The sequence below is a fragment of the Phaseolus vulgaris genome, chromosome 11 (genome assembly GCF_000499845.2).
Source record: "Phaseolus vulgaris cultivar G19833 chromosome 11, P. vulgaris v2.0, whole genome shotgun sequence".
NCBI classification, from domain to species: Eukaryota; Viridiplantae; Streptophyta; class Magnoliopsida; order Fabales; family Fabaceae; genus Phaseolus; species Phaseolus vulgaris.
Window position 1 is genome coordinate 2106722 of NC_023749.2, and position 72089 is coordinate 2178810.

The following is a 72089-nucleotide window of genomic DNA, read 5'->3' on the forward strand; positions in this document are numbered from 1 at the left end:
GAATAAATAAGTAAAAATATTTATTTAATCACTTCATTATTTATTCAACTTATTATATCTTTAAATAAAATGTTAAACAAAGTTATTTAATTTTACCAAATACCAAGTGTTACTTTCTCTGTTCAATAAAAGTAAATGTCATTAGTTTAATAAAAGTAAATACTTTTATTCTATGAAAATGATAATAACTATATACAATGTTAATTCAAAATTAAAAACAATATAAAACGATTTATTTTCCAAATAGTTAATTTTTCAAGAGTTCAGTATTAAAAAAATCATGATAATAAAATGGTTTTAACCTGCCAAATATTTTTTATAAAAAAAGATTAGTTTTTTCCATCACACACTTCTAGTCTAAAGTTTTAAAAGCAACTTCTCACAATTTGAAACCACTACAAACAATTATTACTTAACAAAAAAAAATACTAAGAAAATTAACTATTTATATTATTTTAAAACAACATAATAATAATAATTAAATTTATCATGAAGCTGAAAAAATTATTAAACTAATACAATTGATAAACTACTATTTTTAGAATTAATAAACTTTTTCAAATTTTGCTAAAATAGAGATAAAATTAAATCAATTAATTAAATATAGAAACTTAATAAGAAATTTAGTTAATTTTTTACAAAGAGTCATCTTTAATGATAATATAACATTTAATTAATACGGAATGTATTTACTTTTTTCTGATTTTATATACAAAATATTTATTATTTATTTAAATGTCATCGTTATGATGATAATTAACAAAATTGTTAACATTGTTAATTGGGTTGACTTAATAGTAATACCAAGTAATATCAGCGCGATCTTAATAACTTTGAATTAATTTAGAAACTTAAAAAAAATATAAAAAAATATACTATTATATAATTATAAATTTAAATAATTGAAATTTATTTTAGCAAACTTTTTGGTGTTTTTATTTTTTTAGAAGTTACGTAGATTTTTTTTGTTTAAACAAATCATTTTATTTAAATAAGTTGATACAATAAATATTAATTGTATTTTATATTCTAAATTTTCATTTCTTAATTTAAATTTCTTTTATATTCATTTTTTTGTTTTTTTACAATTTTTAGTATATATAATTTTCATTTGCTATGATATAATAGAAACATTAATTAATTTATTGGTTAAATTTTTTAAACCTTAAAAATATAAAAAGCTTAGAAAATAACTCAACAAATATTAAAAATAATAAAATAATTATTCGTTTTTATAAAACCAAATAATAAATTAGAATAAATTATTTAAAAGTACCTATCATATAAGAATTTTCATATATAAGCAAATTGCTTAAACTATTTTCTCGGAATATTTTTAATAAAAATCAACTCTGCATAAAAATATTATTTTTATATAAATTTGACGTTCACAAAATTACTTAGAATTGTAATTGGTTATTCATATAAAAAATAAACATGCAAAACTTACATTAAAATATTTTTTTATTTAGAAGGGAGGGTTTTATAGTTTTTCATTTCTGCCAAATCTATTTTAAATAGTGATTAATTTCGAAAAAAATAGGAAAAGTATATTAAGAAAGTGACAATAATGTTACAATTTTATTTGATTTATTTAAAAGTTATAATATAAAGATAAGAAATAAAAAGGTAGGGTGCGTGTGTTTAGCTTTAGTCGTGCTTGTGTCAGTGGACAGCTCAGCTGAGCAGCACAGCTGGACTTAGCGGAAGCCAGCTGGCACTGTACGAATTGGAATACGGAACTACCGTAGCAGTTTCTCTCTCTTCATTTCTTTTCGTTTTCAATCAACACTCTCAATCTTATTACCTATGTTATGTACCCTAATTAATTATTTATTCTTATTTTTTTAAATATAAAATAATAATAATAAAATCTCGTCCTGTTCAAGGTTGGGGACCATAACACTATTGTACTGTATGCATCACACGAACCTAAATACCCTCAAAACCTTACACATTTACAGTATTACCCTTTCTTTGGTTTTGAACGTTCGTTGACTATGATATTCTGTCAAAGGGGTTTGTCGGTAATTGGAAGTTGGAATAATAATTTAACTATAAAAAGAAAAAATTAATTAAAAAGAAAAAAGAAATAAATTAGAATAATACTATCGTTTTGTTTCTGTTATAATGTTTAATAAATCATGGAAGATTTTTATTCTATACTTAAATTTGTGAAATATATATAAAATAATTTTTTCTTTCTTTATTACTCTGTATTAAGGTTATTTGATACGATCTGAACATTAAATACTTAGGTGTATGGAAAATGCAGAAAGAAAATTGTATAGTCTATAGTTATTTTAAATATACTTTTTTTTTTCTTTAACCAAATATAGTGTTGGTAGCGATCATATTTTAAATAAAACAGAATTGTCTTATATTAAATATATTTCTGTGAAATTAAATAAATCAATCGTGATTATTTTTTCAAGGTACTATAAATAAATACTCAATGATTCATTAAATAACGAAGAGTCTCATCTTTTATTCACTTTATATAGACCATTTATATAGTACATTAAACATAATTAATTAAAGTATGAAATTTAAATAATTAAATTAGTTGAACGTGAACGACAAATGAGGTTATTTACTTACTAGTACTAATTTTATTCAATAAAAAAAATAGTAGTTTTATTTTTAATTTAATTTAATTTTTAAGACCATTGTTTGTCTATCATGAATGATGAAACTGGTAACTGCAGTGTCATAAACGGTTTTTTAGTTTGTTGAAGGAATTTTGGCAGACAAAAATAATAAAGTAAGGTAAAAATAAAAAAGTATTTGACTATAAAAGTATAAAATAAAAAGGAATACAAAATTAAATTTGATTATGGCCTCGTTAATGACTAAAACATATTTTTTTTAATTAAAATTCACGTTAAAATTATCAATAAATATATATTAATGTAAATATTTAGTTTTTTTATTACCAACTTTTCTCATTCATCTCTTATTATTACAAGTAAATTACATTAGCCTCAATAAATTACGTTAATTATATATATTTTTATCAATATTTAAGCTAATTATATTTGAGGTTTTGCGAAGTTATCACAAATATTTATTAATTTTCCTATTTTTTAATACTTGCATCTCTCAAATATAAAAACGTGTATCAATATGTATGAGAAAATTCTGTAAATATTTTTTAAAATATGAGATATTTAAGAGATTTTATGAAACTTGAAAAATAATTATTGAGGATAAATGATTGAATGTTACCTATTGCATCCGTTAGCAATTATTGAATGTAATATCGTAATTAGCGCGTGAATATTTAGTATTTAATTAGAGTGGTAATTAATATGATATTAAAGCTATAATTTGAATTGTTTTGTGTTTTTAAGTTAAATATGAGTTGATTATTTTTGTAATGATGATTATTTAAAAAGAGAAGAAAAGCGAGTGAGAAAGACACAGAAGAAGAGGAAGTCAAAGTTGGAAAGAAGAGTTTGAGGAGAAATCCGAAATTTTGAAAAATATGAAGGACAAATCTGTCATTTCACCCACACATGTGTTCATTCCAATTGCTTAAATAGTGCTGCGAAGCCGCCGCGTCTCTCTTCTCTTTCTTTCTTCTTCTCTCTCTTTTTCCACTCATCCATTCCCCACTTTTCCGGTAACCGTCGCCGGCGTCCGGTCGCCGGAGCGTAATGCTATCAATTGCGGAGCTTGAGTCGGTGTGCTTCGATTAGGTCGAGGATAGGTGAACGACGTGCGTGAGGAAACGGCGACGTTTGGTGGGATGTAGTTTGGTTTGATTTGATCAGGGGGAATGGGGAGAGTGGTGGTGGGAGTAGCGGTGGGTTTGGCGGCGGTGGCGTGCGCGGTGGCGGCGGTGGTGGTTGGAGGGAGAATGAAGAGCAGGGGGAAGTGGAAGAGAGTGGTGAGAGTGTTGAGGGAGGTTGAGGAAGGGTGTGAGAGTTCTGTTGAGAGGCTGCGGCAAGTGGTGGATGCTATGGCTGTTGAGATGCACGCAGGGTTGGCTTCGGAAGGTGGTTCGAAGCTCAAAATGCTTCTCACATATGTTCATAATCTCCCTGATGGGTAATCTAATCGTTAATTCCTTTCTTCTCCATTGTCATTCAATCACACGCACTCGCTTTCTCATGTTTAATTTGTTGAGCAATGGTTTTGTTAACTTGTCAATTTTTGATTGGAGCATGTACACTCCTACTATAGCAGAATGTTTTTCGGTTCCTTTTCTGTCTTTTGTTATTATTATCATTGCTAATTGCTCATACTGTAGCATTATCATTTCATTTTATTGCTAAAAACTATTAATTATTTTTTAGGTTAAACATGTTATTTTATTTTATTTATTTTTAGTCCTTTTATTTAATAAAATAATGTATTTTTTTTTATCTTTCGTTAACTAAAATAAAAACACGAGTAATAAGAAATTAAGATATATTTCATTATTTTGTTAATGTAAGTAAGTACTTAAAAGAGATCAATTTTGTATAAATACTAAAATAAAAAAATGTCTTGTGGTGATGTTTTAGTACCGAAATTTTGGAACAAATTGGCTTGTCTCCAACTTGAAAATATTATTTTAATTTGTCAAAATTTTAAAAGTATGATTGTAGTGTCTGGAACTATAAGATGGAGATGGAAATTTCCAAAAATTATGGCAGCGATATTTCATTACTTTTGTAAGCACAATTTGACTTCAAACTAAAATCATGTATTTTTTAATTGGGCAGAGAGAAAAAATTATCATTAATGAGTAAAATTACAGTTAATTGTAAGATCTGATATTTTCAGGGGCTAAGTATTTTTTTTTTTCTGTAAAACCAAGTATTTCTCTAATTGTAAAACAGTTATTTGTATATCGTTTTGAAATATACTAACATTTGTCAATGTCTCCCTTGACGTATGTGTTATTAGTAGCCTTTGACATTGTAGTTTATTATGACCGATCTTTATTTTTAACTTTTGGACTTATTCTTTGGCAATTCTTCCTAATAATTTTAGAATTGGTCAACTGAGCTTTTCAGTAAATATTATGATATGATTTTAAAATTTTGGAAATGGTTCCTAAATTCTTGGGCATTACTAGTAGTCTGGGTTAAGATTAACCCATGGAATCTAGAAATGGTGCTATGAGCATTAAAGTGTACTTTTTTCGCTATCATTTGTTTAGTTAGAGAAGGTGATGTTTACATGTTTACTTTTTTCGCTATCATTTCATTTAGTCAGAGAAGGTGATGTTTACCTGTTATCAACATGTTTGAGCATGACTTTTTAACTTGTTAAGACATTTAATGCTGATTAGTAGATTTGTCTGTATCCACATACATGTTTGATGATTGCATGGATTAAACACTGAGGTGTTATATTCATATTATTCTTTGATCAGGACTGAGAAAGGGATATATTATGCACTAGATCTTGGGGGTACAAATTTTAGGGTTTTGCGGGTTCATTTACACGATCAACAATCATCTGTTTTGGAACATGAAGTAGAACGACAACCCATCCCTCAACATCTAATGACCAGCACAGGCAAGGTGACATAATCTTCTGCCCTTGTGGTGTTTCTCTGGCTTTCTCTATTCTCTTTTGGGGAGGGGGTTCTTTCAATATAGTGGAATGTAATTGATTTTTGCTTCTTGCAGGATCTCTTTGATTTCATTGCTTCTTCATTAAAGGAATTCATTGAGAAAGAAGGAGACGGTTCTGAGCTTTCACTGGACAGAAGAAGGGAGCTTGGATTCACATTTTCTTTCCCATTGAAACAAACGTCTGTTTCTTCAGGCATACTAATGAAATGGACAAAAGGGTTTTCCATCGTAGATATGGTTAGTCGTTCGGCGTTCAAGCAATTTCAATATGAAAAGCTTCTATTTAAACATTATGAAAAGAAGGAGTTTATGTTTATTATTCATGGTTGAACTTTCACTAACTTTTTGTTATTTCATCACTAAATTACATGGTGAATTTTGTTTGTTTAATTCAAAGGGGAGGGACTTGATTGTGTAGTACCTTTTAGTTATATCATTGTATTTATTTTTAGATATGAAGTACTCCTTTTTTTTTTTAAAGTAGTATCAATTATTGTCTGTGTACTGACTTTGTCCTTCACAAGTTACAAAATAGGTAGGTTAAGTTATCCAAGTTGCATTTTGTCTTTCAGTATAGTGAAGTAAATACCAACGAAATCTGAATAAATATTTAGTGCTAAAACTGTTTGCTCTGTCAGGTAGGAGTAGATGTTCCTGCTTGTTTGCAGGAAGCATTGATACGAAAGGGACTAGACATGCGGGTTGCTGCCTTGGTAAGTCTTTCTTTGTCCTGATTATGATCATTTTACATGGGGTTCATACCACCAAAATTTGTTTCTATCTTTTTTTTTTTCACTCTTATGCAAGTTGGGTCAATTTTCCATATCACTTCTTCCTTTGATAATTTAGATTGTTCTAGGATGTACTTTATGTTCTTACATGATACCTGAATTTTAACTGTTACCATTATTTTAATCTCTATGCTGCCACTCGTTCGGAGGTTTTACTGACTTGTTCCTGTATGACTTTTTTCGGTGATATGAGGCAACTATATATTATTTCAAAATGGGGTTATTGTCTTTCTGTGTACTGCTTTCAATAAATTCACTTTTTTATGGGAATGAACCAAATATGTTTCAAAGTGTTGTGTTTCAATTTAGAGATGATTTTTGAGTCCTAAATTTCACAAGTGTGCACTGTCATGTATAATAAACCCTTTTGGATTCATTGCATTATCTGGAATATGATTTTGTGTTTATTTTGATCAGGTCAATGATACTGTGGGAACACTAGCTCTTGGACACTATCATGACTCAGATACAGTTGCTTCCATAATAATTGGCACCGGTACCAATGCTTGTTATTTGGAAAGGGTTGATGCTATTATAAAGTGTCAAGGTCTTCTTACAACATCAGGATACATGGTATTACTCTTTCTTTTTACTTTCACTTTCATTTATTGTTTTGTACTTATTATTATAACTCTTCCATCAGGATAAATGGTATTACTTTTGCTTTTTATTTTCACTTTCGGTTTTTGTTTTGTACCTATTTATTATAACTCTTCCCGTTTATTAGGTTGTAAATATGGAATGGGGAAACTTCTGGTCATCTCATTTACCAAGAACATCTTATGATATTGATTTAGATTCCGAAAGCCCTAATCCAAATGATCAGGTTGGTTCTGCTACTCATGAATCCTCTTGCATGATTCAAGATGACTCAGATTTTGGTAATCTTGATGATGTAGGGTTTTGAGAAGATGATATCAGGAATGTATCTTGGTGACATTGTGAGGAGAGTCATTTTAAGGATGTCGCTAGAGTCAGATATGTTTGGACCTGTTTCTTCCAAGCTTTCAATGCCCTTTATGCTGAGGTGTGTATTGTATCTATCTTTGCTCGATCAACTCTGTGCTCTTGATACATGGTTAATCACTTATTCTTTTCTCCCAATAATAAATTTTCTGAGATGTCCTCAGCTTGATCTAGAAACTAGAAAAGTGAATTTGCTATATATTATGGCGAGGTGGAGGGATCAATTTAGTCGACATTCTTAAGTTTTGTTCTCATTTCTGGAACGGACTGCATGTTTTTTCTAGTTTAAATATTCCATGGTTTAGTATTCTCCAGTTCTCGGAATTGATCTGGATTTCTCCATCTGTTTCTTGTGTTATTTCAGGACTCCTATGATGGCTGCCATGCACGAGGACGATTCTCCAGACTTGAGAGAAGTAGCAAGAATCCTCAAAGACATTCTTGAGGTAAAAAAATCTGACATGAAACCATATATTTTAAGTCTAACAATCATTCCTTATGGTTGGTTGGTTTGTGCGGCCTCAGATTCCTGATGTTCCTTTGAAGTTAAGAAAAGTTGTGGTGAAGGTGTGTGATGTGGTGACTCGCAGAGCTGCACGATTGGCAGCTGCTGGTATTGTTGGTATCTTGAAGAAGATTGGTAGGGATGGAAGTGGTGGCATCACAAGTGGACGTAGAAATGATGTGAAAATGAAAAGAACAGTTGTTGCAATTGAAGGAGGTTTATATTCTAGCTATACATTTTTTAGGGAGTATTTGCATGAAGCTTTGAACGAAATATTGGGGGAAGATATTGCCAAGCATGTAATTCTTAAGGTCACTGAAGATGGATCAGGCGTTGGAGCAGCGCTGCTTGCTGCTTCGCATTCACTCCTATGATGTGGATACAGTAGAGTTGCTACAAGGTATATACATATATTTTATATGTATATGTATACATATAATTCTGTAAATCAGAAAGAAATTTTTCCCTCTTTTTAATCTGTGTAAAGGAAGGTTCTGTCTATTCTTTGTCAAGATCATTAATATTAATATTATTCTTGTCAATTGTTTATTATTAGATAATTAATGACTTTGAGCGTGTTTGGAGATGTATGTTTTTTACTAAATAGACGTTAATTTTTCAAGAATTTGTTTAGGAAGAAGACAAGTGTTGTTTCTTTTAAATGAGCTTGAAATTGTGTATGCATTTGTTTTAGACGATTTTAGATGAGCAAAATTAAAAACTGACGTGCAAATTTCAATTGTATTTCGAGTTACATTGAAGTTGTGGTTGATTGAAACAAATTTTATTCAATTACTGAACCAAATTTTAATATTTTTTAACAAATAAATCTTATTTTTTTTAATAAAGAGTTAAAATTTTGATTCGTGAGAAGATAAATAAATGTTTTTCATTACAGCAAGTCACTCCGATATGTGAACACAATTTCACTTCTATATAATATAAGTCGTTTAAGTTCACACAAACTCAGAAAAATAAAGTCTTGTATATCTTTAACACGATTTACATATTTATGTAATTTTAAAAAGATTCATTTCGATAATAAACCACTAAAATTGCACAAGATAGGTCAATTTGTGCTCTAGCATGCCAGGAGTTTTCTGAAATTAATTATTGCGAGTTTTAAAATAATTTTGAATCTAATTTTTATGTTGTTTATGAGTAAAATAAAGTATGCGCACTTTATTTTTATCCAGGTTTTTACTTATTCACCGTTTCAAGAGAAAATGAATTGACTCGAGGAATTCTTGTTAGAAAGCTATAACGGTTGATTGGGTTTATGCAAAACTTTTTGTATCAATGACCTTATTTGAAATACAAAATTTTGTAGTTTATATAGAATATATATTTATAAATTTTTTTACAACTTTACCTTGTTAAGACTTTCATTAACAATTTTGGGTATATATTTTTTTACAACTTTACCTTGCTATATCTGTTTTTTTTTGGTAGAAACTGTTTCTAGTTTAATAGTTTATTTTATTATTATACAAACAGCCATATATATGTATTCCCTAATTTACAACAAAAATTAATTAACAATTTCAAAAAAATTATCCCAAGTACACTTGTGTTTAGATAAATTACAATAGCAATAAATTTCAACATAAAGTTTCTGAGTACTCACATAGTTTCTGAAATATTATAATCATAGGGTGTCATCAAATTTGGAAGAACTTGTAGAGGTTATTTTTATTTCATTTTCTTTAGGCGAAAGTTTCTGAAATATAGCAATTAACAGAAAAAAGAATTTATGTGTATTATAAGCACAAGCAGCTAAGGGATTCTGGTATATTTTTATATGCATAGCCCTTTAAACACAATCCAATCCAAAGAATCTAATTCGAGTGCACGTAGCAGTATGTGTGTTTCTTTTGCTAAGCTTAATTTATTGAATTATAGTATGATCACACACCAAGGAAGGACACATCCACAAATAACAAAAACTTTTAACCTTTAATTGGAACAAGCAATGATTGGTAGTAATGATAAAAAAAAAAATAAAAGTAGGCCCTCAGAAAAGGGTGTCTCAAAAAACAAGTGTGACTTCATCCTTTCTCTTAGGAATGAGATCATTTCTCTTTCTCCCACTAATCAATTTGCAGATTTGTACAACTTCTCAACCATCTTCCTGTATTCTGCACATATTATCACAAACAAACTTTAGCTCTTTATTAGAGACATGCAAAATCCTCACAACTCAAAAGTTTCAAAGATCAGAGACATGCAAAATCCTCACAACTCAAAAGTTTCAAAGATTAGAAACATGTAAAACCCTAACAAGTCAAAGGATTCAAAGATAGATATCAATATACCTTCTTGATTGCTCCAGAGCTGTGCTGCTTGTGGATTTAGTGGTGAACTAATGTTTGGCTCTAAATTTGACAAAAGAACAGAAGGTAAGAAGAAGAAACAAAAAGTAAAACAAACATGAGTGAGCATTATCCATTGAGAGACTTTTCAAGTTACCTCCAAGTAGACTTTGGATGGATATAAGAATTGTTCTAACATCATAAGCAGATGACCATTTATCCTACATAAGCAAAGTAAGTGAAACAAAACACATCATCAGAATATAGTGGTAATTCAAGAACACAATTAACATTTGGTCTTCTTTACAAAATGTCACATGACATCAATTCACCTGGAGTATGTCTAAGCATATATTGCCATGCACATCCACATTGGGGTGGAAGCAGGTTGTTTCAAACTTGACTTTTGGAGGCTTAAAAGGGTAATCATTGGGAAAAGAGAGGGACAGCTTATACTCTGTGCCTTCAAACACAGTATCTTTGCTTCCTGTGATTGTTCCCTTCCAGAAGAATATGTTGTCCTCCTCAGGAAATGCAGATATCCCAGAATCTCCACTCATCTAACAATTAACCCACAAAACCAAACAAAAATCAAAACATTTTCCATATATATATATATGTATATATGTGTGTATATATATGTATGTGTGTATGGATGTGTGTTTTTCTTACCATCAAAGCCATCAATTCAGATTGCAATCTGTTTAACAACACAAAACAAGAAACGAATTAGATTATAAAGAGTAATTAAATTAAATAATATACATAATTCTTTGAGAAATGGAATATTTCATCAACATTCTGGATCAGTTCGATGGGTTACTTGCCCTGAATTTTAATTCTTGAGGGATTATTTATGAGTTCGTTTGATAAGAAATTGAAGGTTCATTTTGAACAGAAACATAACAAAAAAAGAGAAAACAAGAAGAATGAAAAAGAACCTTCTGAGAACAGATTGAGAATCAACAGTCTTGGCAGGAGGGAGAGGTTGCTTTGAGGAAGCAATGTTGTTGGGTTGAGCAGATTCATTGTTGCCATGAATGGTGTTGGTAGCCATATTGAGGATCGAATGAAGAAGAAGAATAACCCTTGATTTGCAGAAAGAAGAAGAAGGAAGAAGAAGAAGGCACAGTGTTGTGAATCTGAATCTTCCTTCTTGCAAAGCAAAGGGCAATGAGAAGAAGAAGAAAGAAGAAGTTGTGATGGCAAGTGAATGAGTAGAAGTGAGGCTTAAAAGGTTATACTAGCCGTTGCGGATTTCACCAAACCCTATTTGCAAAAGCGTTCAAATAATCTGAACGTTGCAACAAAAGTGGCTCAAAAAATCACACCGCAACGGCTAGTACTCACATCCAACCCTACTTTGCTTTCCTTTTCGGTGCACATTTAATTTTTTTAGACACATTTTATATATATATATATATATATATATTTTATTATTATTTTTTTTTTTTTTTATATTGTCATAATTGAAATTGATAGTTTGGTGCAAACAAATCTATATTAATTCAATCTTGAAAAAAAAAAAGAGAAAGAAAGGGAAAATGAACTAATTTATTTAATTTAGTTAATATAAAACTTTTCTATCTTCTGAGTTTCTTTGTATGATCACCAAAATCAAGAGTGAAGGGATTTTAGTCCCTCTTTTTCTTTTACGTAAACATAATGTATACATTATTTTGGATTTCTAGTTATATTTTACAACTTTAAAAAAAAATTGTTATTCATACATTTAAGTCATATAAAAAATATATCTTAATTTGGTAGTGGATCTTGATGAATAATTTTGGAGCCAAAATAATATATTCAAATTTTTTTAAGAGCAATTTTAATATAACTTATTTTCATATAAGGTTTCTAGAATCCATTCTTTATCTGTGGTAAGGTATTTTGGTCGAATTTTTCTTACTCCTATACATGTTGCACCACTTTCATCGTAACAAATAATATGAAATAATTATATCATACTTATTAATGTTATTAACAATATATTGCGTAGTGAATTTAAATTAGGTACCATGAGTAAACATGAATCTATAAACACTACAACAAACAAACTTTGTTTTCAATTATACTATACTTAATCATCAACAACATTTAAAAAAATAAATAAATTTGGAAGCAATGAATCTCACAACAAGATTAGAGTCATCGTTTATAAGCATCATTTAAACTTTACACTTTAGATATATTAATTAATTAATTAATAGTAATTATGGTTCGATGTAGAGATAATGTATATGTTTGAAGTATGTTCATATTTATTTTTATCACCTCGTGAAAATTTAGTTATGCAGAATGATGATTTTAGATTTCTAGAATATTCAATAAAATTTACTTTAATTTCTAAATGAGTTAATGCCTTTTCACGATGACTTGAAATCTTCCCATGATATTTCATCTTGTCGTGTAACTTTTCCCATGTTGCTTTTGCATGCATATCTAAAAATTGATGAAAGCATCACGATCACTTTAATAAGTTTATTTTTCCACATGCTATGTGTAAAAAACAAGTAATTTTGATAAATAACTGTTCTATTTTATTTTTGTAAATATTTTTTACTATTATTGTAATGGTACCCATAATATAATAGTCAAATAAAATATAAAAGTTGGTAAATATAAAGTTTATTTAATTATTATTACAGCTAAATAGACGTGAATGACATTTTATAATACGACAATTACAAATAACATGCTAGGCTATTTTATGGCATGACATAATTTGAATATATCATCACATCACAAAATGTAATTTAACAGTTCATACCTTATGTTGGAGACTTGTTTGTGTTTATGTTTTAAGATATAGCAAAATTTAGCGTGATATAAAATTAGTTTCAATTAAAAAAATGCTCTAAATTAAAAAAAAAAACACATTAAAAAAAGTGTAATCCAATTATTTAAGTCTAAGTTTGGATAATAATATTTTAGATTTAACTCAGACCATTTCTATTTAGCAACTCTTATTTTAAGATAATTTTAATTTTTAAAAGTAAAATTTGGATATTAAAAATGGATATTTCAGTAGGAATATAATTTCTTTTAGCAATAATGATAAATTCTATAAATTCAATGATTTTTGAACCAATACTAGAACAAGTAAATTATTGGTTAAAATTAATGGTTATATACTTTAACGTGTTAGGAAGCAAACGCTCAATTTATAAGACATAGTTTTACAACAATCATACAAGAATAAAAATTTATTAACAGATTTAAGCTATGAATTCGTTCCAAAATTAAGAAACAAACATTAGTGTTCAGTTCAAACTACAAGTAAAATGGTATAAAGGGTATCTTGGAATCAGCATGTTAATCTATGCAGTGTTGAACTCTGGTGAACAAGAAAGCAAAAGAACTTCCAAGAAGCTCCCCCTTTCTCCCATGCTTCAGTTTTCACCAATACAACGAACGAGAAAACCAGCAGAAAAATCTTTACAGAGGAAGATTCTATTTACTATCTGCGATGATCAATATAATCTATACTGAGATCTTGTATGATTTATATACTCCATTCCTTTAAAAGAGTTTGACAAGACATTAGTGAAATCAGTTCAAAGAAGACAAGGCCCTACATTAAAGAATGCTACAATGAATTTTGATGGGTTAGAATAACAATCATGAATGCAATTGATGATGATGTATGAACTCTACTATGTCCCCATTACAATTATCTTCAGCCTTTAAGCTAAGCATGCTTGTTGAAATAGAAGGCAATTGGGCAGAAGCATGATCAAAGCAATTGTTCATTGCCCTACACTGAACCTGTCAAAGGACAATTCTTTTTATAGTGAAAAATCATTTGCCACAAGATCCTGCAGGAAAAGAAAAACAACCCTACAAGAAGCTGGCATCTGATGTCCCGCCATGACTTTTTTTAGTGCAGATCATCAAACCTGCAATGAAGATAAATAAACATAAGAATCTTTCACATACTGAGTTGTATAAACAAATAAAAGCTTCTTGTTTAGTAGGATGAGGCCATTTTTGACAACCAATAGAAACATAAGTTTGTCAATGTACAAGTACCAATTGAATTGGATACTCGAAGGGGACAATATAACTTGTCTATGGGATACCACAGAATTATAGATACAAGTTTATTTCGAAGCATCGAAGTTAAGAAATTGTACACAACCTTAAGACTACAAATTCTTCGTTAAAAACTACCAGCAATTTTATTTTGAAAAGGACAGGGGTAATACCACTTCTCACTTGCTGATTCAATTGTTACACTAGAAGGCTCCTCACCAACTACTGTATGCAACATTTTCAGATTATAACCCAAATGATCCCTCGTATTTAGGAAGAAAAACCAATCCTCCAAGAATCTGAACCCGATTTCTGTAAACCCATTTATCTAACTAACTAGCTGTATCAATATGCATCTTCCCACAAAAACATTTGTATCATAACCCCAGCACAGTGAAGATTTCATCCATGACTGCCAACAGTATTTAAGTGCAAGGGATCTGCAATGACAAGTGGAATTTTCACTTTCAACCCATGTATTACAAAACTAACGTAAAAACTACAGAAAGGTTTTATGTCATCTTCTCAAAAAGGGGGAACTATAAAAACAATAATGTAGATGTCATGATTCATGAACAATGTACACATTCTGACATGAAATTTGACAACACATTCATCAACTAAATTTTTTCCAAGGACTTAATTTTTTATTAACGTAACTGCCCAATTATTTGAGGGGAGAGAAAGATTTGCGTACAACTCAAGAATACATAAAGAAGCACACTATAAAGTATAGTATTATTTATAAACAAAAATACCAATAAATTAAATTGTCACAAAAATATCAGAATAACAGGTGGCATCACCCATTATTTTGTAGATAAATAAAAAAAAATAGTTTAATTGTATGTTAGAACTTTTATAATACTCATCTGATATTCTGACTATAACTAAGATTTTAGATTCTTTAAAAGATATAGCAATCATTGTCGTCAAAATCAGATTCAACCAGTTGAATTAGTCACTAGATTGGTTCATTTAACCCTGAAAACCAATCTTGTATAGAGAACTGGTATAAAATCGATTGAACCAATGTCCAAAACAGTGCAAATTGGGCCAAAAACAGAGTTTAACTATTTGATAGAAAAAATATTTTAAATATTAAGAAACTCCATACTGTGATAATTGATGTTATAATGACCGACATTATGTTGATAGATAACTATCATTAAATTTGTATACTTTTAATTGTAATAACTGATTATTATTGTGTTATTGAACTTAAATAATATGACATTGATTAATTTCATGTTTAATTTTTGTAGAAAACAGCAAAAAAACACAATAAAAGAGGGTTAAATTGTGCTTTAATATCCTTTTAATAAAAAAAATCATAAATATTGTCTGATTACTCGTACGATAGTTTTATATGACAAGTAATCTGTTAAAGTCTTTTTATCCTTGGTTTGGTATGATAGAATGTGACACATGCAACTTTATAACTTAATAGATTTATTTGTTTTAAACCGTTTTTCAAACTTAGTTTTTCCATTGATTCTCCCTTAAATTAGCACAAACAATAATAAAATGCAAAGTAAAAGAGACAAGAGGAAAGAGAAATATACACTATATTTTTATACTATTTTGCTTGTCAAGGCAGACTACGTGCAGTTCTCAATCAACGGTTTGAGTTCCACAAAGCAAACTAATGCTACAAAGTACAATCATATATTCCTTGGGCTTGTAGCCACTCCTGGGTAACTAACCCCTTGAGTATCGTTAGGGCTCATAGCCACTCTTGACTAACCCCCTTGAGTATTGTTTGGACCACAGTGACTAAAATCGAGTATTCTTTGGACCCAACCACTCTTGGCTAAAAGTGAGTATTCTTCAAAACAACAGTCACTCCTAGCTAATAATCGGTATTCTTTTCCAAATAACCACTCTTGGCTAAGATAAGTAAATTATTTTATTAGTGATCCACAAATCACAAGGTTGCTCACGAGAGAGTGATAGTGTCTTTCGACATAGACAAGGTTATTCTTTATCTTCTAGTTTGCTACGTGAACACGAACAATGTTCTCTATGATGCTTCTAAGCGTGTAAAAATTTGAGCAACGTTTTAGCACAATGCAACGTGGTCTCCCTCTTCTTAATGGATGGCTTTAAATAGGCACTGTAGAATATAACCATTGCAAATTCGTTTCTGGCTATTGATTAACTTCAACTCACTTAAATGTCTTTATTGTGTATGATTAGCTTAATTATGAAGGTTGCATTAAATGCATTCGTGCAACATTAATTGCTCTTTCCTTTTTCACGCAACATCCTTGATAGCTAGTAGTACATATTTCCCTAAGTTGCATATCCTTTTACACCCAACATAGTAAAAATGTGCATCATACTAGACAAATAGTTGGGCAAGAGTTGACATATGTTAGTCTTAGGGAGTTGTTGAAGAAAGAAACTTTAGCTCTTTATCCAATAGATCATTGATGTGATGTGACTTGTGCTTGAATGATATTCTTGGTAGACGAAAGTAACAGACATTCCCTACAACATAGAATAAGTATGTATATGATCGTCTAGTATGAAGTTAGCTTAAATCTACGGGTGCATCGTCCGAGCATATCCATATTTGATCCTACGTAAAAGAAGGCAACATAGAGTTGTATCGTCTGATAGACAGATGAAACACTTGCGTCTTACATAATCTGTTGTTGAACTAAAGGTATCATCTTCCAGACGAAGCATGAACATGTTTTACACTTAGTTGTTTTCAGCACTTAATCAAAATCAAGGGTGTTGGACTTTTCCCCAACAATTTTGAATATTATATGGTATGTAACGACGTTTAAGTGAAATTTAGTTTCAATATTATAAAATTGATTTTATTGATAAAGGATATTAAAAAGTAAAATATCATTTAAATACAATTGCTTGAACCACTACCAAAGCAAGTTCAATGACCTACCCAATTTTTAAAAAATCTTAAAATCAATAACTCATTGATGGTAGACTGTTTTTCCCATTCTGATAGGGATCCAGGTCCAACTATCCTAGTACACCAGATGTCATTTAACCCAATGGCCATTAAGACCGGGTCTATTACTGTTCTAAATGCCATGTCACTCTGACCAATGAATCAATCAAGTGTTTGATCCAAATAAACTATTGAACAACATCGAGAAAAACCAGTCTAAACCTAGGAAAAACATGTAAAAAGACAATTCACAACATGTAATGAAAAATGCTTAATGTATTATTTTTCCCTTAAAAAATGAAAAGTCAACCTAAAGTAAGTAAATATCATTTTCTTTTTTAATTTAAATGTGAGCTTGTTCTTAGTAATGGACACTTTTGTATTTTTGAAACTTAGGCCTATTCAATATGATATGATTTCAACACTAACTTTTAAATGTTAAGAATTCATAAAATGGTGTTTCATTGTTAAGCATTTAGTGTAGTAAATTAAAATATTATCTTTCGCTAATCTTATTAATGTATATGTATTACTTAATTACAATTACTGTTATTATTTATTAACACCAACTTGGTCAAAACGAAGCCAGTAAGCCTTGAACGAACTTTTTTTACTTATACCATTTCAATTTAAACAACATTGAGTTCTAAAAAGCCTCCTACAAGTTTATTCTCAAATACCCAAGAAAAATATTTTCAGGGGTAGTGTTAGTTAAAGGAAAGAGGGAATAGATCTGTGAATTCTGCTACGTAGAGGAATTTAAGGAGGGGAGGGAAGGAGGGGCTCATGTAAATTTTCCACTTTCTGGCTTTTAGCTCTCTTTGGCCCAGAACAACTGTTGCTCTTCATATTTCTGCTCACTATTTTTCTCAACAAATTCATACAATACCTTTTCTCAAGATGTTCATTTTATGCATAATTTACAAAGATTAGGAAACAGACATGGATAAACCAGTAATAAAGATTTTCTAACATTAGGAAACCTGATGTGAGAGCATAAACACTAGAGAAATTTCTTATTCAAAACTTAATAAATTATACAAAATATGCATCATTTGTTCATTTGACCTTTTATCATTTCATTCTCTAGTTCAAAACAAGTCAGACTTAAAAGAGGGAAACATACCTCACTTAAAGGTTGAAGAGAAACAGGATTACATAATTCCTCTGCACACTCATTTGCAGCATTGCTTTCAGGACGAGACAATGCATTAAGTTTCATATGAGGACAGATTGGAGCAGTTCTATCAATACAAACATGGCACTTAAATCCAATAAGTTGTTTGACATTCTCCACATTAAGCCCAAAAGCATCACCATGAAACCAATCTGCATAATTAGCATAGTATGTTCAAAATATATTTTGATAGATGTTAAAAAGGTATGTGTGCAGAGATTTATGATGTTATCTTCTTAACTTGCCAAAAGTATTTGACTCTTCCTTTTCACACCCATCCCCAAGACCAAAAGGAAAAAAAAAACAAATGAGAAAAGTACCTCCACATATTTCACACGCAATATAATTCAAGGTGCGTCCATTCCCACAACAAAGGCAGCAGTTAAGACAATCAAGAGAGCCAGAAAAATCTTCAGAGGAAACAATAGTCTTCTTCTCTTTAAATAGCATTACTCGTTCGTCATTTGGCTTCCGAGACAACTGAAGACCGTTAAGCCAATAACTGCTACAGAATTTTGTTCTTGTCCTTCTTGTAGTAACTGCTAACTTCGTACATTCACCAGTAGTTTCAATGGACTCCGGAGAGGCCACCTTCTTGGATTTACTTTGCTTTCCTTTTTTACGTCCCACATTCTTTTTACCAAGCTTTCCTTTTTTACGTCCACCATTCATTTGACTTTGCATATACAAGGATTTGGCCTTCCTAGTAGAGCGACGAAGAGGTACACTTGATTGGATATTCTTACTGTTTCGAGATCTTACCTGCCGTACCTTACTCAATGCCTTTTTGTTGCCCTTGAGGTTTACTGATTTACAAACTGAAGGCATAGTTTTACGTTTCTTTGCTTGAATCTTCTGCAGTTTTGAGTCAACTTTTCTTTTATTGGTATTAGTCTTTGCATGCAACCCATCCTGACATTTGTGACATGAATATGTGCTTCCAGTAGTTCTTGTGCCACCTGATTTCCTGACATGTCTCTTGTGGAAGTATCCTATAAATTATAAGATGATAATAAGATATTGAAGTGCAAATACAATTTATGAAAAACAACCAAAAATTCAAATTTGAAAAAACACAAGATAGCAAAAGAAAACAAAACAGTAGTCAAGGCTTAGTGAAGCATACACATAGTACTGCTCACGTGAAAAAAGATTAAGAAAAATCTTCTAGCTTCGATCACTGAATTATCATATGCTGTAAATTTGAAACACATTCATAAATAGAAACTACTATTTCTAGGATGTAGGGTAGCTTTAGTCATCATAACAGATGCTTTGACCATACACCTAGTCAAAATGAGATCTCAACAAACCCTCCCATCAACCAGGATAGGAAATTTTAAGACACCCGTCACAAGACCCAGGATAGGAAATTTTAATTTCGGATAGCAGCATGCCCAAAAATTGCGGTAGTATAATAACCATACTTGGAATTATTTAATGACCTATTTTGGAGACCTCATACAGACTAAAAATATGACTGAATTAATAATATGTGTGTAAACCTCACATTTTACAAACTAATTTTGTGAGGTTGAGTTAAGTTTAAAGTTCACCTTCTAAGATAGTTTCAAAACCTATCCTAACAAAGGTTGTAGAATCTATCGTATCACCCACTATGGGGCCACTGTCAAACCAACCACCAATAAATATTTATTCCCATGCTTGAGATGTTCCATACTCAATGGGAGGGAATGTGTTAGAGATCCTACATCGACTAGAGATATGGACAAATTATAATAAATAAGTGAGTGTAAACCTCACCTTACAAGTCAGTTTAATAGAGTTGAGTTAAGCTTAAAATTCACTTTATAAGAAACTATATACATAATACATGTAAATTATCAAAAATGATAAAAATACTAAATATTCATGACAGTCGTAATTAACAATAAAAGGGTCACAAGGGTCTTGAAAAAACATACATGTAAACAAAAGTAATATACAAGTTTCCTAGATAGGAACAACATCGTCTTCTAATTTCAAGTGATACATAAAAATAAGTAAAAAACCCACAATATAGCATACATAAAAGTATAGTTCCATTTCATGATAATATTTCCAAAAGGTGTATGAAACCAATTTTAAGACTTGTTTAGTGGTTTGAGCTTTTATGAGTGTTCTTTCTTCACATGGCATCAAAAACTCAATGAGAAAGTGATTAAGTGCACAATCCTTAACATCCCTCTTCATGGGTAATTTGAATTTTTTAGCACAAAGTACAGAATAGGCTTGGGCAGTTTCCATGCTTCAAGCTTTTGCTTGAAAGGGCAAGTCGAAGATATAAAACCAATCACGGGCTTTTATCCAAACTATTTGATTTTATTCTTGTTGATAAATATTTTTTAAAATCATTTAATAGAATAAACATAGTTTGACACTTCAGAAACTATCAGCAATGATGGGAGTGGCAGCAACAGGGTAGAAAAATCTATGGCATTGATGGGAAAAAAGTGGTTCTCAAATCTTGTACTATAACATAGGAGTAGATACTTTTTTTATTCATACAAACATACAAGTTTTTGCTTTTAGCTCCCACAAAAAAAAAATATAATATAATTCCTGTATACCCTATTTCAGTCCTTTCCATTCAGAAATGGTGATGTTGCTCCATCTAGTAATGGCACATAAGCCTTTTTCTAACAATGGGTTATAACATGGCAATATCTGACGGAATCAAGAAAGCCTTTTTGCAGCAGGACGAAAAACGAAAGGTTTGAGTATTACAGAGATCACACAAAAATTTACAGGGACTAGGACTAGAAGCAAAAAGTGGTACAAAAAAGATTTAAACTAAAACCAGATTATTGAGGAGAGGCTTTAAGAAAACTATATAAATAAATATACAAAAAACAATTTTTGTGTTTCAAAAAATAGTAATCATGTTACAAAACATCCTCTAAGCTTTTAAGATAGCAGTTCCTTGACAACACCTTTATAACAGTGTCAGATGCAGTAAGATACAAGTTATACGTTGAAATCTAATATAAAAAATAGTTAAGAAAATTGTAAAACAAATAAAACCATTCGCTATATTAGAAGACAAATACACACCTTTGCAATGAAGGCACCTCACAGCATCCCTGCCAATTTCATTTAAAGGAGTATGTGTATTAGTGGGTATATTTTTACAAAATAAATTAAACACTTAATAAGACAGGAAGATTTCAGTGTAATTGACAAGTACACACAAAAGTAACAGAAAAAGAAATAGGTTATCTTTTCTTTTGCATTTTAATCAGGAAAAAACATAGTCTGATCCTCAATCAACTAAAACAAAACTAGCATGAACAAGATTAAAATGCAAAAGCAAAGATAACCCATTTATAAAGTAACAGAAAAAGAACTAGTCAAAACACGAAAAATACTACAAATACCTCATTGAAACAACTTTGTTGCAGTGCGCGCATTGATGACAATTAGATCTTTCCAATCTTGTAAATAGATATGAAAATCCCCTTTCCTGAGGAATTTTCTTGTTTACTCTACCAATCTCAAGAACTTTTCCAAGTTTCTTATCAGTGGACTTGCGAACAATTCTTCTTTCTTCAAAATTCTTTAGAAGATGCATTGGAACATAAGACTCCTCTAGCCAATATTTTTTTCTCTCACTAGAGGATTGTTCCAACAGAGAACCATGTTTAATAACAACATCTGGCATAGCCCTTCTCTTTCCAAAATCAAGAAGATATTTCACAGATTGCCCTTCAGTGCACTTTCTGCGTACTATTGATTTTTTGAACAGCCTGACTGATTTTCTAGATTCCTTGTCCAACACACATAAAGGATGATTGTTCTCAATATCAAGCCACCTTATGTTTGAATAAAGCTCTCTAATCTGAAAAACATAAATAGTTTCTTAGATTAAAATGTATTTCTAAACAAGAAAACAAGACAAGTTTATAAGCTTATACTGATAATGAAAGGCCAAAGTGTAACATCAAACAAATGATACTCATACTCATAACGTGTATACAATATAAAGATTACACTATGTGTTTGCTTTGGATCCTCTTCAAATTTAGATGGCAGCATTATTTTCCCTTATGCAGCCGTGTTACTCTATTTTTTTAATATTTTGGATACAATAATTGCATGAACAGCAGTGCTACTCTTCAATAATTTCAGTCTCTCACTCTTCTCTAATCTCTACTAGGGAGAGGTTTCTTCATAAAAAACTTTCTGGGAAATCTATAATTTCCTTGATAAACAAGCCCTTTGTATATATAGTAACTCATGACAATAATACAACAGATACGTTGACCTCATGTAGCACCTTCTCCTAGTGCAGCTCAAGTTTGGAAACAGTAGTCCACTGATGTTTCCAATGTTCAGAGGTCTTGTGCTTCACAGTAATGGTTGATGAGCACGACAAATATTGGGCAAGCCCATTCATTTTGTAACAGTTTCAGTGGTCTGTTTGAAAGTTTGGACAAAAATAACAATTAATTTTTTTCCAAATTCTCATAAATATGGTCAGAGCAGAATGGCTTGCCCTTTAGCAGAATCTCTTTGCTCCTAGCTTTCATCTCTACCCTGCTCAGTTCATGGACGTTACAACAGAATTCTCCATCATTTAATTATTTATAAGTCACACAAGAAAAAATAGACAACTTTGTAGCATTCTTACAGACTTGAACCTTTCTATTCCTTGTTTATTACTTCCTCTGTTTTGGATTATGACTTCTCCTATTTGTACTTCCCTTTTTTTTGGCTAAAACATAACAAATCTTAAGTTTACACCACAGCAATTATGATCTTCAACAAGACAGGTAGTCATACCTGTAAAGCAAGCTGCTCAGCGCTTGTTGACATCTCAACAGCTGCTCGCCAGGCAACAAATCTGCTTCTCCGTGCAAAGTCGGAATTCTCAAGATATAAAATTCCTGGTATCTTATTACACCCACCTGCAGAATTTCACAATTTCAAATTAATTCAAAACAACCATTCAAATGGATGTGCTCCTAACACAACCAACATGCATGGCATACAAAAGAGAATAATTTGCAGACCTTGTCTAGCAGCCTTGGTAACCAAGGAGTGAGGCAAAGCCTTCAAATTAAACAATTTTCGGGAAAGCCTGCCACCTCTCCACCAGTACATCCCCAAACCACTAGCACCGTTTGAAGATGAACTGGTTTCAGTATCTGAATTCCTGACCCTTTTCTTTCCAATACCATGTCTGGAAGATGTGCGTGATACCACAATATGAACAGCGGATCCCATTGTAGGAACAGAATCCACATGCTTTAACCAATCTGCTGAAAGAGCAAAAGGCCGCAAATTGGATTCTAACTGCCAAATAAAACATTATAGAGTGTCAGAGATTTAACTACAAATATTCAGAGAGCAATGTAAACAAAAAGCTAATGTTGGCCAGCCAACCAGAAAATACGTGTTTTTTTGTTGCTAGCAGTAAGATCTAGTGATTCTACAACACAGTTTCAGCCTCATTAAAACCAAAGGTGGCACAAAAAGCAAACAGAGAGAAAATAGTAAAAAGATATACCTCTGGTACATTTATGGAAACATATACACATTTATAAGGTGTGACCACCTGATACTTATCATTTATTTTGTCAGTCAGTTATATCACTTATATATCCCTTAGCCAAATCTGGCCACCAAACCATCTTAAATTTGTTGGAGAACAGGTTCTGTTTACAGCTCTATGGTGCTCTGCTCAGGTTGGTTTAAAGGAAATTGATATTACTGATTTGCAGAATGATACAACTCTGTTGCCTCTATGAGCCAATTTGGCTATACCATTTTCCTCTTTATTCTTTTTAGGAGGATTTAAGATCCTTCTCCCACCAAATGTACATTATATGTTCTTCATCTATCAAATAAAGTCAAAGAAAAAAGGGAACAAAACCTTTTAGCACATTCCAAGTAAAAATATCAACTACACACTCATGGGCAGTATTAAAACTATATTTAAATTAACAAAAATGGTTTTCTGTATTTAATTGACTTCCAGAAATTGTAAAAAGAAAAGAGCTTCCCGGTGTTATACTAATATCTCAAAACTTGACAGACATAAAGGAGTTAAAGTATTCATGTCTTTAATAAAATGATTGACAGAGAGAAAGCATATCCTTACAAGAAGCAATAATCGCTTAACACGAATAAAATCAGATGTCGTCAGAAGATCCTTATGCCAAAGATTAGTTTGATGCAGATTCAACCATGGACCCAGTAAAAGCCCACGTAACCGAACCTCAAGAGAGAAGATAAGACATATGATATCTCTAAGATGTCCATTCTGGATATTCCTGGGTTGAAGCCCAACCAAAGTGTTATTAGGCACTTCCCAAACAGGTTTCACAACAGAATTAAACAAACAATCCCTATCTTCATTAGCAGCTTTGCAAGTAAAGCACCATCCACATTTTTCTTTTTGTGCAGCTGCATCCAGGTTGGGAATACTTGGCCAACAAAAGTTAGTAGATTTCTTCATAATGACCTTTGCTTGATCTGAAATAAATTCTTCTTCAGACATTGCAAGAATCTTATTCGTCTTTTCAGGCAACTTACACATCAACTCCTGCGCAACAAATGAAGCTGTTCGGGCAAAGCTATAATAGTTTACATAGTCAATTCCACAAGGTGCTTCTGAAGTATCCTTACTGTCCGGGGAGGGGGTACTGCTAGCACCTACAGATCTTAAATTTATTTTATGTCCCACATCCAAGCTGGAAGATGTCAAAGAACAATCGGGATGTAGTCTTTCTGGTACTCCTGGCTGATTCAGGGATTCATTACATCTACTGAAATCATTGAGCCCATACATCTGAACATTGTTGATGCCTGTTCTCGTCTGTGTGGTATCAGCTGATCCATCTGAAGCAACACAATGACTTTCTATGGTGGTTGTCGAGTCTAGGCAGTTCCCAACTTTTGGAAAGTCTTGGCCAATTCGCATACAACAGTCAATAGTTGAATTTTCATCCAACTTTCCTTGATCATTGGCCTGCTTCTTGTTCAAACATGTCTCTGAAGTAAAAGGAGCCAAAGATGTATACAAAGTAGAATATTCTCCCTTCATCTGCATGTTCTTGCCGGAAATTTGATTCAAGACACTATCCCCCAAACTCAAGTCACCTCTGATATCCCAATGCTTATAGATAGCCATTAGTATGCCTCCATATAAAGGATGCATAGATTTTAGAGCTTCAATTACTATATGTATATCATTTTGGTGGTAGTAATAGAACAATGGCCCTGCTTCAGATGAGCTTGACCTGCAAAGGTTTCAGCATTCAAATAAAGTGAGAATATACTAAAATGATAAGAGGCAGGCACAGAACAGTTTAGACTTTGGACGTGTAAGATATGGTTTGCTTTTTCACAATGACAAGAACACTAACCACTTCAAATTTCAATGGAAAAAACTAAATCTAGTAAAGAGTCGGTTGTGAAGAATTATCAAATAGACAAGGACAAGCAAAACTGTGGGCAATCTATATGTTGTCCACTAGATGTCCTGCATGAAACTTTTCTAATACATGGGGATGGCAGTGGGACAAGCTGCCAAGCAGCCTAGATGTTGAACACAAAGTCACACCCATTTCCAATAGAAGAATTTTATGTCACTTATAAAAGAATGTTTAGCAAGCTACGGATAGAAAACAAGTGCCGGACACACTAACAGGTATAACTACACTTACACTAACAGGTAACCGCAGCTGTTGAAATAGACACTGCCATCCATATCCATCCCTAATAAGTCTGCTCCTCGAAGTGACCTTCGTGACTTCATCGAAGCCCTGTGTTTGCCAATTCCACACTCAGGGCAATACCAGTCACCTTCAGGCAGTTTGTCACTGGCAATTCCAACACATCGTGAGTGGAATGCTGCAGGGCAACCATCACAGCATATTAAACTACCATCCATCTTGCACAGGCAACATTCGTCACTGTTCCAGTCAGTCGTGTCATCTACATTCTCCTCAGTCAAGCAGGAGCCACCAGACACATCCATTACAGCTCTTCTTTTCTTGCCAGAGTCAAAATACATATTCTGATCAAAACCCATATCAGTCTCCGCCACCAAAGATCTTCTGTTAAGCTCTGACCTTATAGCTTCCGATTCAATCATCTCATCACACAGGTACTGGAGAATCTCAACCTTCACAATTACAGGTTGTTTGTAGTAATCAGTTATGAACATTAGACGTTTAAGATCAAAACCAGTTTTAAATCCTGAGCCATGAATCAGAAGGTACTCCGCCATGAAAATAGGCCATGTGACCAGGTCCAAAAAATCCCAGTTAAGATTCCTGCATTAAAGTAAAAATATATAAATAGAGAACTTGTAAGGATAAGACAGTCAAACAGATGGACTAGTACAATAGTATGACCAAAGAAAAATTAAATAAATATACCTCAGGCAATTCGATGCAGATTCGCAACCCTCATTGGAAAGGTATTCCAAATGCTTTCTCAGAGTTTGCAAAATAGAAACATGAATGCTGTCAAATAATATACTTGGAATTTCAGACTTCAGTGCAGCTACAAGATCCTCCAGCTCAAATGGACTCAAAAATAATAAAGTACTGAAAGATCTGAAACAGGCATAAATAGAAAAAAGTTCAAGAACAGGAACGTCGTCTAAATTCAAATTTGTAGAAGACGGGGGCAATTGCAGCTTTGGAAGAGGATTGTTGTATTGCTTGTATTTCGGACAATCGTCATATTGCTCAGATTTCTGAGAACCAGGGATTAGAGGCTTTTCTTCTGTTAAGGCATCGGTTCCCAAGGTTACCAAAGGATCATCATCAGCCACTTCCACTTCAACGATGCTTGAAACCTGTTTTATAGCTGATGCCCGACGAGAACTCCTCCTTAAAACTGTTTCTGGCACGGCTTCTGGATTATCTGATAATTTTCTTCTTTTCCTTCTGCTATTTTCTCGTTTGCGTGGACTTCCTGGAACATCTTGGAATTTTTCTTGTTTGCAAGGAGTTCCTGCATCATCTTGGTATTTATGAATTATGGCAATACCACCTTCAGAAGGACAATCAACTTGCTGAGCCTCCCCAAAATCTGAATCCCTAACAGATATTGCACTTGAAATCTGAAGAGAATCAATAGCCCCTGCGTCTTCTTTGCGACTGGCTCCTCCATTTTCCTCAACCAAACACCAAGAACCATCTTTAGATGGATGATCAAAAGAAACATGAATTCCCTCCAATTTAACCGCATCAAAGGCGTGATTCAAATTACCATTAATACCGCCACCTTGCACAGAACTATTATTAACATATATCTCTTCCTTTTGGGGCAGCCCCATCTTACCAAACAAAACATTACCCACCTCAGAATGTCCATTTCTGAGGTCATCACACCGTGTTTCCTTACCATCTTCACATACTACCTCCACATTCAAATCAAAGTTACATTCCCGCTGCATTGCCTCTGCTCCCGAACCCAAGTGACCCACATTCGGGCCACCAACATCATCCTCATTACTCACATCCAAATTTAAATCAATGCAATCTCTTCTCTTCAAACCATCCTCAGCCTCAAGAGGCAAACTACACCCATCATTTAAATTTAAATCCTCATCCAGATTAAGCCTAGCATTCAAATCAAGTCCATCTTTAACACAACTAACATTTCTAGATAAACTCTTGTTCAAACTATCTTCTAACCCAATTTCCTCTCTCAAACTTTCTCTAACCCCGTTTACCTCCTCACTCCCATTAACATTGCCCTCCGGACTCCCTCTATTCTTACTTACACCATCCAAAATTCTCTCTAACTCACCACTCTCCAAACCCAAACCCCCACCACCAGCAGAAGAAACATGCCCATCCAAAACCCCCCTTAAATCACCACCCTCCGCCACCAAATTCTCTCCAACATTACCTGAACCTGCTCCAGCATCGCCCTGCCGCTCGACGCGGCGACGCTTCTTAGGTTTCCGCCCGACTCGAGGCTTGGCCTTGGCACTCTCCGGTTGCAATTGCAAGAGAGAAGCGACGTCAGAGGACTCCAACTCCTCCGAATCACCTTGTTCGTAAAGGATCTCGAAAAAACCAGAGGAAGGGTCGTACGATTTCACTGTTCCCGAAACAATCCCAACCCCCTTCACCTCTTTCTTAACGGTCTTCCCCACGAACTCCATCGCCACACTTCAATCCTAACACGGGAAATGATCTCCGTGAGCAATTAGGTCCGTAACTAAGAAAAAGTCAAAAAAAAAAAATGATGAAGAAGAAAGAATAAAGAAAAAGTGAGGTGAGAGAGAGAAGCAAAACCCTTGTGGTGGAGTTGGGTGCAGCAGAAGAACAGAACAGAGAGCAATTGGAAGTGTTTGGGAATTGAAATGAAGAAAAGGAAAGAGAGAAACAGAAAGGATGTGGGAGTTGGGAGAAAACCAAAGGCAAAAAAGACTCTCTCTCTCTCTCTTTCTCTCTCTCTTTCTCTCTCAAGTGGAAGTGGGTCAAACCAACTAGTGCGAACTGCAGAGAGAGAAGAGAAATCAAACAGTAACAAGAAGAAATCGTTCACATTTTCAAACACTTTGTTGTTTTTTTTCTTTACGAAATTATTACAGTGTGGAATTAATCTTTTATTTTATTGTATAGAAGATAAAATAGAAATGCATTGTTCAGAGTAAGGGCAGTTCCTAGTTGGTTGCTTTTTCTCCTTTTTGTTATTACATCTGCAACTCTTTTCTTTTGACTCTTTTTTAACATCTTTGAATTACTTCAATTTTTATCATTTTATAAAATATTTCGTTTTAATTGACTGATAATTTAAATAACGACAATTATTTTTCATTATATAAAAAAATAAAAAATCTAACCATACTTTTGACTCTTTTTTTTTAAAAATGTGTATCTGTTCTTAACACCTTTGAATTACTTGAATTTAATTCCTTTGGATCTTATCTGTATATTGATAAATAAAATTCAAAGTCTTAAACCATAGAACACATTTATACATTTTCTTTGAAAATTTATAAAATTTGTTGTGACACTGGTTAAGGTAATTATGCTGAAGCTCAAGATATAAGAGTGCGAAAATGAGATTAAGTATATCAGTTAAATTCTTTGAATCTATAGTCTTGTAACCTTTTCAATTATTATTTTACAAATTTCTAAAGTGACTGAATCAAGATGTGGAAAACTCAGGTTTTAACATTTCTAAGAGGTTTTGAGCACATTAGGTGAGAGCATACAATTTATTTATAAATAATGTTATTGAAATAATTTTTAAAATTTATTATTATAATATATATATATATATAATATTTATTTATTTTTGAATAAAAATATAGTGCTAGTTTCGTGTCTCAATGAAAAATCTTCTTCTTCTTGATTTTTAAGTGATATTTTAGTGGATTTCAAATACAAAATTTTGTTTTCTTATTCTCAATTTGTTCCAAATAATAATTATTGTTTATCTGAAATATTTACTTAGAGCTTCTACTAATGTGTTCAATAATCCCACATTCTTTAGGAGTTAAGTTCATGGACAATTTAAATATATTTTTTCTCTTAACTTTTCAAAATGTTTTTTAAAGATAAAATCATGATGAACTATAACTCGGATATAATAATTGACTTTAACAATATTATTTTAAGAAACTTAAGATTTTTTAAAATATTTAGAGTTTAAACCTAAATCACTTAATAATATATATATATATATATATATTAATTATATGCACGTATTTGAATATACAAGTATCTTGGATTGAATTGAAATTTATGTTAATATATTATGATACATTTTTATATATTTATTTTTATATATCTCAGATATAATTACATGTCCAAAATAGGTAACACATATTTTAGTGTCATAGAATAACCCTTTTGATAACTTTTAAATTGGAAGGTTTTTTTTTTCTCTCTTTTAGTTTTTGTTTTGTTTTCAATAATGGTCTTCTATTTGTCATAAGAGACAAGAAGAAATAAATGAAACAATAATAACCGTTTTTTTTTATTATTATTATATAAATTTAGTTTTTCACCATATATAATATGCACTATAGTAAAAATTGTCAGCATTGAAGAGTCACACATTAAAATTACCCATGTCAAATGCTGATGATTTCTGCACAATTTGTTAAAGTGTTGTATTTTGCATAAATTTTTGTAGGTCAGCTAAATTTTAACATCATTATCTTAAATATAATACCAACAAACATTAATGATTATTATAACATATCCAAATTTAAAACATGAAAAAAAATGTCTATAATTTGTACAGTTTCATTACTGATGTACAAAGCATTTGTATTTTTTTTTAAATCTACAAATCATAATTGGTCCAATGTTACTGAAGAAGAACTTTAACCTAATCCATGAAGTATATGAAATAAAAATTTCAATTCTTACATAATTATAATCATATGAAATAATAATGACATGAGACAATTAATGCAATAATTACATTGATTGAGGAGGTTGAGTTAATCAATGTTATTGGATTATTTTCAAAATAAAGTTTGTAATAAAACTGTACAATAAATTATACCAGTTATACATAATAATCCATACAAGGTTTAAAATATACAAATTTTAAAAAAGCAATCCCATATTACATTGATTACTGGTAAAAATCAATATAATAAGTTATAAAAAAAATTAAAACAATGTTTTTAAAAACTTTGAAAAAAAATTGTCGTCATATTACATCGGTCACAAATAAAAACCAATGTAATAATCTGTATAAAAAATATCTGAAACGTGTTTCTCTCTCACATTATCATGAATAAATGACATTATTATCTATTGGAGAAAGCATGGAAAAGAAGAGATTATTGAAATTAAGTTAAGGTATACTAAATTTTTATTTTTTTAAATAAAAGTTTTTATTTTAGGTATTACTATGTAACTTAATTACTAACACTCAAGAATAACAATATTTATTATCAATGAAGAAAATATAAGTTTGTTATCTTTTGTTTTTAATGAAACTTTGTTAATAATATTTTTATTTTTATTTGGATTATGTGTAATTAAAAATATAAATTAATTCACTGTTGCAACTTTCAAGTATAAATACAGTGGCAGTTATATATTTACATATCTATACCTATATATAAAGGGATTCCCCACTTTGTTTTTCTACTTTATCCTTGCTTAATATTTTGTTTTATCAATTTATTTTGGTTATTTTAGAAGTTAATAAAACAGTTTTTTTTTATTTTTTAATTTTTTTTTATTTGTTCTCACTACTTAACTGACAGGAAAGTGGAGAGAAATGGGTTACTTTTCTGTTTTAAACTAATATTCTTCTTTATTAAATAAGCGTTTTTTAATTTTAAAATTTTATTTTATTTGTTCTCATTGGCAGGTGAGTGTAGAAATTGGTTACTTTTCTATTTTAAAACTAGTATTCTTATTTATTAAATAAGTGTTTTTTAATTTTAAAATTTTATTTTATTTGTTCTCACTTAATGGGCAGGAAAGTTGAGAGATTGATAGTTTTATTAGGGAAGAGTGGAGAAAAAGGGGTGAAATGTGGGTTTATGCACGGTTACTTTTTTTAGGCAAAAAAAATTATATATAAGAAAACTATGAGAGAAAGAATATAGAAACATCTTAAAAACTATTGTCTGATGCTATTTGATATTCTTTCTAAAGAGTCCCAAGTGCGCGCAAATTCAATTTTAGTATTCTTTCAACAAATTCATTTTTGGTGCGTTTTCTTTCATATTTCTCAAGCACAAGAGGAAGAAGGAGATAGAGAAGAAGAAATGGAGAAGTTCCAAGCTGTGATGCTCAGCGTGAGCAAACGCCTTCATTGTTGACCCTTCCAACATCTAAATGCAAACGCACACAGTCTTCCTTGGCTGCCACTATGCCTCCCGCCTCTTCAAAATTCTAATTTTGAGATTCTAAAACAGTGTATTACTGTTCCTCTTCACATTTCATCACAGCCACTTCACCATGTATTCCGTTTCCTCAATGCTACAAAAACTCTAATTTTTAGATTCTGAAATGTGTATTACTAATTTTCTTCATATTTCATCTCTTTTATTTATCTTATTTTGTTTTTCCAATTTCTTTAATGTATACATTTTATTTTATTCTTTCCAATAAAGATGTTTAGTTTATTTTATAAATTAATAACTTCAATTTCTTTTCTCATTAAGAATCACATTATTAAAATAATATTACATTTGACTTATTGTGATAAAAAAATATAATTATTTAATTATTTTAAACATATTTAATAAAAATATATATATATCTATACCTATATATAAAGGGGATTCTCCTCTTTAATAGCTCTTAATTTTTTTCATATTTTATCCTTATATAAATATTTGATTATATTATGGACATTGTTGTCATTTCTTATTTTTTCTAAAATATGTAATATATGTGGAGGAACAATTTTAAATTGAAATAGAGGTTGGAGACGGTTTTGAATTGAAAAAGTGGTTACTTTTCAAACAGTTGCATAGAAAGAAGAATGTCTCTTCAAATTTGAGAGAAAGAAAAATATTAGTGGAAATACTGGAGAAGATGAGGTTTTGAATTGCAAAAGTGGTTAATGTGTGTGACATTCTTAGGAAATAAATTTTTTAAAGAATAAAACACTTAGAATGATGATCAATTACTCGCATTGGTTAAGCCAATTCACACAAAGTATAATAATTTTACATAATAATGATAATGTCATTTTTTATTTATAATATACTATAAATTTATATTGTTAAGATAAATGTGCAAATAATAATATTATTTATTCAAATTTTAATATTAAACATAAATATATATAAATAAAAAAAATAAGAAATGCGGATACATAGGCGCGTGAGCGCATGTGTTCCCGCTAGTTATATATAATAGTGATAGATAGGTAGGTTATGTTTGTGTGGTGAATAAGTATTCTTTTGGAAGTAAATATAAAAGGAAGTATATAATTGAGTATGAAACACCTATTATTAGTACTTCAATCCTACAATTATTACTATTAATATTTTATTCAAATAATTTAATTTATATTTTATTAACCATAGATAATTAACCTTAGTCACTTCCCATGGTCTATATATACACTTCACAAGGTAAATTCCCTATCTAGCACCATTTACACTTTTATTTCCCTATTTAGCACTCTTTTGTTTTTATTTCCCTATCTAGCACCCTTTTATTTTTTATTTCCCTAGCACCCTTTTATTTTTTATTTCCCTATTTAGCACCATTTCAAAAATAAATTAAAAAATAATAAATTATTATTTTTTTGATAATTTTAACTTTGAATGCATTAAAAAATAAATATTTTTAATGTTTAAAATAGTTATAAATATAATTAATAAATAAAGAAATGTGTTTTTACAAAATAAAAATAAAAAAGTAATAAATTTAAAATGTTTAGTTTAAAAATTATTTTTTTAAGAAAGAATAAAATAAAAAAATAAATTATACAACAACATAAAAGTTGAATATATAAACATAAATTAGTATTTATTTTTATTATTATTGATGATGTAATTATGTTAATTTCAAGTAAAAAATACAGGACATAATTATAAAAAAAAACAAAGTTAAATAATGATTGATATGGACATAAAAGAACAACATGATCGAAAAAAAGAATGTTCATATTCTCAAACACCAAGACACACATAAAGAATATGTCCCAACATTACTAGATTATGCACTTCTCGTCATTAATTATGTTTCATTTCGCACAAACTATTTAATGTACCACTGAAAAAAATATTAAATGAATTATCATCTTTCATTTATTTTCATTTTTATGATCAACATATACTTATTTTGTATCGCCTTATATCTCTTATATTTATATTATTTGGATTTATTTTTATATTTTTTTATCTTTATCTTAATTTGTTTTGCCTTTATTTTATATCTTTTATGTTTTTAGTTATTATTTTTTTTTCTACCATTCTTTTTTTTATTGTTGCTGTTTTTATTTTCTAGACTTTTTTTTCATTTTTTTCTTCTCATTTTTAAGCATTAAGTGTAACATTTGCATTAGGTTTTTTTTTTAGGATAGACACTTCAATATTACTTGTGTATCCACTATTAATTAATACTAATTGACTTTGTTTTTTTTTTGTAATTATGTCATGTATTTTTTACTTGAAATTAACATGATTACATCATCAATAATAATAAAAATAAATAGTAATTTATGTTTATAGATTCAACTTTTATGTTGTTATAGGGTTTAATTTTTTATTTTCTTCATTCTTAAAAAAAATAATTTTAAACTAAACATTTTAATTTTTTTTATTTTATTTTATAAAAACTTATTTCTTTATTCATTAATTATATTTCTAACTATTTTAAACATTAAAAATATTTATTTTTTAATGCATTCCAAATTAAAATTATCAAAAAATAAATAAATTATTATTTATTTATTTATTTTTGAAATGGTGTTAGATAGGGAAATAAAAAATAAAAGGGTGCTAGATAGGGAAATAAAAACAAAATGGTGCTAGATAGGGAAATAAAAACAAAAGAGTGCTAGTTAGGGAAATAAAAGTCTAAATGGTGCTAGATAGGGAAATAAAAACAAAATGGTGCTAGATAGGGAAATAAAAACAAAAGAGTGCTAGTTAGGGAAATAAAAGTCTAAATGGTGCTAGATAGGGAATTTACCCATGTATATTTTTATTTCTTTTATTATATAAAGTGCTTAAGTTGGTTAAGTAAATATTAATTTTAAAAATATTGTTAGAATTGTGCTTAATTAATTTTATTAAGTAGTTATGAATCGAACATTGGATAAATGCAAGTTGAATTAGTGATGTTTATGAAAATAGAATTGAAGAGTTTTTACAATTTGTTCAACGAAATGTGAGAGGTATCAATGAAATATATTATTATTCTTATATTAATTGTTTAAATGGAAGACATCTAGAAATCCAATTGATACAAGAACATGTTATTGTGATAGTTTACTTGGAGTTGGCATGGTGAAACTCTAAACCTACCACCTATATTTCAATGTCAACAATCAAATATAACATCATAGGATCATATTAAAGAAGATAGTTTTCAACATGCACGCATGTATGATACCTTGAAAAATGATTCATAAACATTTTTTATCCTAGTTGTACAAGTTTCAGATAGGGTTGTGTATTCTTAATGGAAATTTGTAGTTTTTATTTTATTATGTGATAATGATCTTTGTTATAAATCACACAATTTTTTTATGTGATAATGTAGTTTTTATTGTTTATTAGAATTTAGCAGCTTTATTTGATAAATTTTCGAAATATTTGTGTGAAGCATGTCAAATTAATTATGATCTCTGTTATAAATCACATAATTTTTTCTTATCTGACAACTTAGTTTTTGTTGGTTGTTAGAACTTTGCAGTTTTATTTGATAAATTCTCAGGATATTTTATGAAGCACGACTTACATAACGTGGAAATGTGGCCGGTGCATTTATTAAATTTGTTAAATCAATTAGAATGAGTAAGAATTCATGATGGGGTAATTTCTATTTGGACTCTTTTTTTTATAACCAAAATGTCTATGATCTTGATCCGGTCAACTCAAGTATTGCTTATACAAACAGTAGAATATAACTTGTTAAAATATAAAAAAAAATAGAGAACATGAAAGGGGGTGTATAAGTAAAAAGATCAACTATAGTTTTTTTAAGTTAAGGCATTTTGGATATAGTTTTGGGCAAAACCCAATGTATCAGACAATAAAAAACATGGGTGTTTCTTCCTGCACTCCATCAAAATTCTTCTTACACCATCAAATAGTTAAAATGACTTAAATGCTCAATCTAATTTGCTAAGTTTATTTCAAAAATTAATTGTAGAAACTGTAATAGAGAAAAGGATAAATGTGTAGGCGAGCTTAAACCCAGACCACTTAAGATAGTCAAGAGTGAATGCACCCTCACCTAATGTGTGTAAAAGACGATCTTCTCTTCTTCCTTCTATAGTGTATATATTGATAAAGTTCAATTATAATCATGATTTTACTTTAATTGAGTCATTAAGACTAATTAATTTAGAATATCCTGATTTGTGCCAAAATAATATAATATCAGGGAATATTATTCGAAAACGATCTTCTTCATTATAAGTCGGTTATAAACCTAAGTATCACCCTAAAATACATTTCATGAATCTCAGAAAAGGTGTTCCAGAAGGTTCTAGAAAATACAATTTGGAAATTATTTAAAAAAAAGCGTAAAATACTTTTTTTGGAAAATTGATGAGGTGTAGGAAGAATTTTGATAAGGTGCAGGAAGAAACACCTAAAGTATCGGGCCTGCAAGATAGATCAAACAACATTTTCTTTTATTGTGTTTTTTTTCAGTAGCATTTTATATTTCTAAAACTAAATTACATTTTTAGTTCTGTACACTTAATATCCTCTGATTTTAGGTCTATAAAACATATTAAAGTCTATTATGATGGTAAAAAATTCCCTTGAAAATGATTTGAACAAGAAAAATTAAGATTCAGTGAAGTAAAATGGTACAGCAATTTTTTGTTTCTATCCTTTTATTTCCTTTCAGCCTCCAAAAGCATAAACGGCAGCATGATTTGCCATTCACTTCAAACAAATGTTTTCCTCACTATTTACTTTACAGCAAATAAAAAAACATAATAATAACGTGTGCTGTTTATTTGACTTCTCCCATGTTGCAAATGCGAAGTAAAATAACAATTATCATTAAAAAAATTAAAAAATTAAAAAAAAAAAATAATTAATTATTATATTATCTATATTAGATATTAATTTAGAAACTACAAAATTATTTGTATTTAAGATGATTTCTATTATTAATAAAAAATTATAAAATAATTTTTAAATTGATATTTAAATTAACTAATAAAGTTTTAGCTACTAATATTTTAGATTTTAAATTGGTCTCAATTAGTCTAAAATATTAGTAACTAAAACTTTGGTAGCTAATGGTTAGATATCAATTTAAAAATTATTTTATAATTTTTTGTTATTAATAAAACTACTTTAGATATGAATGATTTTTTTAGTTTTTAAAATGGTTTCCAATTTAGTCCAATAATAATCTATTATTTTGGTCTCATTAAAATTAGTTGCAATTTGATTATTTTCTTAATTTCTAAAATAGTTTCTAATTTAGTTAAATAGTAACGAATTATACTAACCAATTATACTGGTTTCTAAAATTAGTTCAATTTAATGATTTTTTAATCTTTAAAATCTCTATAATTTAATTCAATAATAATTAGTTATTTTAATCTCTAAAATTAGTTACAATTTGATTATTTTGTTATAGTTTATATTCTCGATGATTTTCTTTGAATATTTTTGGGTAATCTGAGGACACGTTAAATTCTATGGTGTTGGCGTAGTTCCTCACGACATTGTTCTGAATTTGAAAAAGACCTTGTTGAGAAAAACTAAAGAATCGAAATTGTAGCATTCCCACATCTATATAAATGTTCACCAACTCATTGCACTGCATTGGAGTCATTTTTCCGAGCACTGTTGCGACAGAAGTGTGTGATTCGTTTGAGAAATCTAAGAAAAAACATGGGAAGTGGAAGCACTTATTTGGGGTTGGCAACGTTGGTGGTTGCAGGATGTTTAATGTGTAACACGAAAGAGGTTTCAGCACAATGTGGAGGAAGTGTTCCAGATCTGATATCGCAGTGCTCAGAGTATGGGCAAAAAACAGGGCCAAAGATAAAACCTTCAGCAGCGTGTTGTGCAGTGCTGAGAGAATTTAATGTTGCATGTGCTTGCAAACTCATCACCAAAGAAGTTGCAAGCCTTGTGAGCATTCCAAAAGTTGTTTTTGTTGCACGTTCTTGTGGTTTGAATCTTCCCCCAGGAATGCAGTGTGGAGGTAACTCACATCTTCACTCAAACTCAAACTCAATTTTCTTTTATATATTGTTTCGATTTTAAGAAAATTTATATTTAACATTACAAGAAAATTATTAAAAAAATAATTTTAGATATTAAAATAATTAGTTATTATTTGACTAAATTATACACTATTTTATAAATTACTAAACAAATTATTAGTATTTAAAGTAGTATATATTATTAATAAAAATTTATAAATAGTTTATAAATTGATATCTAATTATAATCATTAATTAGCAAAAATTTAATTACTTACTGTTTTATATTCTAAATTAGTCTTTCTGATACTAGTTTAAAAACTAAAATATTAATAATTAAAATTTTGATAACTAATTTGGATACAAATTTAGAAACTATTTTATAAAAAAATTAGATTGCAAATATTTTTTTTATTCAATATAGTAACTAATAATTGTTAGTTTTTAAATTTTGTTATTATTTACTGACTTTATCGTAATTAATCGTATTCACTACAAGAAAATCATAAAATAAAAACTAATTTTTAGAAACCAAAATAATTAGTTGCAATAGTAACTAAATTAGAGACCATTTTATAAACTAAAAAAACAGTTTCTAAATTAGTTTCTAGATAAATAGTTTCTTAATTAGTATCTAATTAGCTACCATTTATTTAGTTTCTAATTTTGGTAACAAAAGCTTGGTTGTTAATTAGATACCAATTTAGAAACCACTTAACAATAATAAAAACTAATTTAGAAACCAAAAGTTTATTTAGTTCCTAAAATGATCTCTAATTTAGTCACTATAACTGTCTCTAAAATTAGTTTCTATTTCATGATTTTCTTATAGTGATTTGAGAGTTTACGCATATCTAAATTTGAAATTCTATCACAATTTTATTTTTAAAGACATCTTTAAAGATTTAGGGATATATTATCATGTAACTAATTGTACACAACTCAATATATTATTATTTTAATTATATTTTTTTACATTTTAATCAATATTATTATATTTAGACTATTTAAAAACTTACTCTTATTTTACTACTCAATATATTATTATTATTTTAATTATATCTTTTTATATTTTAATGTATATTATTATATTGTTAGAATAGATGGTAAATAGAAGCATTTTGTTTTATATGGATGTGAAACTATATTTTTTAGTCTTTGACTTCTGATTATTTTTTCATTGACAATATAAAGTAATCGTTGTGTTATATCATTCTCTCTTGTTATTTTTCGTACCACTTTCTATTATCTCTTTCCTTATTTTTCTTTTATAGAGTCAACGAAAAAAAAAATTGAAAAGAAGAAGAAAACTGATAATATAATGTTGTTGTTTCAGCTATTAAAATCCCTCCGAAGGCTATGAAGTGAACATTTTCACACATGTTGTAGTAGCTACAAACTCCTTCTCCTTCTCCATAAATAAGAAAATAACTTTTTCATATCATCATATTGTAGTAACTCAGAGATGGAAGGAGTGATTGTAATAAATGGATTATGAATTATATATATATATATATATATATATATATATATATATTTGTATAACATCAAAGTTAATGACAATTTCCATTTCAAGCTTGAAGTTAATTACATGTTAAAACATGGCAATATTGAATTATACATGTCCCATTTTTTGTGTGGAAGACATGGATAACTAATTATCTAAGAGATAGAAATCATACAAAATGTCTCTAAATTTCTAATCCCATCAAATAATTTAGTTAGTTTCTGTTTATAATTTCTAATAAACTTTATTTTTGAAAAAAACCTAATGGTTTTGTACCAACACCACTTTCCTCATCGGTAAAATAATTATCATATAGAAAAAAATGAAATCATCATTAATATTTTTGAGGTTGAAAATCTTAACTGCTAGATACAAAAACATTTAATAATATATTATAAATGAATGTAAATCGCATCCTATAAATCGATATTGTTGGAAATTTAACATCGATTAAAAATTTAGATATTTCATAGTTTTATATATATATATATATATATATATATTTATTGTAAGTTAGTTTTATAAGATTGAGTTAGATTTAAAGTTCAATTCTTAATATGGTATCAAAGTTATTTTGAATTTATCTTAATGAGAGTTTGTTTGACTTATCAGATCACTCGTTATCGGGTCATGATCAGACCATCCATAATATATAGTCTCACGCACGAGTGTTAGGAAACTTGTTATAAGTTTTTTTTGTATAAGGGTTGGAACATCTCTGAAGTGTCTTATTTTATTTTATTTATTCTTTATTGATAAAAAAATGCACCAGTTAGTAGCTTTGGGATGAAAGGTGTTGGAGATCCCACATCGACTAGAGGTTATGACACTTCATATATATGGATGCAAATTTTATCTTATTCCTCATCTTATAAGTCAATTTTATGATATTGAATTAAACTTAAATTTCACTTCATATATATAATAAAATTAAACAAAAATATTTATTTGACACCCACACTCCACCTACACCCAATAAATATTAATATTTTAATTATTTATAAAAATTTATAATTTTAAAATATTTTACATTTAGTTTGTATTTTTATTAAGAAGGTGTTTTTTTTTCTTTTTTTTTAATTTTTTTAATTATAAATATTAATATTTATTGTTGGTGTAGAGTGGAGTAAGAGGTTTGAAAATATCATAACCAAAAATTAAATTAGAACTATTGATGATGATATCAAAGTTTAGGGTTTACTAAATTCTGAACCATAACCTACCTACATCATGACATCATTTTTGTTTGTCCTCCCTCTTCCTTACCTATGGACATTTATAGTGTTATCTACTTTCTCCAAATTTGAAGTAGGTATGTGTAATTTTCTACCAATTCTCATATGGAGAAAGTACATTGATAATAAATAGACATTCCTGAGGATAACCAAACAAAACTGAGGCACCAAACCTTTGGCCCAATCTTCATTTTTGTCACTTACAATACTACTGAAATAACTGAGATTTTGAGGGAAATTTGGACCCAAAATGCAAAAAAGAGAAAGAGGGTAGGTGCAATATTAAACACATACATGTATTTTACAACCTATGCTATTATTGGTGTCACTCTCATTCCTTCAAAACTAACTCTCCTTTTTTTGGAATTCAAAACCTTGCCAGGCACTTAAAATGCACGGGACAAATTTTTTATTTTTTTGTTAAATTAATTTATAAAAGTTTAAAAATATTTAGTAATATATTTTAAAATAATTTATTTTAGGAATTTTTAACTTATAAAATAAAAAATTATTTTACTTTGTTTTTAACTTTTAGTTCTTAATTTATTTAACTTTATTTCAGCATTACATTTCTTGTTATCTCTTATTTTTATTAGTTTAAATTAATATAAAAATATAGTTAAAATGATACTGAATATTTATTTTAGTTCTTATATTTTTTTTAGTATTTATTGAATTAATTTTTAATTTTTTATACTGGTCAAATTTAAAAATATTTAACATCGCAAATTAAAGTAACAATGATTTATTACATTATGCTATGTGAAAAATACTCAGTAAAAAATGTAATTCAATAAACTAGTTTATGGACTCATAATTTATTAATTGAGAGTTTAATAACTATTAACTAGAAACTAACTTATTGAATAAGCTAGTTTTGTAAAACATGTAAAAAGAATTTATTCAACTTTTTTTTCCACAGAATATGTTTCGCGTCTCTCTATATCACAGTGTCAAATCAACTATCTTACCACATTTTTTTTTTCTTTTTAGTTTTCTCTTTATTGTACAATAATAATCATATAAATTCATTTTCTTTTATCGTAACATCGTATTGAAAAATTATATTAATGGCATGTTTTCAATTTAGTTTATTATCAGTGAAATTTACGTGAAACCTAATAATAAATCATATAATTTTTTTCACCAGGTATTAAATAAAAACATCAAATTCACTTACTAAAAAACACAGTTCATTGATAAGTTATGCCATTGAATGATACTCTTTTGACCCAAAGACTTGAAATGAAAGGAAATTTCATCGTGGGCCCTTCTTCTTCTCATACATTATCACTTTGCAAATTCTCCCAGTTCCTTCACCTTCATATTTATTTTTCATGTTAATTTTGAAAAATGGATTTTAATTTTTTTAAACTATGATTTTTTTTTATTTTTAAAAATGAACAAAAACACACTCATTATCAATAAAAATATCATAAAACATATCTCAATCATTCACCATCCATTATTACAAACAACCACCACCACTCATAAATGAAGAATAACACACTCTTCATCATACTTAGAAATGTATAGCTAAAATTAAAAAAATAATATAAAGATACAGATAGTGTTAATAAGTGGACTTTAAGCCTAACCCAACCTCATATGCGTGAAAATATATATTGTGGATAATCCGATAATGGTCCGATAGCGGATGACACAATACACTCAATAAACTCTCGTTAGGATAGACTTTAAATGACTCTGATACCATGTTAAGAAGTGAACTTTAAGCTAACTAAATCTCACAAAACCGACTTATAAGATGATGTTTGCACCTATCCTAATCTCTAGTCGATATGAGATCTCCAACAGAGAAAAAATTCGGAGGTACAAGGAGAATTTGCCTTACTACTTTCACCCCTTAAGAGCCCATAACCACCTTTGTTTTTTTTTAATAGCAAAATTGGGAAAATAATAAATATGTTAGAAAAGCTTAAATGGCATGTCTCTAATTCTAACCACACCAATGCATGTCTAATTTTAGAATTTCATAGCTTCATTTGGTTTCCTCAAAAAAGTTCCCCCAAGGCTGCATCATGTCATAAACCTACTACTACTACTCTTTATGTATATATATTATGTGAGAAACATATGCATCTAAAGTGTGATTTTATATTAAGTTTTGGATATGAATTCTCATGAAAAAATCAGGACATGCCTAATCTGGATGAATAAATTCTGACGCCAAATTCACGCAGGAATTATCAGCAGTTGAAAAAGAAAAGTTGCTCTTACAGGGTTGAGATGCCCGACAGCTTTATGAAAGGCTTAGAGAATCTCAACCATGGAAAATGTTGGAACGTATTGTCAAAAACAGTTGCAAACATGATAAAGATGAAGTGTGTGTGTGTGTGTGAGCGCAAGAGGATTCTTGGTTCCTCAAAAAAGTGTGATAAGAGATTTTCTACCTTATTATTAATTGACTACCTCTCTTCTGACAACACAAATGTTTCAAAAAGTGTCTTGTTTAGTCAACAACAAAAACCAGAGCACACCCCAATTATTTAAATATTGTTTGTGAATTGATTACATGCCCCAATTCTCCAACAGCCACCACACCAACCAAAAAAGCAAAACACAAGAAAAGATGACATGGGAAGACATGTTTTTTTATTTTGGGTGAGTGAGTGAGTGTGTGTGTGGAATGATAAAGTCAAAAGCATTGAGGCCAATGGCCTTATCTGTCACCACTACACCAAATATGCAACCACAAACACTTCACCAATCTTTCAAACATGACATTCAGAAGTCGTCACCATGACCAAAGCACAAAACAAAATGGTACATATTAGGAATGAACTATCTAATTTCTTCATCACCCTTATATGGCAGTGCTTTTTCAGGACTTAACCAAATCCACTAAAAGCCAACTTGCAGCTGAAATAGAACCGACACATGTCCTACAATTTTGAATATTAACTTATTCTAAACAAGTAGCTGAAGAAAAACATGTTTTTTTTTATATATAATATAATATACTAGATACAAGTTAGGGTGCAGGAGTTCATAGAAAAAATGATCAGCAGTGAAAAAATGAAACCATAAACAACCATGTTTAAATCCTCTATTCTTCTGTCCTTCTACCCTTTCTTTGTCTTCCAAAGTTTCTCTCTTGATGGGGTTTTACCAGGCAATGAATAAAGAGTATCTCTAAAAACCGATCTTGAATAATAGTCATTACCAAAGGATAAAACACTCTCATGCAGTGAAAAGAAAGAAAAAAAGATCATCAATCACCCCTTTGATTCTCTTACTTCCTTGATCTCCAAGCTGATATTGAAAACATTGGCCGATCCTGCCAGCAAATTAATACACAGCCATTTTCATCCCTCATTCTATATCCTTCACAACCATAGCTCTGGATGAACCTCCTTGCTTGCAACATACCATAGTAGCTCAAAGGCACATTACCGAACCCAGCTTGATCAAATCTCTGGAACCACTTCTCAAGCTTTTCATGTCTCTCCTTTCTTTCAGTCCCCTCACAAGCAATAATGTTCTTTATTTCCTCCCCAAAAATCATCTTCTCCACCCTTAATCTCTCCAATGATGTTCTAGAGACAGTGGATTCCAAACAATCAAACAATGCTGCATAAGAATATAGTGCTTCAAGTAGCCTATCCATCAGTGTTGGACCATTATGGTTACAGTCTTGCTCTGTCACAACCATGACCTTTGGTGATAAACCCCATAAGGCACTGAGAAAGCTCTCCATATTCATTGAATTGGAAGTAGTTAAAGAAGCTGGTGATGAGGAGGTTGAGTCAGGACTTGCGGTGTAGCCATTGACCATATCTTTCTCAAGCATATCACCCAATGTGCTTTGGCTCAGTGGCAGGACTCTTTGCAGGTGAATTCCGCTTGAGCCTTTTAACAGACGGGGAGATTTTCTCTTTAAGGCTTCATCATCCCAGGCCAAAAGGGAATGTAATTGGAGTATGGAACTTATTGCTAATGCCTCCCCAGTTTTCACACGAAGTTTGTCAAAATCAAGATTTTCTAGTTTGCTGACCACAGGGTTGAATTGGAATGGTATATCCAACTTTTCTGCTTCTTCGGTTAGTCTGTGAGCTACCTGATCCAGAATCTCCTTTTTCTGATGAATCCCTGTGATTCTCAAATGAGGAGGGCCTTCGGGACGTGCACTCAAAACTTGGAGGAGAGCAATCCACTGAGCAGCTTCAGCAGCATTGAGATCAATTACATGAATCACTTTCTCCCCCTCCATGGCCTCAATGATGGCCTGATTTGTGAGAACATATGCCACCTTTAAGAAAGGGAAAAGCTCAAAGAAGAGCTTCTGAACAAGAATTTCTTCAGATAGCATAGTCACTCTAGTTGAGTTGAGGGCTCTGTGGATCCCAGGCCATGTTTTCAGAATCCGATCTGCAAGTGATTCCATAAAGTAAGCAGCGATTCGCTGCATAGTATCCCCATCAGGGGAAGCAAGCAGGGAAATTTGCTCTAGTGTGGTGTTTGCATTTTCAAGATTACCAGCAGCTACGTGATTTGCACAGGTGAGCAGCAAATGGATCAAGTACAAACCCCTTTCCTCGGATTTCATTTCTCTAAGCAAGAGATTGTTGGGAGAACCTAAGCTAGGTGAAAGTGACATCATGGAGAAGAGCTGCAGGGGTGAAGAAGTTACAGAAGACGACCCTTCTTCTTGTTGCCACATAAATCCCATGTAACAATAATAACAACAGTCTCAGGAATTTGGAAACAGTGAAAAGAGACAGAATGTAGTCACAAAAAACTACCAGACTAAAAAAAACTCTTGAAAATTTCGATTCATTCAGATACAAAATCGCAGGTTTTACAGCACATGGGCCAAGTACGAAGAACCTAATGAACGAACGAAGACAGAATAAGGAAGAAAGCACAAATTCAAAACAAAGTAGGCCAAGCAAAGAAGAAAAGGATTTGTGCACAAGAATCTGCACAGCCCAGGTTCAAACTTCGATCACAAGTTTAACAACCCTGAAGCTTTATTTTCAGTTTTATAATCCCAGAAACTGAAAGGACCAAGAGTTTTCCACCAATTCAGCAAAAGCAAGGAGAAAAACATGGAAGCAGTTACAAGAAAAAGAGAGAACCTACCAAAACGAGGTCAGCAACAGAGGAAGGCATTGCGGCAACGAAACGCTTATCCCTTGGTGGGTTTTCAAATTGAAGAACAATTCAGACGAAACCCCCAGAAAAATCCAAAACTTGCCTCTTGGAACACTGAAAAAACCAGAACCATAATGGGTTGGTTGTTCTGCTTTCTATGGGAGTGAGTTTCAATGTTTGGACCCTTCTTCTGGTTTCAGCTACTTGTTCATGACTACGTTGTCGACAATGCGTGAAGGGTCCCTTTTGTCTTTATTGTTTTGTTGTCCTTCACACCTCAGTGGAGTGTAGAATTTCTGACTCTTGGAAATTTCTCTATCTTCCTGTAAAGGCTAAACACACAGTTACATTTTCTCTTTCCATTTCTTTTTCAGTTTCAAAACCCCATCATTTTAATCTGGCGTTTCTACTTTTCCACAACATTTCACTTCACACACACTAATCCTAACTTAATTACCACATAAGAAAACATCTAAAGTAAAACAAAAACACAAGAGGTAAAAAAGTGTCGTTTTCTCTCTGTAGAAGGTATGTTTGTGTTTGTGACAAAAACTTCCACTTTAATGTGTTTGTTTTGTCTTGAACCTTAGGTGGGTAGGGAATCAGGGGTGGCCGAAAGAGTTATAATATTCCAAAACGCTACGTGAAAACAAACATGCTTTGACAAAGACAAACAACGTTACCCCTCGGTTTTGGTTCCGAGTGGGATGAGTGTGTGAGAGAGTGAGAGTTCCTAAGATACTTCCAAACCAAACTTTTGTTTTATGTTCAAAAGCAATGACTATACAATTGGATTATCTTCTCCTATTACGACAAACAGACAAAGAGCTTCAACAAACCTCCAAAACCAGATTCAACTTTTATCTCTTCTTCTCCCTTCTTAGCTCCCACTCTCATTCTTTTTGGAATTCCCAAATTGCCAAATTCCACATACTAACATGCCCCCTTTCCTTTCCTCCTATCTCATCAAATCTTCCATGCTTTTTTCCCCCTTTTAGAACTTTTTTTCATTTTCCTTTCTTCAATTATTCTCTTCCTTACAATTTCATTTCTTTTTCTATACTACCTCATTCACTTCACTCCTTTTCTAAAATTGATTGTTGCTATGTGTGATGAGGATTCATTTTGCACATTCAGATACTTGCTTTTTCATGTTAAAAAACAAGAACAATATTGCGTGTACAAGTTAAGTATTCTTTAATTATAATTATTGGTAAAAACACATTTGCTGTTTTTCAAGAAAATTTAGGTAGTGTTTAAGTAAAGAGGGAGAAAAAAGAAAACCTATGGGTGAGGGGAAAAAAGATAAAGACAAATTGTTTGAAAACAAATAAATAAATATTACTATTTATTTTTATTTGTTTAATATTTTTACTTTTTGAAATTTTAATTACTATTTATTTACTAGTCAATTAATAAATATGAGATATTATATATTTTGAAGTTTGAACTCTTTTAAGATTTTATTCTTGAAAAACATTTTCAAAAAGGGAAGAGAATTTTTTTGTTAACACTGTAAACTGTAAATAACATATATTTAACACTGTTTATAATAATATAATAATATTTTTAAAATAAAAAATAAAATAAAACTGAATAAAATTGTGGAGTGAATTTTTAGGTTTAATGTGTACAAGTCTGTACCCGTCTAAAAGATAGATCTAAAAGCACTCTAAATGATATTATTCAAAATATACATCTTGTTTATGACAAACTTACTTTAAAAATGTAATTGATTTTGTTGGTGTTAGTTTGAATATTTATCTTAATACATAGATTAAATTTAAACATAGGGACAAAAAAAAAAATCTGAAATTGATGAACTTAACCTAATGGAAATTCTTGTTATATTTCATACATCAATCTGTGAGAATAGTCAAAATATTACATTCTGTCAATTTTTATAAAGAGACAAAAGAAAGGTATGAATCCTCTATTAATGACCTGATATAATAGGCCATGTGCCAAATCACAAAAACATTGAAGAATGAAAATGATACAAAATAGGAAACACATTTTGACCTAATCTACTGGAGAAAGAGGTAAAATACTTGTATTGTATGTGTAAAAAACACCAGCTAGTTTCTAAGGTTTTATTAATTAATATTTATTTTTGTACTATTAGTATATGTAATTATATAATGTAATCTGCTATGCTTCTAATAGATAAAATAACAAGAGGTTGCTTAAAAAATAATAAATAAAATTAATAATGAAATGTTAGAAGGGTTCATTAAAAAAAAGTCCCTCCCAACTTCCCCACCACCATCAAGAAAAAAACAAAAGATGAAACAGGGCCAAACAACTCCCAAACGTGTAAGAGGAGCGTGAATAAAGATGTTGAAGAGTTTCCTACAATATTTCAGTATTTTATCAGTAGTGTTAAAATTATATCACTAAACTAATTACAATTCATAAGCTAATTTATGAACTGATTTTCTAATTTTAAAAATAGAAAAAAAAATCCTACAGCATACTAATTTGTAATAAATAACGATACTCAAATATAAGAAAAATAAAATAATTTAAAAAATCTAGAACTAAACAGATTAATTCAAAAAATGATTGGCATGAATAAGTTTTCTTCTGTCGATCTTATGATTAAGTATGTGTTTGAAATAAATAAAAAAATTGGATTAACAATCAACTTATTTTGATATTATGATTAAGTATGTGTTTCATGTAAAAAATAATTGGATTAACAATCAACTTGTTTTAAACGAAGATTCAAACACGTCACAAGTGAAGTGGACTATATTAACCAATAAACAAAATATTTATAAATAATTAATTCATGATGCGAGTTAAACTATTAATTCAAAGGCTAGATTGGATTTGTTCGGAGGAAACAAAAGAGAAGAAGAAGAAAGCTAAGTTTATAAAAGAGAATTTGTTTTTTTTCTTCTCTTATGACATACTAATCTACCATCTCCTCAATATTAAATAAAAAATACTCTGAAACTGATATACATTAATAATTTAATAATTTAATAACATAAAAACAGTTACTATCTTTAAATAAATGCTTTTAAATCACTGATTCAGATATTAATATTTTTTAAACTGAAACTATTAATTATTATATTTAACATTCTATTACTAAATAATATTCTTCAGGAACACACGTTAAACACATCTTATTAAATGATAGACTAACACAGTAATCTTAAATCGATGCTCGAGACAAAAAAAACTGCAAATTTATTATATAGAAGGACTGTTGAATACACACTATTGACTTATAATACATAATTTTCTTTTCAAAATATTGTCATTTTAAAAATTAAGAAAATCTTGGTCATTTTCAATTTTTTCCATAATTTAATATTTTAAAAAATAAAACAAACAACTAACAGAGTAAAAAAATAATACAAATAACTATTAACAAACAAACAAACAAACTTGTAGTTTTCAAAATAAAAAACATAGCATTTGAAAACAAAGAGGGTACTTTCCTTTATCCACGAATCAACCTTTAGGGGTATATTTTGCTGTAGCATTTAAACATTAATGCCACGAACTCCAATGAAAAAGCAACAAAAGAGTTTGGCAGATAAGGTGAAAGCACCTCGAACCTCCAAGTTCCAAACAGGCACAACAACGACAGTGTGGTGATGCTGCTCCAACAAGAATTGGAAAATTTGGCAACGACAAAACCTTCATAACAAACCAACCACAGGGTTAGGAGTATTTTGTCAGAAGCCAGACTAGGTCATTCTCTTCTGTAGATAACTACGATCCTAAGATACCTTAAATCAGATGACACGTGGCAGAAAAAATCTATAGCAAGAGAAGAGAGAACAGAGCATTATACAAGCCAAACACTACTCCATCCGCAAAAGCAAGGTGATGACAATTTTAGTTTCTAGTGGAACAAATGATACAATAATAAATTAAAATTCATTAAGGAGGCTCATGCTTACTGAACTGATACTCATAACTGCTTTGAGATTTCATCAACCGCATGACGGAAGATTCACATTTCTCAATGCATGTTCAGCAAAAGGAACAATGATGTTCATTTCAATCTCTCAAATGCCCAGAGGCATTTTGATGTATCTCAAACGTACAGGCTGCAAGACGACAGACTTTAAACCTAAATGATAAGGCCGAATAAAGAACCAGATGTTGGAGTCAGAAGTTGTCCACCATAATTTTCATTTGTATGGTGGTCTGAAAGGGGCTAAAATCGCGCCTACCAGATAGACCCTTTGATTGCTCTTCACTATCCACTTGATTCCAACAAAAAATTTGTCCAACTCATAGGAATCTCAAAACAACTCAAACTAATTCATGCCAGAACGAGGTTGAAGGCTATTCTCGAATCCACCAGGGACAAACACAGGAAGCTGATTTGAAAGGGAGTCCCTTTTATATCTTGGCTCTAGGGGCAAATTGGCTGATATGCTATCTTGAGCCCCCCCTGATGTCAAATGTCCTTTATTTTTCAAACCATCTTTAACAGGGGCACTCAAAAATGGACCTCCATAAAAGATAGAATCTCCTGAATACATCAGATTCTGTGTGTGCTGCCCTGGAGACCTGGGTGCAGATGATGACAACTCCTGCTGAGGAATCACTGTTTTTTTCCCAAAACTGCTTGTTTCAGCATTTACATTTGGCAATTCTATGCGCGTGGATGACCTATTTCGGGCTTCTGATGGCAATAAAGGTACTGAAACATATCTGCCAGCTTCTTGATCCCAGACAACTGATGTCCGTTTCACATCTCTTAGAATAGAAGTGTTAGAAGCAGAAAGCAACAATGGATCATGGCCAATTCCTTTTGGCATTGCTGTCCTCCCATCAAATCCAAGAGATGGATTAGATACTGGATTCCTGAAGTTTGACAATGTTGCTTTAGAAGTTAAAGGACGCTCAGGCACCAAACTAGGAATTGAGGCACCTGACCTGAAGCCACCCAAACTGTGACCCTGTGGAAGAGGGCTGAGTGTAACTGCCTCATGAACATGGCTAGGACTACTGAAACTACTCATACTTTGAGTTCCAGTCTCATACTCATCGCGACTTCCTTGACTAGGAGCAATAGAATTTTGGACCGGAGACAATCTTAACTCGTGTTTAATTTCCCTGTTAGTTCCTGTCTCAGTGCTCAAACTACTTCTGATGCTCATGTTACCACTAGAGCTCAATTCTGCATCTGGTAGGCGGTGGTTGTCTACAGGTCGCAAAACTGAAGAAGATGCCCTGGCTTTTGCAGCTGCTCTCACTGCCTCTTGTGAATCCAACTTAGCAAGCTTCCAAGCACTAATACGAACAGGTCTTTTCGGCATCTTTTGCCCTCTTTCTGCAATCCCCGCTGCATCTGGATCAACAGTTGACGGTAGCATTCCAGGCTCCAAGTGAGGCACAACTTCATCCTAAACCCATGTTAGGCAGGCCCCATAAACCAACTCAAAAATACTTTTAAAGAACAAAAACATTTTACTTTGTCAAGAAAAACAATGAGAAAAAAAAGAGTAACAGGATGTAATTTACATAAAAAAAAAACTACATGAAAGGTTCGTTAAGAAAAAAAAAGCTATAAAGTAAATATAGGAATGAAAATCACTAAATTAGGCATACCAATGAGAATTTACTTAGTATGTCACTAATACAGGGACGGGCACAACAGCACCATATAAATTCAGTCAAGGTTGCAGCCAGAGCCATTATACATAGTTCATTCCCCCTACCTCCAAAGAATTTTTTTTTGTTCTGCCTACTCGCTCTTTCATTAATTTCTTTTATGTAATGGTCCTAAACTACATAAGACTTTAAAATAGAAATTTGCTTTAGTACATAATAGCTATTACTTTGGAGTGATGGAGGCTTTCAGCAATAAATTTATAAACCTTCTTTATAGGTAAGCAAGTCATAATATGGCAGCTGTTGTGATTTAGTATATAATTGCCAGGCTGAACTATTTTAAAACAACACAATTTTCATGATACCCCGATTAGTGGAAGTCTTTTTGCCTAGTAAAAATGAGGGTTGACAAGCAATAGACTACACGTGAAGGAAAATCGTGTTGTAAGCTTTAATTCAAAATAGAGAGGCATGATTGTAGTGCTCAATAGGCTAAATTAGACCCTATTCGGTTTGCATTTTTTTTCTATTTCCAATTCCTATTTTCTCAAATAATTACAAAAATCTTCCTCTCACTGTATACAAATATTTGTTAACAGGAAATAAAATAAAATAAAATGACAATTTTGTAATTATTTGTGAAAAAAGAAAATAAAAAATAGATTTTTTTTTAAATCCTCAGTTTTCTTATCACTTTAGCTCTTTCCGTGGATTAGAAAGCTACTCCAGGAAAATTCAAGTCATTCAAATTTTAAATTTTAACCTATGTAGCATTTGAATGATAAGACCCTAATTTTCCTAGAGGTGATTCATATTTGAAAAAAAAAAGTTATATTCGAAAAGCGAGGACTTAAGTGCCCAACATCACAATTAAAAGCTTCTTTTGGAGGATTTTAAAATAAATAAGAACAGCTTCTGACACTGACTATTACCCAAGAGTTCATCAATATAGTTTCCTAACTAAAAATCGTTAATCCACAAGCACAGCCATCTTTGGGTACCAAATATACAGATGAAATCAAGTTAACCCAAGTACCTGATAATCGACAAATACCCTGGGAGGGGTACACCAAGCCCCTTTATATTGCAAACCAAGAGAACTTCCTCCACTCAATCCAGTTGTGGCTGAGCCTGTTGGAGAGTAAAGTGGATCTGGCAATTCCTCATCTACAGATGCCCCTGCAGGTGCTTCACTCATGGCTCTCATTGCTACAACATATTCATAAGTAGTGATGCCCTGATCCAACAAGAATAAAGGAGGTAAGATGAGAGTACCACTCTTATGTGTGAAAAAGCTAAAATAATGGTCAAGAACTAAAACATGATTTTTATAGTGCTCTGTAAATCTCAGTGGAAGCAAAACATCCCAGACATAATTCACGAAAATTCATAAGTAACTAACATTGATAAATTATTTTTCCAGTTCATAAAAAAGCTCTTCTAATTCTAGATGAATTTTCTGAAACTTATCCTGAGTGTCATTCCACAGTTTCCTTGATCAAATTAGATTAGCCAAGCAGCATAGAACCATGCACAAAAGGATGGGGGTGGGGAAGAAAAAAGAACAGAAAAACAACCTCAGATTCTCAGCTACTGAATCACTGACCTTCCTGATTAGTATCATGTGGAAAAAGAAAAGCTCACCCAAAGGCACACAAGCCAAGATAGAAACTACAGTACATACGACCTACACATTGAAACAAGAAATATAACGAACTTCTAAATATGATTAATAATAGTCATTAGTCATATGCCAGATTTAAAGTAAAACAAACAAAAGACGTACCACAACAGCAGCAAATGGGGGTCGAGAGAATCCATTTCCAAGTCTATCAATGATTTCAGATTCCATTCCTCTCTTATTGACAAAGAAACGCACAAAAACCGCAATACCCACTCCAGCTTCAATGACTAGCTGAAATGCAAAAGGATAACATACAGAAGGCCTTATTAGAAACCAAAACAAATTATAGCTTTTAAATGATAAATCATTCACAAGGACCGATATACATACCCAAGCAAGACTAAAAGCCATGAGAGCAATAAAAGAACTGTAATTTTTGTGACCCACGCAATTGTTAAGCCACTGCAGCAATGCGATGCAAAATGTGAAACTTTAAGTTAAACAAAAATTATGAAAATGTTCTACCAAAGTTGAATAAAAGCCCAAGATGTATGCTTCACTTGGCACACCAAATCATACCCGACAATGGTGATCAAAGCCATCAACACATTTATCACAACTTCTACAATGTTTGCTGAACTTGCGCACCTGCAACACAAGACAAAAAAGGCACGAAATACACTACTCAGTTAGAAGCAGAAGTTCAGTCCAAGGTTTAACGCTACTTCTCTAAAATGCCTCAATTGACAGCTGCATGCAACTAGAGATGTTAATAGGGTTAGACTAACTTTATTCCCAAGATTCAAGAAGCAGAAACTTCCAAATGAAGATAGAGGAAGACTGAACTCAGAAGGGCACATAATTCACTGCCATCTTTAATTCAAGTTTCCAGGAAAGTGAAAGGAATTTCAAAAATAGATAAACCAGGAAGGAAACCAAACCAAAGGGGCTCATAATTATCTTGTATCTCTACCACTTAAGTTTCCAGGAAACTCGAAATTCAAGTTAAATTAGGATCACAAATAAATAAATAAAGTACTGACCAAATTATTTTAAGGAGATTATTGAATTGAAAAGGGAAGAAAAAACACGATAACTGTTGCATAATCAGGAGAAAGATGAAAGAATAAACAAAATAAATGAAATCATAAGTCATAACTGCGCCAAAAAACCTTGCTTCTTTCTCAAAGAATGATATGAACATAAATACATATTTCCACAACATATACCAACAAATCATGGCATTTTCCAAAGCAAACAAAATCTCTTTTTGAAACTTATTCTCAATGACTCATTATTTGTTATTGTACTGGTGACATTAGAATATGCAATTAATATCCACCCAGGTATAAAATAAAAATATAAAAGATATCACTTACAGCCAAACTGAATAGGAATAGAAAGAACAAAAATTGAAATATTAATGCAATGTTCAAAGAGTCACAAATCACAACCCAATACCTCAGCATTGCACAAAGTGCAGAACAGAGCATCTTCACCACCACCCCGCTCATCGGCCGTTGCTTCCTGTTTCCGGCAATCTTCATGTGTAAAAAGTATGCAGAAAATTCCACCAACTACATTACATGAGCTTCGGTTATTCTGTTTCCTGGAACTGTCTACTCTGTCCATATCTTCCACTGAGCTTTTCTTGCTCATATTTGTCGTAGACCTTTTGGAAGATGATGGAGAATATTGCTCTCTGGCAGCAATGCGTTCATGTTCAGAAATGTGATGCTTTCCTGATAAATCATGAGCAGAATCAAACTTATTTCCCACTCTAGTGTCAAACTTAGGCATAATGCCCGGATCTGCAGGGTTAATTGCAGTGCATCTGATGTAAAGAATGAACACAATGAGTGCCTGCAATACCACAAGAATGAGACAACAACATAAGCTATGTTTCTTGTGGGTAAGTAATAATATACATAAAAGAGGTGGAATGACAAAAAGGTGATTTACATACCACAGGAGAGTAAACACCAATGAAAATGTATTCCCATATACGACCTCCAATGAAGGGAGCAAGGAAAGCATAGAAAGCAATCACCAACAAGCAAAATACAGTGATCGCAACAACCTATTCATGAAACAACCAATAGTTAGAAAAATAAGTTGGCATGCCTGCAACTGATAAAAATAACACAGTGTAACAAAAGTGCTAAACATCGTATAAATCAACAAAAACATGGAAAAATAGCATTTAGATATATTTAAATGATATAAGGATCAAGTTTAGGGATTTGGATGCAAACATGCATGGTAGAGGAATGAATAAGGCTTTTGTACTAGTAGTTGATGTTCTAAGGATCACATTTACTTTTCTCACTCAAATAGTACATGGCTAATGTAGTCGAAAAACCGCACACCAGTTATTTTTTGTATTTGAATAAATTACACTCCCCTTCAATTGAGAGATGCTCAAATTCTATTGATTTCTCTAATATTTTTTAAAATTACACTACCCTCTCTGATAAATTAAATTGTGCGACGCGTGAGATCCATGTCAATGTAAACAAGCTTCTCAGGAAATTTTTCTCTCTCAAAATCCCTGGTGACTAGTTTTGGACTCAATATCCTGACTTTGAAACTTTACAAGATGAAATGAAGATTTAGGGGTGAAGTTCCAAAACCAATAACATTGTTATTCAAGGCTTCATTTTATCACCTAAGTCACACAGTCAATCATACAAGTGTTCTAAATTAGCAGTTGGTGACATTGAGGCTTGAAGAAAGTGGAACACTGCTCCTATGAGATCCAGCCATAACTACACATTGCCTTTGGGGAACATTTAATTCAAAATCATGTAAGTATACTGCAATTTTTATCTCTTGAGAAGGAAAAGTGCAATTTTTCAAAAAGAGAAGGCAATGTAATATGAGCACCTCTCATGGGAAACTAATGTAATTTAATCTACACATATTAAAATCAAAGATACCAATAGCGTTGACAAATCTATTTACAAGGGTAGCTTGTTGTAATATGGATGGAAGACAAATCCAAGAGAATAAACAATATTTGACTTACTATCATACGGATTGGAGAAGTAAAAGAAGCACTTTGTTTTCTATTTTTTAAGAACAAATGATATGATGAAAACTGTGCAACAAAAGTTTAGGTCTAACTAGAAGTGTTGCAATTTAACAAGAGGAATGTGACTTCAAAGTAAAGATGGGAGAAGATGTCAGGTCATATGTTTTTAAGTTTAAATGCATGAGATAAAAAATACAAAATGATGGAGAATTTAATGACAACATCACCGCATATATGTGAGATTGTTATAAAGGAGAAAAGCCACCAACGGTTATTTCTATTGCAAAGTACCTACCAAGTTCAAAGGCAAGTTTATTGTATTGTTGTGTTCAACTATACTCTACGGTAGAGTTTAGTGAATATTGGATTTAAAAGAACAAAAATGCAAAGAAAAAAAAAGTGGGAACAGTATAAATGAGAATGTTAATGCATATGATATGTGTTGCCACAGAAAAAAGCTAGGATCCAAAATGGTTGTATGTAGCATCAATTGAAGAAAACATGGCAAAAAACATTTAAGGTGATTCGGATACACACAAAAAATATCACTAGAAGAAGCACCAGTGAAAATAGTAGATCACATGATTTTTGGTTCTGTGAAAAAAAGAGGGAGATCAAGAAGGATATTGAGAAATGTTCTTGAGACAAATCCCATGATAAATAACATCTCTGGAATTTTGGTCTTCCACTAGCCCTTTTTTTTGTTTTCAAAAACAGTTTTCCAACCCTTAGTACGAAGACACCAATAACATAATCAAACACACATTACTGTACAACATAAAGTAGACTTTTCCCAGCCAGTACCTAAGCGTTAACCACGAACCTATACATCATTTAAAAAAAAAAAAAACATACAAAACACGCGATTACGATAATTGAGCAATCAAAGTAGGCTTTTCCGAGCCAGTAACTAAGCTTTAACCACGAACCTATACATAATTTAAAAAAAAAACATACAAAACACGCGATTTCAAGAATTGAGCAATTAAAGACGCATGATATGAGAATCCGCACGAAGTTAATCACGAATCACTGATTCCAGCAAACCCTAGCAAAAGGAAAACTTAGAATCGGAAGAAGAAGAAGAAGAAACGATAAAAAGGTATACCTGAAAAGTGTGAGCAGGTAATTGCCAACCATGTTTTCTCACCATTTCTGCTCACAGTTGAATTCAGATTTGACCTTCTTTCTTTCCCAAGTCTTTACCCTAAAACCTTTAACTAGCAATAAAGCGCACTAACTTGCTACTTCCAGCTGCAACAGAGTAGGAATAGGAACACAATAAAATAAATTAAACAAATCCAAAATAATATACCTAATCCTAATATACAAGAAACGCTTCTTACTTCTTCCACACACTTTCTTGTTTTTTTCTTTCTGATTTCTTCTTCCTTCAAACACTTCTTACTTTCAATCTTCTTTAATCGCAAAAAACTATTCACTAATTAATTCTTCTAGTATCTTCAAGAGTCTAATATTCTCTAAAATCAGATAAGAACAATTTAAATATATATTTCCTTTTTAATAGAAAGGTATTTAAAAACAAAAATAATAATAGAATTTTAAACTTCAAAATAAATAATATCTCATAATAAAACTTTAGCTGAGAAAACTAAGATTCCACTTTATAACTAATTGTTTAGATTTATTTATCTAGTTAAAAAAATAATCAAACTTTCCACTATATTATTATATACATAACTTTGACATTAAAGATTCATCAATATCTTCCTTATATAAATTTAGTTTATTAATAGTAGTAAAAACACAAATGCAATTTGTGTCAGTTTTTTTATAATGATAAAAAAATACGTTATTTAAAAATTAACTATTATAACTATTAAAACAAAAAACAGAATTAAATTTATACTGTAATTATAAAAGATATATGTTATATTATTTAACATTTTTTTATTGAATAAAAAAATTAAAATATTTAGATTGAATTTTTTTCATATATATTTATATAAATAGAATATGAAATTAATTTATATTTTATTTATATAAACTAAAATTGATTTAAGATATCTTTTTTAAAATATACTAACACGTTAATCATTTAATTACATTATTATTTAATTTTAACAAAATTTAAAATAGATAATCATAATTATAAAATTACAACTTAACAATGAATAGAAAAAAAAAATATTTTTTATGTAAAATCATTGATAATTTAATATTTAATCAAAGTAATATGATATATATTATACATGTTATGAAAAAAGGTTTATATATTAGGTTTATATTTTTTATTAAAACATCTTTTATTTATGCTTGTAGTCTTTTATCTGTTAAATTAAAATAAAAATTTAGTAAATAACAAGTGGCATTTCAATTTCTATATTCATAAAGTGAGAAAGTAATTTACGAAATCATGTTGTAAAATAAAATTAATTAAATTATAAACCAGTTAAAGAAGTAAAACTCAATCTTAATATTTTAGAAAAAAAGTTAAACTCGGACTTTTAATTAAGAGTCATTATTTTTTTTTTTACAATTCAAATTCAAACTTTTCATGAAGCAAAATATCAGTTTAACTTTCGCACTCTCGTAGAGTCAAAAGATGGACTTAGGATTGAAGTAAAAATAAGTTCTAAAAATACATAAATATTTAAAATAATTTAAATATTTGTTTAATTGCTTCATACAATAATATTATTATAGTCTATCACTCACACTCTTTCGTATATAATCATATTTTAAATTTTCATACAAATTAGTCGAATTTTTAATTAAAAAATACTATATGGCATAATAATTGTGAATTCAAAGAAATGCAAATTGGAAAAAGAGGAGGTTTTTTAGAGTTTAATATATATTATCAGTGTAGGGTTTTTTACTGTCAATGAATAAAATGTTCTGAATATCATTTTTTAAATAATTATTATATCAAAATTATCATATATAATAGTTTGTAATAATTAAATAATAGCGTGATAAAAAAAATTATGTGCGCTATTTATTTAATTTAATTTTAAAACAAGTGCGAAACATCTTTAATGTACTATAAATTTGATTCACATTAGAACTTTGAAAATCATTGTACTCTACCATTTGCCTTTATTGTTGATAAAACTCTTGAGTACGATAAAAAGCTAATTTATTCTTTAAAAAATACATGAACGGTCAAATAAGACCAAACATATACGTTATAGCTAAGTACGAAGTTGTAATTTAATTTCCTTATAAAATTTGAGTTCCTTTAATGTTAAGATACAGCCTATGATATTTTGTTTTATGAAATCAATATAACTGATCTCACCATTTTAAATAATATATAAGCAAATTTATATTTTTAAAATTTTATTTATTATTAATTTTGATTTTTAATTAAAAAATAATTTAAAATTTTAACTGTAAACAATATAATGAGATTTTATTTATAAGCAAATGTATTTTACAGCATATACAGAGCTTGTTTTTTTAAAATGAAAACTCTCAATGCCTCATATTTTTCTCGATAAAAAAAATAGTGTATCTAAGATACAATACGAACATACAAAAATAAAATTTCAAAATATTTAAATGAAAATAGATAAAAAATATTGTAGTATTTGGGTGAGGTATTTTCACGTTTATGACTTAAATGAGTGTTGGAGTGTTCCAACTTTCCATTCCTTTCATTTTCATTATTCTTTAAAGTCTTGAAATTAACACAAATTTAATAATAAATTATTTTTATTCATATTATATCACAAAATATGAAAAAAAAATGTTAACTTCATAAACTAGGGATTATATAATAGTTATTTTATCAATTAATATCAATAAGTGTTTGTATTTTAATATGAAATATGACACTTATCATCCAAGTATTGTCATTTTAAGGAGGGCCAAAGTTAAATGAGTTGGACAAAGCCTTGGCCATATTGAGTTAGCATAGGTCCACATAAGTTAGGCCAAATTGAAACTAAGTCAACCCACATATGGGTTGGGCTTAGTTAGTCCATACCTAGGTTAGATTGAGTTGGTTTGAATTAGCTCAAGTTTAGGTCAAGTCAAGTGGGATAGACCATATTAAGCGGAGTCGGCTCAAAACCAAGTGTAAATTATTGCACCCAAGTTGAGACAAATCATCTAAGGTTCAATTAAGGCGAGTCATCTTTGACCCAGCCCCACGACAAGTTGAGTTAGCTTGGGTTCATGTTAGACTAAGTTGGGACAAACTCATGTTAGTCCAAATTAAACTGAGCTCAACGTGAACAAATTAGGTTAAGTCGGACATGACCCAAGTTGAGTAAAGATAGCTTGGTCCTAATTGGGGTTTGAGTTTAACAATGCTCAATTCAAACTTAGTTAAGTCAAGTGCATATCAAGATAAATCGTATTGAACTAAAATAAAGTTTGATTAAACTTTATCAAACTCAAGTTAAATTGAATCCAAAAAACATTATATTGAATATGACTAAATCGAGCATAAATCACATTAGTTATAAATTAAGCCTAAATCAAATCATTTTAAATATAATCTAAATTTTTTATGCAAACTAATTTAAATTGAACTTCAACAATTTAATTTAGCTAAAATAAAATTAGATTTTAAATATAATATATTTTATTAATATATGTGTTGAATTCCAAAAATCCATCATGACCCAAATTCTTCCCATTTTTTTTCAGATTAGCACAATTCGTGTTTTATGTGTGCATTAAAAACTAGTACAACTATGATAATATGATTTTTTGTTATAACAATACAAAAACTCATATTGAAAATGACCATCATCATTCTTAAAATAAAATGACCCCATCAGCTAACAACTACATCGGATATAGTTGATTGATATGTAAACTCCAAGGATTCGTTTTCGATTAATTTCATTAAAATGTATATTTTATTATACACCCATGCAATATCTACAACACATTAGTGTCAGCAAGGATCCACTAAATACTTATACTTCTATTTTTTTATTACATTATCACCATAGTAGGTGAATCAAGAAAAAGACAAATTATTAAAATTTAAATAGAAGAAAATATATTCGCAGTTAAATTAAAATTACAGAGCACTTTTTTTTAATAGAGATATAAATGTAGGAAAAGTTCTTATATATATATATTATACATAAATATCATCACATTAAATAACGTACTTTGGTTGGTGTAATGAATAACTTATTAAATAAATGTTAAAAGAAATACAGCTCCACAAGTATAAGTACACTGACTATTAATTAAAATTATGTTCGTTGTTAATTAAATTTTGTTACAAATTTTAATTTCAAAATTATTCAGATTTGAAACGTTCACCCGTACATTTCATTCCAAAATTGCATGCAACTAATAAATTATTTATAGGGTTGTTTGTTTCCAATTGTGGCACTCTTTTAGCAGATGAAAGAGTGAATGTCACATTCAGATATAGGAGATTGAGGTGACTTGAGGACGGAGAAAAGTGGGAGTAAGTGACTTTTGTTTCGTCTCTCACATGCAGAGGAGAGAGAAGAAAAACACATATAATATGTTTATTATTAATTGTTTTATCTTTTTTATTTGTAAAAAAAATCGATAGATATATTACACAATCGATTAAACTTGTATTTATAATACAAAATTAATCGATTAATCGTAAGAATTTAATTGGTAATTGATTACTCAAATAGTAACATTAATTATAGGGATGTTAGAGCGGGCCGACCGTTTCACATAGGCCCGTCCTGCATACAAAGTGCAGACTCGTTCTGTATATGGGTTGGTTCGTAGGTTTGCGGGTTGATCCATTTTTATTTTCTTGGAATGTAGAGAAGGAGTGGAGCCAGTAGCGGTGTGCAACCGTGGAGCGACGATAGTAGCGATGTACAGCAGCGGAGTGGTAGTAACGATGTGCAGTAGCGGAGCGGTAGTAGCGCGCGACAGTTGCAGGTGAAGCCACACGGAGTCGCAAGTGGAGCGAGTGGCGGTGCTGCAGAGGAGACTGCGCCGTGTGCGTTTTTTAAATAACGTAACTGCGTTGTGTTTTGAGTTAAAACCTATTTTTCTTTCACTCAAAGTTGTCACTCCTCCACTCTACCATTGTTATCAAGTCAATTCATTTTATTTTTTTTTGCAGACAACTCCTCCACATGACCCACCCCAATTCATTTTTTTTTATTGCAGGCAACTACTCCACATGACCCACCCCACTTTGCCATTCCTAATTAATTATAACTTATTTTATGATATATAATCAATTTTGTAAGATTTTATTATTAAATTATAATTAATTATTTAAGTGTTTTTAGGTGATAATTAATTACGTGTGATATTCTATCCTATATAATTGATTATGTTTAAATTTTTATGGTGAAGATGTTTGATGGTGTTTTAAGGGGTGATGTACCAAATATAATACAATATGGATAATAATATTTAAGTGAATTCCGTCACAAACAATTAGATTTAGTTATTCACACCCTTATCCTATCTTATATATAATCCTCAAAATACAAGGGTTCCTTATATAAACAAATTTACATAAATGATGTAATTTGTTTACATTATTATAAAAATAGTAGATTTTTTTGTTTTGTTTTTAAAAATAGATAAATCCTGTCAATAAACTTTAATTAAAAATGATTTACTAAAGTTGTGATGATACCAACGATTTTAATTTGTGATTGAATAACTTTTATAATTGGGATCGATGCACGTAAAGAGATGCATGTTTCATTTATATTTTCAATTAATTTAGCTTTGAAAACTTAAAAGATACCTTTAATATCCATTAATATGCATGTTTCATTATGTTTTAATTCAGGCACTGGTTCTAGTTTAGAAAACTTATTTGATGTGTTGGAAATTAATTGGTAATAATTTGTATGAAAATGTTTTAATTATAATGTTTCAAAACTGTGGGAGACTATCATAAATAATATTTTTTTTCTCTTAAATACTTTAATTACATTATATATTCTAAACTTAAAATTTAAAGTTATTAATTAAATTAAAATTAACGTTCCGTCCGTGTTAACGCTGTTAATAAAACGTGCACTTTCAGAGGAATCATTTGAAGTATCGGACACGTCCTCCTCTTATCCCTTTCTTTGTTTTGTACTGAAATAAAGCCATACCAAATTCCACTACAACTTTAATGATCCAGAAAATGTTTGGAGATTTTTTTTATATATGGAGTTTTAAGGAAAAAAATAAAAATATAAAATTGAATATTTATATAACTTTTTCGAGAGTATGAACAATATCAAAAACAGAATATTCAAAATAATTAAGAATAAATTTACTCTTAACCTGTAATCTATGTTTCTTTCTTCTATATTATGTTATATATACTAAAATATTTTATGTACTTACTTTCTATTTATCTTACCTTGTTACAGATTTAATTCTATAATAAATATTGTCTCTTAAAGATCGATTATTCGAGTTTTTCTGATTTGTACTGTGTTTAATCACTTATATCAGTAGGCGACTGTTTATCATAAAAATAAATTTGACGCATGATGTTATAATAATAAATAAATTTAAATATATTTCTTTATAAATTAGCTATATATAAATTAATTTTAATTTATAATCACAGTTAAATATAATTATATTTTATTAAGAAAATGTGTTAACTTATATTTCAAATACTTGGTTATTAATTATTTAAAGTGTTGAAGATTTATTATATATAAGTGGGTGCAAAACTCAACCCATAAATCAGGGATTGAGTTAGGCTTAAAATTGACTAAACTTATCTAATTAATGAGAAATAAATTAAAAATTTGTGTAGATTCTTAGAATGAAGCGATTTTAATTTTATTTAATCGTATGGACCGAACAAGGAAGTTAGAAGGACTGCTACGTAATTGGGTCTTCGTTGTGACAAATTAATGATTTAAGTAATGAAACACTTTTGCATTGCTTTCGTTTCCATGAAATGAGGAAAATCAGACAAAAATGAAATACTAATAATAAATTCAGCAGCCTAAAAACCATTGAATGGGAGCCACCGACTTCAACGTTTCGCTCGTGCGTGAGTTACCATAGAGCAGAGAGTGTTGAACTTTAAGCGTGCCACAAATTTTGGATCACTATTTTTTCCGTTTCAGTACTAAATCTTCTTCTTCTCACTCTCACTCAACAATTCCCATAGTTTCAGTGCTGATAGAGCACAACCGATTCAGTTACCATGAACACGCTCCTCCGATCCACTCTGAGGACTAAGGCACGTGCTGTTTTGTTTTCTCTCTTCATTTTTGTTGTTAGTTGAATCTGCTCATGTTCCGTTCCTCGTTTCACAGTATATGTTTTCCCCTGTCCAGATTCTGAGTTCCGATTGTGCGAAACTGACTTGCGCTTATGGGTTAGATTCATGATGAACGATTAATGAAACGTATCTAGTTTAATGGCGCTCTGAATCGTTCGTTGTTCTTGTTTACTTGTTTTATGCAATAGGATTTAAGGCGTTTGCGCTAAACTACTTGGACAGAATCGTAGCTTACGAAAATATAAAATTATTAATTATTCATTATATCGTCGGCACATTCGTGGAATATTTTAGGTGCCTGTTCAGTATTCATCACTTTTGCCAGATTTTCATAATTTAATCACATTTTTCTGTTTCTGTGTCGTCACCGTTTGAGGTGCTTCCTTGGGGTCGTTTAGATGAGTTGATTTGATTTATTACGGCGTTTTCGTTTATTGTACTTTTTAACGCAAGCAATTTAGTAATTTTTGAAGGCTGTAGTCCAGAATTTTGAAATGTGGGCTGCTTGATTGTGTTTCTGTATTCTTAATGGTAATCTATCATGTATGGTAATTTGTTGATTCCATTTGGTGTAAACTTGTGATGTTGGTTTTACTTTCTGTTTACAGAATGCTTCATCTCTAGCATATGCTGCGGTTTCCAGAAGTGTTCAGGAAAATCTTCTTCAGAGTCGCTTGTGGTCTAGATCAAATAGCACGGAAGCTTCCTTGGCAAAGGATGATTCAGCTAATGAAGGGAAAAATGGTCCAGGGTATATAGTTCTTCTATGTCAACACCTTTTCATTTTTACATGTGTATTGATCCTAGCGCTGTCTTGCTTGTATCTTAATTGGTGTAGTGCCTTTGAACTCAATATGAAAACAATTACTCTTTATAATAAAGGATATGTAGTTGGTTCACTACAATTACATGTTTCGTTTTTTGTATATTAAGGAAAAAGAAAGAGAATAATCTTGATAAAAAAACTTTGATTCCATTAGTTTTGTTTAAACTCCATTAATGGTTGAGATAATTAAGCATATTTTTGACCAGTAATTTTTACGTAGTGTTTATTAAAAAAAAATTATGTTATTATGTGAAACCTTTATTTTTTGTTTAACAAAACAATGAAAAATTAGTTTAAAGTTAAAACAATTTGCAAGCCTTATATTGCTACTGTTAGTAAAACACTTCAACTTTCTTAGGTTCAAAGGCCATAGTATGCTTGCTCCTTTCACGGCTGGGTGGCAGACTACTGATTTGCATCCTCTTGTTATAGAAAAGTCAGAGGTGAACTTTTTTGCAAAATTTCTGTTATTTTTTTAATTACTGCCATGGGATATAATAAGGAAATCACCGTTCCGTCTGTTTTTCATTTTAAATATTTAACGATAAATTGTTTTTCAATTGTTATTTCCTGATTAATGGATTCAGGGAAGCTATGTGTATGATACGAATGGGAAGAAATATCTTGACGCACTTGCTGGTTTATGGGCCACTGCTTTAGGTACGTATAATATTACCTTCGCAGTTATTTATATTTTTATCTTTTCTGAATGGTATATTTCTTCTGATTCATGTTCTCAATCCATTTTGGAAGCACTGATTGCTATAAATTTAACTCCTTGTTGATATTTTAGCATAGTCTAATCAGCTATCCACTAAATTATGTCTAAGTTTCCCAGGGATCCATCTCCTTCCCTGTATTTGATCTGGATTTTTTTATCTTGGCAACAAGTATAAGGGATGAACCATTGTGACTATTTTTGCAGAGTGCCTTATATACGAATCTTCAGGGGATTGGAAAAGATATATTTTGAGTTAATTAATTGGAAGAAATGATGTGTTGAAGTTGTTTTAACTTCAGTCACGATTATAATATTTATTAACTTTGATCTTCATACTCACTAAAACTGCGGAGTATATTCACATATTTAAATTATAAATAATGTAAAAGTTTTGTTTTCTAAATTTTTTTGTGTGCATTGAAGTATTTTGACCTGAGATCAAATGTATTTTATTTTCCAGGGGGAAGTGAGTCACGTCTTGTTGATGCTGCCATGGCACAATTCAAGAAGTTGCCCTTTTACCATTCCTTTTGGAATCGAACCACCCTACCTTCTCTGGTATTCATTTAATTCTCTTATAACTGGATTTAGAGGATAAAATACAGATTTTGGGTAAAAATCTTGCAATTTTGAAGTCTCAAAGATATTTGTCAAATTTGCTGCCACTGAGAGTTGGATAAGTGCCTTTGGGATGATTCTTTATATCTGTTCACCGCTTATAGGATTGTTTACATTCAAATGGACTAAAGTGTAGCTCACATATTTTCATTTCTAATGGTGGGGAGAGGTAGTTTGAGCATGTCTCAAAATGGATGCATTTTCCATTTGTGAGTGGGGGGTTGGGATGATTGGGGGATGAATCCGTGGTATTTTAACCAGTCTACCTATTCATGGAAATATATGAACTACCTTGCTTGTGATGAACACTGTAATAGTCAACTTTACATTTGATATGTACTTAATATATATATTTTCATACACAGGAGCTAGCCAAGGAACTCCTAGAAATGTTCACAGCCAGAAAAATGGCAAAAGCTTTTTTTGTTAACAGTGGATCAGAAGCCAATGACACTCAGGTTTGCCAGATTATTATCCCTGTTACAGTTACATTTTCTTTGGAAATTTTTATTTAATTGTAATGTAGATGTTTAGAATGTGTCTACTTTTTCATGCAAATAAAAAACTTAAAATCATTACTATAGACTACATATAACACCTGCAACAGGTACCGCCAAGAGGGGGAAATCTCCGAGCAATCAAGCACCTAAAATATTTGAGGACAAAATAAAATATCTTCTTAATGCCGATGTGGTTTTTTAGATAAAGATTAGATCAATCTTTTCAGGGTTTAATAGAAAAAGAAGACAAATATTATACATTTCTTGTAAACATATTGTTGAAGTGTATAGTTTTGCAGAACATATTCTTAGATATATTTCAACTATGCATGTTTTATTTCAGGTGAAACTTGTATGGTATTATAACAATGCGCTTGGAAGACCAGATAAGAAGAAGTTCATAGCTCGTGCTAAATCGTACGCATGACATCTCAAACAGTGCTGTTTTCTTTATATAGCTGAAAGTATGAATAATATCTTGTGTATTATTGTTTTTGTCAGGTATCACGGTTCAACATTGATAGCAGCCAGTCTTTCCGGGTATGATGAACTTAAATGGATTTCTTTTTTCCAGTAAAGTAGTGAGTATGTAGTATACATTTTTATGTTATTGTTAGAGATCCCATATCGACTAAAAACTAGAGTATTTCATTGTATATAAGTGGGTGCAAACCTCATTCTATGAGCCGGTTTTATAGGTTTGAGTTAGGCTTATTAAAGTCCACTTTGTAATAACTATTCTTATTAAAAAATCTCTATTCAATTTATCAACACTGTATTTCAGACTTCCGGCTCTGCATCAGAAATTTGATTTGCCAGCACCTTTTGTATTGCATACTGATTGTCCACACTACTGGCGGCATCATCTTCCAGGTTACTATTTGGATGGCCAAGTTTTTAGTAATATTTTAGACATTTATTTTAGGGTATAGTAATAAATACTATGCATGCTTATGAACATTTCAGGTGAGACTGAGGAAGAATTTTCAACCAGATTGGCCAACAATTTAGAGCAGCTGATTCTGAAAGAGGGACCAGATACAGTAATACATTCATATGCATGCAAAATGATTTCTACTACTGGAACATTGATTTTTTCACTGACCTAAATGTTTTTTATTATCACAGATTGCTGCATTTATTGCTGAACCTGTAATGGGGGCAGGAGGAGTAATACCTCCACCGTCAACTTATTTTGAGAAGGTATTTTTCCTTATATCTGCTTCACATGTTCTATTTCAAAAGGATGGATACCCAGTATATTTTGCATTAATATCTGCTTGATCGTTTCAATCTCTCTGCTGGGTGGCCATTATTGTGATTCTGGTCTGCCTTTCAAATTTACTGTTGCTGCTTTCTTCTGTTCACTCCCCATTTCTAATGATGGTTTTAGTGCATTTCTAAAGCTTTCTAGGTTCATTACCTGTGTTTGCTTTGTCTCAGTTATTTTTTTTTTAATTTGGGTCCTCTTTTCACGTTAGTTATTACCCTAAGCGCATGACTTTCAAGTACTTTTAGTGCTTCTGAATTGTTTGGGTGGTGTTCATTCTCTATTTGTGTTAGCTTGCCGAATATGGGAACATTCTTTTTGTGTTCAAACAACAAAGGTAGACTGCTATGTTTGATGGACTGCCGAGTGAGATTTACGAGTACCCATTGATGGAATTTGACAGCATTTGCTCAGTGCATGTGCAACAGTTTTCCAGTGCTGGTCTGCCTCTGTTTAGTTGTGTATGAAATTCCGGCAATGTGTTGTCTATGTGGAGATTATTCTTCTAGGTTTCTTTCTTTTGCTGTCAAAGGACCCCATCTGTGTCAAATGTATGGTACGCAACTCTTGTTTGAGATCAGTTGGAGGTTGAGGTGACCACTGATACATCATAAACTTATCTCATATGCTTGAGATGTGTGCCAAGGAGATGCAATCATGCAAGGAGCTATTTACTAAAGATGTTTATTTAGATTTTTCATGTCATGAGAGATGCCCTTGTCATTCCAACTACTTAAATACAGGGAAGTGTTTAGAAAATAGTAGTCGTTCGTTAGTCCTATTGGTACTGAGCTAGTACTTGGATTTGTAGTATGCATGATAAGAATCTCTGAAGAACCACACCACAGGAGCTAGTTGTTGTAGGGTAGCAACTTCCTATACTCCAACAAAATCAAATCACATCCCTTTCATTCAAGAAAGGAATTTCTTGATTACCCTTTCTAGAATTAAAGGGTGTTTGAGTTGTTTTTTTAGAGTGCAAGAAATACCTGTAGGAGAGCCCAATTCCTATAAATTACACATTAGAATCTCACTTCCTATAAACTGCACTTTAGAATCTCATACAGTGTGTAGAAGCTACACACTAAAATCTCATACTTCCTATATACTAACAGCAATTAACAGCAATTAACCACTCTTTTGAGTCTTCATGTACATCTTATAATATTATGGTTGCCTAAAGTGAGAAAAGAAGAGAAAGTTACCAGAGAAAGAGTTCTTGATTGCAAAATTTATCGAATGTGAACAAACAATCCGTCCACTAATAGGATTTGTATAATAAAGTGACTACTCATCAAACTATGTGTATATTATCAGTCCATGAAATAGATAACTTTTTTTGTTAACGGGAGTTTTTCTATCATTAATTCCTTTCTGATTTTCCCAAAAACTCTTAATGTCTTGATGTTCTAGTTAGAGTATTAAAATATTCCACAGCATCATCTTTCATCAACACTATTATGTGTATATTTTCTTGAATGAAACTTTTAAATATCTTTTTGTTAGTTTTTAATTTGTTGGCTTTTATAAAATTTATAGTAAGTATAAACTACGCAGATCAAATGTACATTCTTGCAATTTGCAAAAATTCCATTTTGCTAACTGACGCATAGTTTGCTCGATGAGTGTTTTTCTTTTTGTACATGACATTAATTAATGTTGTTTTGGCTCTTCCCCTTTGTCCAAAATCAATAGAATATAATAACATTAATTCTTATGCAGGTCCAAGCTGTTGTCAAGAAGTATGACATTCTTTTCATTGCCGATGAGGTACTTCCATAATACTTTGTATACTGTTTATATAGGGTATTCTGTTGTGCAGTTTTCCATTTTAATTGTTATGTTATGTCTTTTTTAAAGGTAATATGTGCCTTTGGAAGGGTTGGGACAATGTTTGGATGTGACAAGTACAACATTAAGCCGGACCTTGTATCCCTGGCTAAGGTAAACATGAAACAGCTCTCAATACAGATTGTCTTTCTCATCATAGAAGTTTGTACAATGTTTCTCATTTTTTCTGCTTGACTTCTAGGCATTGTCTTCTTCGTATTTGCCAATTGGAGCTGTGCTTGTAAGTCCAGAAATTGCAGAAGTTATACACACACAAAGTAACAAACTTGGTATGATGGTTCATTAATTCATCAGAATTATCACTAAATCTTCAGGCTTAATATTCTGACACGTTTGCCTATTTTAGGTGCATTTTCTCATGGGTTTACTTATTCTGGACACCCTGTAAGCTGTGCTGTTGCAATTGAAGCACTCAAGATCTATAAGTGTGTTCTTTTGTTTCGTGTTTTTATAAACTGATATGAAGGTTATCCTTTATGCTAGTATATAGCAATGCTTTGTCAATGGAGTATGATTATATTTTTTACATCTTTCTTGTAGGGAAAGAAATATTGTTGACCAGGTGAACAAGATTTCCCCAAGGTTCCAAGAGGGCTTAAAAGCTTATTCTGACAGTCCCATCATTGGAGAGGTGTATATTGTTTGCTAGGTGACTTTAAGCTTGTGGTTGATAGATTGTATTATCACAAACATTACATTATGGGATCTGCAGATACGGGGAACTGGCTTGATTCTGGGCACTGAGTTCACAGACAACAAATCACCTAATGATCCGTTTCCTCCTGAATGGGGTGGGTTCAAATCAATACTCATTTTCCACTATCCCTATTTGAAACGTTCTTGACTCATAGTGTCTATTTATCATTTCTAGTAATCTTAATTAACTGTAATATTCTAATAAAAGACTTGAGCAATCTGCACGCAATCTGCACAAGTACTTGACTAATCGTGTCTATTTATCATTTCTAGTAATCTTAGTTAACTGTAATGTTCTAATAAAAGACTGTCCTTTAATACACTTGAGCAATCTGCACAAGACATTACGTGGGTTGTGTTATATTTAAAATACGTTATTAGATCGTATGATGGATTGGATAGACTATATTTTGATTTTGACGACTTTATTTTTTGGTTGTGACTGCAGGAGTAGGTGCCTATTTTGGAGCACGATGTCAGAAGTTTGGGATGTTAGTTCGTGTAGCGGGAGATAACATCATGATGTCTCCACCATATATTATTTCTCCTGAAGAAGTTGACACGGTAACTTCACAAATAACCGATAATATAATGCATGTACTACTTTAATTTTAAAATTTTGTTGGAAGTTTTATTTATGCATTTCAATATTTTACCCCAGTTAATCCGTATTTATGGGGAAGCTTTGAAAGAAACGGAAAAGAGGGTACAAGAACTCAAGTCTCAGCGCAAGTAGCTTAGCAAGATGATGATGATGAAGGTATAATAAACTCTGCTGCGCCCATATCGTGTGATAAGGAATTACATGCTGTATTAGCTTATTAAACTTTTTTCCAACGTTTTCTTTGTTGTAAATGTCGGTAAATCGATTTCCTAGTTGCTTCCTATTTTATATTCTAGTTATATTATGCTTATAATAATACTCGTTGCATCCTCCACATTCAACATGAGTATGAACCCTCCTCTCATTAATGAGTTGGCAGCATCGATAGTTTAAGAGTACAAAATTTAGTTAGCCAAAACGACAATTAGGCGATGGAAATTGTGCAAAGGTGAGAGATGTGTGCTCGTTCGTATTCGTGAAAAGCAATAGCAACACATTGATACCAAGCTGCACCTAATGGTCAGTGAAATGATAAAAATGTTCTTAAATAAGGGGGATGTTAGTCAAAATACATTTTCGAATTCTTTTTCTGGAACATG

At 30.8% G+C, this 72089-nt stretch overlaps 6 protein-coding genes across 12 annotated transcripts; 2 read left to right on the forward strand and 4 right to left on the reverse strand.

Annotated features, from left to right (window-relative positions):
- Positions 1-3516: 3516 nt before the first annotated feature.
- On the forward strand, positions 3517-8419 carry LOC137822461 (hexokinase-3-like). The gene is made up of 9 exons (XM_068627351.1): positions 3517-4053; positions 5369-5519; positions 5628-5810; positions 6212-6286; positions 6782-6937; positions 7092-7190; positions 7264-7391; positions 7695-7776; positions 7856-8419. The coding sequence occupies exons 1-9, from the start codon at positions 3782-3784 to the stop codon at positions 8207-8209; spliced, it is 1500 nt and encodes a 499-aa protein (XP_068483452.1). The 5' UTR covers positions 3517-3781; the 3' UTR covers positions 8210-8419.
- Positions 8420-9772: 1353 nt separating this feature from the next.
- Positions 9773-11418, reverse strand: LOC137830354 (ubiquitin-conjugating enzyme E2 20). The gene is made up of 6 exons (XM_068637644.1): positions 11089-11418; positions 10820-10847; positions 10480-10707; positions 10305-10368; positions 10151-10210; positions 9773-9973 (listed from the first exon to the last, which is right to left on the reverse strand). Exons 1-6 carry the CDS (start codon positions 11202-11204, stop codon positions 9930-9932), a joined length of 540 nt encoding a protein of 179 aa, XP_068493745.1. The 5' UTR covers positions 11205-11418; the 3' UTR covers positions 9773-9929.
- A 1919-nt stretch (positions 11419-13337) lies between these two features.
- LOC137830288 (DDT domain-containing protein PTM) lies at positions 13338-28798 on the reverse strand. Of its 5 annotated transcripts, none has more exons than XR_011084206.1 (12): positions 28548-28798; positions 26670-28429; positions 25953-26564; positions 24386-25526; positions 23295-23577; positions 23065-23189; positions 21660-22120; positions 21337-21365; positions 18603-19274; positions 18232-18434; positions 14356-14622; positions 13338-14046 (listed from the first exon to the last, which is right to left on the reverse strand). XR_011084206.1 is itself a non-coding variant. In XM_068637775.1 (11 exons), the coding sequence occupies exons 2-11, from the start codon at positions 28412-28414 to the stop codon at positions 14041-14043; spliced, it is 5277 nt and encodes a 1758-aa protein (XP_068493876.1). In that variant the 5' UTR covers positions 28415-28429; positions 28548-28798; the 3' UTR covers positions 13338-14040. The 5 variants fall into 5 exon arrangements, 2 of the variants coding, with proteins under 2 accessions (XP_068493876.1, XP_068493795.1); XR_011084208.1 differs by having other exon boundaries at positions 26670-28470; positions 28548-28690; XR_011084201.1 differs by having other exon boundaries at positions 26670-28783.
- Positions 28799-43789: 14991 nt separating this feature from the next.
- On the reverse strand, positions 43790-46895 carry LOC137821912 (scarecrow-like protein 3). Of its 3 annotated transcripts, none has more exons than XM_068626721.1 (2): positions 45952-46895; positions 43790-45513 (listed from the first exon to the last, which is right to left on the reverse strand). In XM_068626721.1, the coding sequence occupies exon 2, from the start codon at positions 45467-45469 to the stop codon at positions 44102-44104; it is 1368 nt and encodes a 455-aa protein (XP_068482822.1). In that variant the 5' UTR covers positions 45470-45513; positions 45952-46895; the 3' UTR covers positions 43790-44101. The 3 variants fall into 3 exon arrangements, with proteins under 3 accessions (XP_068482822.1, XP_068482829.1, XP_068482816.1); XM_068626728.1 differs by having other exon boundaries at positions 43790-45516; positions 45952-46548; XM_068626715.1 differs by having other exon boundaries at positions 43790-46323.
- A 2876-nt stretch (positions 46896-49771) lies between these two features.
- On the reverse strand, positions 49772-57685 carry LOC137817878 (probable protein S-acyltransferase 19). The gene is made up of 10 exons (XM_068621105.1): positions 57557-57685; positions 57319-57464; positions 55143-55256; positions 54638-55039; positions 53756-53824; positions 53567-53638; positions 53339-53467; positions 53159-53239; positions 52589-52789; positions 49772-51344 (listed from the first exon to the last, which is right to left on the reverse strand). Exons 2-10 carry the CDS (start codon positions 57361-57363, stop codon positions 50250-50252), a joined length of 2208 nt encoding a protein of 735 aa, XP_068477206.1. The 5' UTR covers positions 57364-57464; positions 57557-57685; the 3' UTR covers positions 49772-50249.
- Positions 57686-64054: 6369 nt separating this feature from the next.
- On the forward strand, positions 64055-71858 carry LOC137822470 (gamma aminobutyrate transaminase 3, chloroplastic). Its single transcript, XM_068627356.1, has 19 exons — positions 64055-64362; positions 65013-65155; positions 65589-65673; positions 65818-65890; positions 66412-66509; positions 66935-67027; positions 67413-67486; positions 67571-67609; positions 67854-67942; positions 68036-68112; positions 68198-68272; positions 70062-70109; positions 70200-70283; positions 70372-70459; positions 70537-70615; positions 70731-70821; positions 70903-70981; positions 71335-71450; positions 71548-71858. The coding sequence occupies exons 1-19, from the start codon at positions 64327-64329 to the stop codon at positions 71620-71622; spliced, it is 1542 nt and encodes a 513-aa protein (XP_068483457.1). The 5' UTR covers positions 64055-64326; the 3' UTR covers positions 71623-71858.
- The last annotated feature ends 231 nt before the right edge of the window (positions 71859-72089 follow it).

Excerpts from the sequence above, each read along its gene's own strand:
- LOC137817878 (XM_068621105.1), bottom strand. The coding sequence starts at position 57,363 with ATGGTGAGAAAACATGGTTGGCAATTACCTGCTCACACTTTTCAG. Across the intron at positions 55,040-55,142 it reads TTGGTGTTTACTCTCCTGTG|GCACTCATTGTGTTCATTCT; the intron begins GTATGTAAATCA and ends GTGGTATTGCAG. Across the intron at positions 53,825-54,637 it reads GCACTTTGTGCAATGCTGAG|GTGCGCAAGTTCAGCAAACA; the intron begins GTATTGGGTTGT and ends CTTGTGTTGCAG.
- LOC137830354 (XM_068637644.1), bottom strand. The coding sequence starts at position 11,204 with ATGGCTACCAACACCATTCATGGCAACAATGAATCTGCTCAACCCAAC. Across the intron at positions 10,848-11,088 it reads TCTCAATCTGTTCTCAGAAG|ATTGCAATCTGAATTGATGG; the intron begins GTTCTTTTTCAT and ends GTTGTTAAACAG. Across the intron at positions 9,974-10,150 it reads GCTCTGGAGCAATCAAGAAG|AATACAGGAAGATGGTTGAG; the intron begins GTATATTGATAT and ends TAATATGTGCAG.
- LOC137822461 (XM_068627351.1), top strand. The coding sequence starts at position 3,782 with ATGGGGAGAGTGGTGGTGGGAGTAGCGGTGGGTTTGGCGGCGGTGGCG. Across the intron at positions 6,287-6,781 it reads ACATGCGGGTTGCTGCCTTG|GTCAATGATACTGTGGGAAC; the intron begins GTAAGTCTTTCT and ends TATTTTGATCAG. Across the intron at positions 7,392-7,694 it reads TCAATGCCCTTTATGCTGAG|GACTCCTATGATGGCTGCCA; the intron begins GTGTGTATTGTA and ends GTGTTATTTCAG.
- LOC137830288 (XM_068637775.1), bottom strand. The coding sequence starts at position 28,414 with ATGGAGTTCGTGGGGAAGACCGTTAAGAAAGAGGTGAAGGGGGTTGGG. Across the intron at positions 23,190-23,294 it reads TACCAAGGCTGCTAGACAAG|GTGGGTGTAATAAGATACCA; the intron begins GTCTGCAAATTA and ends GAAATTCTGCAG. Across the intron at positions 21,366-21,659 it reads AACAAAGTTGTTTCAATGAG|GGATGCTGTGAGGTGCCTTC; the intron begins GTATTTGTAGTA and ends TGAAATTGGCAG.
- LOC137821912 (XM_068626715.1), bottom strand. The coding sequence starts at position 45,538 with ATGGGATTTATGTGGCAACAAGAAGAAGGGTCGTCTTCTGTAACTTCT.
- LOC137822470 (XM_068627356.1), top strand. The coding sequence starts at position 64,327 with ATGAACACGCTCCTCCGATCCACTCTGAGGACTAAG. Across the intron at positions 67,487-67,570 it reads TTCATAGCTCGTGCTAAATC|GTATCACGGTTCAACATTGA; the intron begins GTACGCATGACA and ends TGTTTTTGTCAG. Across the intron at positions 67,610-67,853 it reads ATAGCAGCCAGTCTTTCCGG|ACTTCCGGCTCTGCATCAGA; the intron begins GTATGATGAACT and ends ACTGTATTTCAG.